The sequence below is a fragment of the Ambystoma mexicanum genome, chromosome 4p, assembly GCF_040938575.1.
Source record: "Ambystoma mexicanum isolate Mex_15411 chromosome 4p, UKY_AmexF1_1, whole genome shotgun sequence".
Lineage (NCBI taxonomy): Eukaryota > Metazoa > Chordata > Amphibia > Caudata > Ambystomatidae > Ambystoma > Ambystoma mexicanum.
Window position 1 is genome coordinate 834,627,192 of NC_090927.1, and position 72,089 is coordinate 834,699,280.

Consider the following 72,089-nt stretch of genomic DNA (forward strand, 5'->3'; position numbering starts at 1 on the left):
GATTAAAAAAAAAACTTTTTTCTTATGATACAATATATTTCTTTCTTTGTTTTCAGTGTTTATTTGTTGTTTCTGGCTAATGTTCTATCTGTTGGCTTGTTGGAGAGTTTTGGGGTTGTTTGTTACTTGTTGGTGTATTCTAATTGTTTACTTATAATTTTATGCTCATATTCCATCTTTGGCTTGTTGCAGATTTTTCGGGGCAGTTAGATACCTGTTGGCGTATTCAAACTGGTTATAGTTTGTTATTTATATTTTCAAGTAATTCATCTATCTGTTGGGTTGTTGCAGATTTTTGGGGCAGTTAGATACCTGTTGGTGTATTCTAACTGTTTATTTCTTCTTATATTTTAGTGGTATTGATTTATCTGTTTGGTTGTTGCAGAATCTTGGGGCAGTTAGATACCTGTTGGCATATTCTAACTGTTTATAGTTTTCTAATTGAAGTTTTGTTAATGTTTATGCACAGATTAGTTATTACATTTTGGTTTTAAGAATATTAAATAAGCATTTATAAGATTTGCTGGTAATCTCTGCTTTAGAGTAATGGTACTATCGTTGCATTGAAACCATCCACAATTCTTTTTTATATATGCAGTGCAGTGACCTGCATTGGTTGTGGCTCCTGCGTGGTAGATTATACCTTTTGTTGTGAAGGTTTTCTTACCAAGTGATACTTGACCATGTGTGAATCCACTCAGCTTGCAGTTGTTTTTGGTACCATCTGCATTGTAACGTAAAAGCATTAGTATTACATATATACTATGTGTTTGTATTTTTAAGGTGGAGCGATTATCTGAATTGCAGGTAGTACATAATCTGCCATAGTTTGCATTTTGTACAAGTTGCTGAAATGGAATGGCTTCACAGCTAGATATTAATACATACACAAAGCATTCATTAGGGATTTGTTCCTGTGCCACATGGTTGCAGAGAGTGCATGTATGTTTCCACATGTATGACATCTGAAAGATTTCATTTATAGGTATGTTTTTGTTTTCCAGTACTTGTAGTAAGTACATTCGAAATTCTTGTGGATCTTCTTGAGAGTTTATAGTGAATTTGACCATTCCAGCACAGTAGTCCAATTCTTGTCTTATTCCATGAACACTGTGGGTGTTGTCAGGATTGTTGGTTGCATTTCTATGAAGGACTAACATTTGCAAAAGCAATTGGTCTGTATTGTGTAAATAAATGTTGTCAATAATTGGTGGCAATTGGAATAGAATATTTATTGCTACATTTGCATAGCAATTCACATCAGTTATATTGGAAAATTTGAATGGACCTGATAGTTCTGTGTCCAAGTCATTTCATCAGAGTGTGTGTTGCTTCTTTGAAGAAATATCTGAGTTACTTTGAGCAGTAGATTCTTCTTTGGTTGTAGTAATTGATGAAGTATTAGCTTCTTTTACTCTCTTTCGAGGATTTGCAGTGAGATCCTGTTTCCTTTCAGTTTGAAGTAGTTTTCTTTTACAGCGTTTTGCTTTTTGTGGAACAGGATAGGTTTTTAGATGGGGGTGTACAGTGAACATAGTCTATTGTATTCTAGAATGCAAGGAATATCAGCATTTACTTTACTTGCATCAAAGTTGATTAGAAATAGACCTTCAGGTGTATGTAAGCGTGATAGTGCTACAAAGCTCATGCCTTCTTTAAAGACTGTGTTCCCAATATCTATCAATGCTTTATCTAGAGTAAGACCTTGTGATTTGTGAATGGTGACTGCGTATGCTAGAGTTAGAGAAAATTGCTCTCTGCGTACATACATATCTTTAATTTATTGTAATGTGATACAGTTTTAAGAAAATTAAAACTTTACACATTTAACACAAAATCTCACACAACAAGATATTAATTACAATACTTACTTAGAAATCAATACATTAATTAATCAAATGTCAAATGATAATCAGCCTTTCACAAATAAATAGACATGGTTTCATATATACATTGACATACTTGACATACTTGCACTTATAAATAAAAGAAACATTAATAGAAACATTAATAGACAGATCACCCAGACGGGGGTATATAAAAGAAAGATCCCAAAATTACCTGATCTTACATCAGATCATTAGGACCAAAAATTAAGAATACCTCCTACTGCCCACAACTACAGATTTGTTTTTCAGCAATAGACTAGATATTAAACAGTGCAATATGGAGCCTAGAGTTAAGTGTGTTGATAAAATAGTGCTAGAACTCGTTGGATCCCAAATGGTCCCGCTTATGTACATAAATTCCAATATACTTGGAATAATGATGAATCATCATCGGGCACTGTGTTAACACCTGCCTTGCAGTTTCAGGATTAGACAGGGTACTGCATATTCTGCAATTTCTTGTAGATTCGCGAGATGCATCATCCCAGGATCTATTCACTAAGGTGGGTAGGTGGTTAATACGCATCAATAAAATGAAACGTCTCAGCGCTGGGGAGGGACAGAGATTAAGATATAGTTGACTCTTCTTAAATGTATAGAGGACATAAGTCACAGCACTATAGCTTTTTAAAGTAGCCAAATGCCCATAATTCTCCTGCCAGTCCCAAAGTGCTATAGACTTATGGAGATGGTAAAACATCTTTTGGTTATCGTGGCCCGAGCATGGCGACCAACCACTTGCCTCACTCAACGTCAACATATCTTTCTCCAGTTTAGACTGTTTACTACCTCCCATAGCATCTTTTACACACTTCAATAGGGGATTAGTTGGGTTGACATATAGCTCAGCTCTCTTACGCAGTACCACAGATTTAAGGGAGAGAAGCCCTAGTTCCAGTCGCAATATTGCCACAGGGATGCATTGGGGAAGGCCTAGTATACGTCTCAGGAATTTCCCCTCCAAGAGCTGAAGCCAATCTAGATTCATATCAATCAACGATTCTAGGCCATAAATGAACAGAGGTATGAAGCATTGCACATAGAGTTGTCTTGCGCCCCAAATTGAATAACCTACATATCATAGCTGTGAGGTCGGCTGCTTTTACTTTTCTTGCCTGGATACAGAGCATATAGTTTCCCCTGTTATTGAACTCTACTCCTAGATATTTATAGGAGTGTGTATAGTTAATTTCAAGAGTACCTGCACACATAGTAGGGTGTGCTGCTTTTCCTACAGTATACAAGAGTACTTCAGTTTTATTATGATTGATGGTCAATTCATTTGCCTCTGCATACTGCCACAGCCTTACGGCTGACCTCTGAAGTCCGCTGAAAGTGTGATAGAATATCACAACATCGTTAGCGTACGCCAGAATCATACACTGATTCTTACTGACTTTAGGGGGGCAATTCCATGTGCCCCGTAGATATTCGGGTAGGTCTGAAACAAAGAGGTTATAGAGCAGGGGAGCAGTAACGCAGCCCTGCTTAACACCCCTTAGTTGTGTGACTGGGCATGTTAAATTGCCTGCGTTGTCTAGATAAAGTTGTACAGTGGTATTTGTGTGTAGTAACTCTAAATAATAGACAAGAGCAGGAGGGCAGGATCAGCTTTTAAGTTTATGCAAGAGTAAAGCTCTATTGACTGAGTCGAAAGCTGCCCTAAAGTCGACATAGAGGGCATACAGAGGTGGATTGTTGGGCTGCAGTGCCTTATTCCTGAAAGAATCCATGACTAGCAAGTTATGTGACGTTGAATAACCTGCCCTAAAACCACTCTGAAAGTGGTCTAAGATCCCTGTTTTTTCCACCCATGCTTACAGAATTTTTAATAGAAAGGAAGAAAACATTTTCCAGTACTATCCAGCATTGAGAGGAGTCAGTAGTTAGAAGGCTCCAGTCTGTTACCCTTTGTAAAAACTGGTATCAGATGGCCCTTTGCCATGTGGTCGGAATTCTACCGTCTGCTATTACTTTTTCAAATAGTACCTTCATTAGGTTCGCCCAAAATAAAGGATTACTCTTTATGACTGCGTTAGAAAGCCCGTTAGGGCCTGGTGCACGGGATGCTTTTAGATTCTTGATCTTGTTTACTAAGTCATTGATTGTGACTGTAAAGGGAGGGGGTATGAGAGAGATACAGCCAGATGACTCTTCAAACCCAGTACAACTACCATTGCTGTTTTCAAGAAAGGAAACATATTCCTGGGCACCTATCGGGTTCAACATTGGGATTCTGCCTTTGCTCTTGGCTCCCCGCAGAATCGCCCAAATGTTCCGGGAGTTCCTAGAGCAAAGTACACTCACTGTTTTTACGCCAGTTGATAAGTTTAAGATTTTTTTTATAGGATTTTAACCAAGTATGATATTTGTTTTTTAATTTTCTGATGTTGAGGGCAATTAAATTCAGGGAGTGTTTAGTGGTTCTAAGTTTCCGTATATCTCCCCTAAGTTTGCATTTAGCATTGCAAATTATCTTATCAAATGGGGAACAAGAGGACTTTTCCTTCAATGTCAGGGGGTGTCTGCACATAGCGTGCTCGCCCGAAAAGCTGACTATCCATTTTTCGATTTCTTCGGGCGGCATGGCACCTAGTTTTATTTCAAAAGCTGTGTTCCACTGGCCAGTTACACTAATAGCCTTAAGAATATTATTTTCAGACCAGATAATTCGATTTGCTGAATGGGTTACTGTTATTTCACCATTAGGGATATTCTCAGGGATGGAGGAAATAGCCTCTATGGTCAAGATAAGTGGATTGTGATCACTCCATGGACTCTAGGTAACTGACATAGCAAGGACCGTAGATGCCACTTCTGCGCTGGTATAGATATAGTCAATCATACTCTGGTACAGTCCCTGATGCCAGGTACACTTTCCTGGCCTGTCACTCTGAGTTTGGCCGTTCATTATTTCCAGATCCCAGCATTTAAAGAATAGTTGCCAGCATTCGCCCTCAACATCCGTTTCCCCATCCCCAGCAATATGCCAATTCAAGTCACCAGCAAGGATAATGAAGTTGGAACCAGTGGCCATTCTCCATTTGCCGAATATATCGTGCAATGCCTCTTGTATTAGTTCTCGATGTTTAGCGCCAGGGGGGTTGTAAACATTAATTAGAAGCACTTTTACCCATGAGACACCCATCCCTACTACAGCTTCAATTGCACAGATGTAGTCCTCGTAGTTTGCAGTTATCCTAGTGCTTGGGATGGTATTCTTCACTCCCACCAACAGTCCACCATACGGGCGACCCCTGGGTCCTTTCTTGGCTAGGCAATGGTATGTAGAATAACCGTATATAAGAAGTGGTGACATAAGCCAAGTCTCCTGGAGTAAGAAGAAAGCTTGAGTGTCAATGATCGTGAGAGAACCCTGGGAAGTAAGAAAATAGGTGAAACCTTGAGTGTTCCAAGACAGAAGAGAACAAGTTCACTTCTTCTGAAGGACTGTAGGAAGTGAATCAGCCAGCCATTTCAAAGTGTTCTGAATGGCGCTCAACTGTACCTTCTTACCAGTAGGAAGGTTGGGTACTGTGGTCTGACTGTTCCTCCTGGTCTTATCTGCGCTTGGGATTAATGGATCCTCCTCTTCTTTATTTACATCAACCCCTAGTCCCACTTGTGATAGGCTAGATTTATGAGCACGAATTAACTGGATCATGTCCTGTACCTCACAATGTAACGCAGTAACAATAGGATTGGGTACTTTCAAAGGTTCCACAAAGGAAAAGTCTTCAGACCGTATAACCCGCAATTGTGGAATTAAATGAAGCTTACCCATCATCTGAGATCTAGTCAACCATTTATCTGCATTCTTTTGATTCAGATTTTTGATGAGGCATATTTTCGGTTGGGTACGGTTAAGTTTGTCGTTTTGTTTCATAGCAGATGAAGATTTCTGTGGATATTTATCTTTCCTTCGTGGGGTGGAATATGCGTTGGTTTCTCCCTCTGAATAAATTGGTGATCCTGGATCTTGGTCATTGCTGCTGACATATGAGATCTCTTTAGGTTTGTCAGGCAATATCCAACTGGTTAGTTTACCTGCTTGAATGCTCAAGCGCTTCTTTGATCTGCGCTCTCTTTTCCGTGCTTTCCTGGATTTTATTGGCACGGGGCTGTTGCTCGAAGTGGGGAGGCTATGATCACAGGGACTTTTTGGTTCTTCAACCATCTGGTCAGTCTCCGTTGCTTCCTGGATATAGGAGCCGCTTCATCTTCCATTGAAACAGATTCAATTTCTTCGTTGGTGGAGAGAGCCTCAGTTGCAGGATTCTTTCCGGGGCCTGCCTGTTCTAAATGAGGGATATCTTACAAAATTATACGGTCTGGTAGTCCCAAGTGGAGGACTGTATTGACATGGATTCTACCACAAAGTTTAAGTATATTTTGTTAATGCGAATTGCATAGTGCCCATCGATGCCTGGAATTCAGCAATTGATGCTGCATGGGTGTGGGAAAAATCGTTACCCCTAGTTTCATCTATCGCAGCTGACCCTTCCAAGTCAATATACAGATTGGGTGAAGCCAAAAGGCGCTCCCTTTCCAAGATAGATGGAGAAGTATCCGGGAGGGATGGTAGTGAGTCTCCAGTTCTAATGGGTACAGTGGCTTGTATTATTGCTGCGTCTTGAGGCTCTGAAAGTGATGCTGCCAGAATATCAGCAGCATGTAGCACTTGAGCTTCAACTATCTGGCCACCATTGATAGCTGAATTATCACCTCCGGGAAGTGGGGTCATCGATTTTTGGATGGACAGGCAAAGGTTCAGCAATGAGTTGTTGTCAATGTCCTCGTAATTTGAGATATCCATTGCCTGACTCCCATTGGGATTGGATTCTCGGGGGTCTCCTGTGGGTTCAGTAGCCAATGTATTGGTTTTAGGAATGACTTTTTGGAAGTGCTTTTATCGGGCTTCTGCCCCTCATGAGCAGTCTTACTGTCTTTTACAATGGATGCAAGGTCTTCCTTTCTATTGTTGCCCCTCTTTAAGTTATAGCAAGGTTTGGTGGTTTTGGATTTGACCATCTTGAGCAGATGGAACGTTAAAAGTGTTCAGGATCAAAGAGGGTATCAACACCTCCGCAGTCTCCTGGTTACAGTAAAGTAAACACATACGTCTATTGGCTTACCCGTATAAGTTTCGTAATAAATGTTCACCTCTCTGCCGCCAAACGCCAGCCGAGCAGCAGCAAACAGGATCTTGAGCAGCCCTTGGTTCCACTAGGGCTTTTAATATCTCATTCACTGGTCACAGCTCTCACTGTGGGCTTACTTGGGTTTTCCTTCAGCTGCACTGAACTAGATGCAGATGAACTGTATGGCCACGCACTCCAGCACCAAACAGCCACAAAACAGGCTGGGCACTTGACACCGTCGGGCTTCACGCCGCAAGGGTCAGCTGATTTTGAAGAAATAGTGTGGCGCAGCGTCGGGGGGGCGTGGCCAAGCCGATTCAATAGATTTAAAGAGCACAATACTGCTTTCCCACTGCAGCAGCTCCGTGTAGCGAGGATTCACGACAGTCACAGCAGCAACACTAGAACAGCCACAAAACAGTCTGCGTCCTTGACACCGTCAGACTTCACGGTCTTTGAAAAGAAGGAAGCGGGCTGTTGAGCCTCCTATCCTTTTAAATTCTGACAGTTTGTCAAAGAGAATATTGACAAACTGAATGTTGTTGTCACGTGGGTATGTTTGAAAGCCAACGTACCAAGTTCTCCATTAACTAGTCCTTTTTCCACGTCAAGGTTACGTTTAAGCATTACTCTACAGTTTAAAGTTAATTTTAATATTTTCTCCAAACCAGCTGTGTTGGAGATAGAGTTTTCTAAGGTATTTAGTCTCTTGGCTTGTTGACACATGGGTAGTGCCATACCATGTATGTCCAGTTTGTCTGTGGAGCAAATTTCAATTATTGGTTGCATATCTTTTTTCAACATTGTTTCATTGAATTTTGAACAGCTTGCAAGAGTTGGCATCAAGGACACACAATTGACATTTTTGTGTGCTAATTTTTCCATGACATCAGTAGCACATGAGTTATGGCCATAGAGTGTATGGATGTGTCAGGTTTTTAATATTGATTGCACTTCTTGAGATTGTACACCAACTCTAATACTTTTTAAAATGTTGGCATTTGTGACGTTTGCAGACTGGCACATGTTTTCTGTTAATTCTCTTTATTGGGAATGTTGCCAAAGGTTGACATTTCCTATGCTGCCAACAGTTTTACGGCAGAGTTTGTGGCCTAAGGTTTTAAAAATAGGTTCACCTTTCACTGTTGTCAATTGAAGAAGAGCTTCGAAAACAATAATGTGTTTTCCTCCAAAGATCTCTTCGTAGTCTGTTTTGAGTACTTCTTGTAATCTGAGGTGAATCAACGCCAACATTAGGTTGGAGGCCATGCTCACTTCATCTATTAGTAGCATTTTCATTTGTTTTAAAACTCTGCATAGTTCCATTGCAGCTTCTGTAGAAAGTTTGTAATAATCCAATTTCTTTTGGTGTTCTACTGGAAGGAGTAGTAATTGGTGTAAAGTGACGCCACCTATGTTGTAGGCAGCTAAACCTGTGGGGGCAGTTACAACAGCTGACAGTTTGTTGTTTGTCAATTGTTGAACGAACTTGCTGATGATTTTGATTAAGAATGTTTTTCCTGAACCAGCTTGACCACTGACTTTTTATTTTCATGTTGTACACCATGTTCAATTTCTTTTGTTGCTTCTTGGAAAATGCTACGCAGCTCATTGTTCAGTTTTGATTTCAAGGTTGACTACTATCAACACACACCGTGGGTAATAATAAGCAGCGCTCAGATACCTGAGGGTTCGTAGCGCTATATAAATGCTAAATTATTATTATCAGGAGTGTTCTTATCTAGTTGAGCCAGGAGTTCTTCTTCGTGTTGCTGTTCTTTGTGCAACATTGTTTTGTACTGTGTAAAGTTTGCATGTTATAGTATTTTCATTTGCTTTGAATGCGTCTTCATAGGAGTCATAGATATCTAGTAACTCTTCTTCTTTTCTCCATGGTTTAAAAAGTTGTAGCAGGGACATGTAATGTAGTTCTTTATGTTGAGAATTTTTAATGACAATTTGATATGATTCATTAAGCTTAGTTTGGTAAGTTTCACTAAGCTGCCTTCACAATTTGTCACTCTGTATCTACTTTTGTTTTCATCTGGTTTTATATTATTTTGTATGTGAAGTTTTGGGCTATGTGGTATAGACACATGGTTTCCAAAGTGGTACACCTGTTTGGGTAGTATGTGTCTAGCAAATTGTTTTTCAAAATGTCTTGGCTGTTAGGATCATTTTTGGCTATTGTTTCTATGTCCTCGTATGATTTGAGCAGGACCAAGACTTAGCCATACTATATTTTCAGATTTTCCATACAAAGCAGTACCGGTTAAATGGTCTGCAGCTTCATAGCAGCCAAGACGCATTTTTATGCCTAAACTGTGCAATTTCTCAGACAGTGTTTTGTCCGATGATAGGTCATCCCAGAGGTCTTGAAGCTCTGTTTTTTCTGCTTTGGTTAAGTAGGCTGTAACATATCGTGCAACTGCAGTGGAATTGTCTGCAATGTACTGCACATCTAGGTTTGCATTCCATAGGAGGGCAATGATTGCATTGTGATCATTGATATATTTTGCTTCTTCTGTTCTTTTTATGTAATATGTGTTCTTAGGTGATTTACCTTTCACACTACATGCATACATGAAATTGTTTACTTGACTTGTTGCTGTAACTGGTCTAGGGAAACCAAAGCGGCATTTGGTGTAGTATTTCCCTTTGTTTTTGTATTTGCGACAACAATATTTCCACATTTGTGTCTTTGAAATTGTAAAATGTGTGCAGGAAGGTCACTATTTGTTGTTTGTGAAGGAATTTCACAAGTGACATATTTTTCGATAAACTGTAAAACAGTGGCATCACTGTCTTTACCAAATTTAGGAGCATCTTTAATCCATTTAATTACCTCTGGCTTGGTATTCTTTTCTCCAAAAGAAGTGTTGCACTTCTCTGAGGGGAGGAACAGTTTTATTACAAATAAAGTATAGCATAGCAATGAAGCAATGATGGAAATATCTTGAAACAGTAACAGGATCCAGAGAGCAGAGTTCTCCAGGTGTTAATATATCTATGTTTGTTTTGTTTTTGTTTGATATGAGTAGGAAATCATGTAAATCTTCCCATGCATATTCTGCACAACTTAATGTAACATACCAAGTGGGTGTGCCAAGGTTTCTTTTCAGACAACGTACATCTCCATGATGTCGGAACCAGTATTCTTTTGTACCATGCATGTTTGCTAACAGATTTATGATACTTGACTGTAAAACCTCATCTTTTTCTTGCACTTTTTGTAGTAATTGCATAGCTGATATTTTTTGAAAATGGGTACCTGATTTCAATGGGTGTGCAACTCCATAGCATAGAGTTGCTAGTTCACTTTCAAAGAGTAGGTGGAATATTTTTTCCACATTTTGTCGAAATCTGGGATCTTCAGATTACATTCGTAATGATCAGTATTCTGATGCTGTTATCTGAGTGGGACTATCATCGTACCTTCCTCCTTTCCCAGTAGGAAAGAGTAGAGAAAAGGCACATGCTTCTATACTTTTTTCACATATGCTTATTGGTGATCCTTTGGTTTGTCGCATTTGGTACATTTCTAGTGCATCATCTATGGTATCTTTAGAGTGTAATGAATGAATTGTATAATGGTCTAAAATATTGTATACTGTAGCAGGATCTAGAAGTTCAAATTGACCCGTTCTGGTGACTCTTGAATTATTTCAGTGGTTTCCCTCAGGTTTTCTTCAATATTAATTTCTTTGTAGTATTCATTATTGTCTTTTAGATCTTGCAATGCTTGCCTAACTTTATGTAAGTCTACGAGTTGTTGCCAATTTTTTTTGTCTTTTGTAGGTACACCATTTACTAAGACAATTAAAGATTGATCTATTGGACGTTGCACTCCCAGAGTGTGTACATTTTCTTTCAGATCTAATGGTAAATAAACTACTTTGCCACAAATGCCTTTCACTAATTCAGAGGGAGGTAATTTTGCTGTTTATGGTTGAAGGCGCATTATTGCTTGGAATGGGTGCACTGTTTGAATTATGATGCTCTCATATAAATTGAGTTGTTGCAGGGGTTTTGGTAGTGGGAATAATTCCAAGTTATTTGTGATGGCACGTGAAGGAGTTTGGTTGTTGTCAAGTTTTGCAGTGCAGTAACTGCAAAGTATTAAGGGGTCATTTATTTCGTATTTGTTTTCTGCTATAAGGTAGAGAGCTAATTCAAACCATTTGGAATCTTCATTGTCTTCCATTTTGTATATTATATCTAAAGTTTTTGTGCTACTTTTATAAAAAGTTCTGCAGCAACACACACACATGGTTTGGTACTTCAGCGGATGTACTTTTAAATTTTAGTATTTCTTTTTGTATATGTGTAGTAGAAGGTTGCCATTTGTACAATTGTTCCTACTCTGTTGCAAAGCTATTGCATTTTGTAAGTGGCTTTCACTTCCAAAATATTTCCTCTGGATATGCTCTATTTCTTCGAGTAGGTCGTAGGCTGTACCATGTAGAAGATTGTTATTTAAATTGCCTAATGCTAAAGCAGGACTTTGAGAATAGTACAGTTTATGGACTAGATTTCTAATAGTTGAATGATGTGTTGATATCATTTTGATATGATTGAAGGTCCTGAAATGCAGGCTAAATAATGTCCTTGTAGTCCTGTGCATTTGTGCACTGGAAATGTATCCATATTTTGTAGTAGTTTCATTTTGAATTTGTCTTTGCCTTTCACATACTGATTGAGGAACTGGCATAAAGATTTGAAAGATTTTTTTGTCAATGTTACATATTGACGTGCACAGCCATTTCTACACTTGACATTTTGGTTCAGTCGGATGGAAGGGTGATGCTGAGTTTTCTGGGGATATTTATTTAAGCAGCATTTCTTCTTCCATTATGGTATTATTACGTTTTTCATACCCTCGTCCACTGCTATGTGTGGCAATTGTGTTTGTTTGCTTTTGTTTGTATGCTTCTTTATTGAAATATGGTTCTGTGCTCGTGGTGTGACTCCATTCACCTCCACAGATATTTAAGAAGTTATTTTTGTTGACATTCTGTTTATTGAGAAGTCCTTTTTGTAGTTTAGTAGTTAGTTTTGTTTGTGGTGTCATTTTGTTTAACACTAAAATAAATAACTTCCTTTTGAGAAGGATTGCAATATCTATGAGAGCTTCTAAGATACATTTTCTACTGTAGGTTATAAGGGATGTTCATGATTTCTCTCCTGTTTTTATAAGATTCTGAAGCACCCTGTGGGGGAACATTTTTTGTAAAATACTTTTTTTGGTATGGTTACTTGCCACTACATCAAGATTTATAGGAGCAGTGTTAGCAGTTACTATACTGGGGTTCAGATGACAATACAAAGTAAGCTAGTGGTGAGGAGAAGCGCTAATACTAAATCTAATGGTATAGAATTAAAACAGTTCTTTGTTCTGCAATACTAACATTCTAGGGGCTGAATCACTGAATTTGGGCACTGAAAAACGGGGATTTGTGTGCCATTCTGCCCACAAATCCCTGTTTAACAAATGGGTATTTGTGGGCAGAATGGCGCACAAATCCCCGTTTTTCGGCACACAAATTCCATGAATCAACCTCACAGTGTGTTTGAGTAACAGTTAGAACATTATGGTAGTATTGTACTTACTTTTTTGGTTTGGAATTAGCAGGTTTCTTCTGAGTTGTTGTTTGTACTTCAGCTGCTGCGGCTTTTCAGGAGAGTGGTCTTCACTGCAATTGTAAAAGAAAGAAGTTAGTAATGTTGTGTGTTCATAGGACTGCTGTTAATTTAGACGTTGATTTTATGTTTTTGTAGTAGTATTGTTGTTTGATAACTGAACATAGTGTGTGCATGCAGTTTCCTTTGACTTTGTGCAGCCTTTATATTTTACTTACAATCTGTTAGTTGAACACGCTTTTCAAATGAGTATAATTCTAAGTGTATGAAACTCACTTGGTTTCTTAAGGCTGTGTTATTGGATGTTAGGAGATAGAAGAAATAATGATATAGTTATTTTCCTATTTTTGTAGGGTAAATGGTAGAAACTGTATAGAAAAGCATGAAATGTATGCATTTGTGAAGGTGTGGGTAATAAAGCAGAAGGATGTGATGTAGAGGCAGTGGTGTTATTTCAGCTGGGAGCTTTTCTAATGATAGTGTCTATCTGTGTGAGTGTATAAAGATGCATGAACTAATCCTGGCTGTGTGTAATTTTATAATACACTACTATGTGTTTTTCTACAATTATACTGTTATTTCTCCCATCTTTTAATATTAAATTATACTTTTTTTAGATAGCTGTGTGTGTAAAAAAAGAATTTAGATAGCAGACAGGTTTGGAAGTGACAGTTGATTATAGCAGATGGGAAAAATGACAGTAAGCTCATTTTATAATTTATACAGGTTAAGTGGCAGTTACTCTGTTTATATGCATTGATAAGTGTTGTACCTGAACTGTGCAGAAAATATGCATACCTGTAGCTTGTATTCATGCATGTGGATATGCATGCATCTGCAAGTAGAAATCTTGGAGACTTATAAAGTCAATTTTGTAGTAGGAGCTTTCCATTGATATGAGACTTGTACTCAGAGTGATCAACAGTACATTTGAAGTGCTGAAACATGATGTTGGATTTAGATGTAGAGGTCTTGGATGTGATTGGTGGATGGTTGTGTGACTGCTTAGCTGTATCCAATAAGGGAAAAGCACAGAGAGTGAAGTGGAAAGGGAAGAAGGGCTGTCTAAGAGTTGCACGCTCTGCGGTACCGCGGCTGTCCGCAGACATGGCGTGCCACATCTGGGTTTTCCAGCAAATCCAGCATGGAAATGGGACTGTAGGGATTAGCCAATCAGGTGTTGGGGTTGTGGATTTGTATTGAAAGAGTTGTGTAGTAAAGATGGCAGAGGTGGAGAAAGTCAGGGTGTTGGTGGTTGGAGATATGTTTGTGCATGGTTTAGAGCAGTATGCTAAATGCAGGAATGTGTCAAACACTCTTGATGTTAAAGGAGTGGAGGTGGTGTGGAGCACTGTGCCTAATTGCAAATGTACAGGGAATTGTACAAGTTTGTGAAGGTATGGGTAGGTCCCCATGTGGTAGTTTTGCACTGTGGTGCTTTGCATTTGGGCTATGTCAGTGCCTCTACTTTGTTGGCAGATTTGGAATACTTGGTTCAAGCAGTAATGAACGTCCTTCCAAATGGCAAAGTTATGTTTACTGGTTTAGTACCTAGGGCAATCTGGGACAATAGTTCTGTTTTTTGTCCTCAGCAAAACATTGCTAGGTTTGCAATCAATCGAGGCATGTTTGCTTTCATGCTTAGAGCTGGTATGTTCTTCTGTAATAATGAGAACATTGATTCCAGTCATGCTGTTTATTTTAAAGAAGATGGCATTACTTTATCTTTTATGGGAAATGCCATGCTGTTTGTGAACGTAAGGGTTGCTTTGTAGATTATGTGAAGATTGTAGGAGTAAAGTAAGAAAAAAAAAGAAAACAAATACAAAATAACAGGTGTCTCTCAGACATCTGCAAAAAAAACAAAAAAAATTGATCTTTTCAGAGCCAACCTTAAAGGGAAATGTGGTACATTATTTAAATTTAAATTCATCATGCTCAGATTTTGGATATGTCCGTGGAAATGGCGGTTGTCCGCGGACACCGCGTATTACATACAGGGATTTTGGAGTGGAGAGGAATGCAAAGGAGAATGAGTAGAGCAAGGGATTGGTCAATAAAGATTAATGGGTGTGTTGTGTAAAGAGAGAGTTTGTCAGAAATTCTTTTTTGAGAGAAGAACAGATAGCTATGGCTGTGTGTTTCAGAAAACAGATTATCTGGATTTTGGGAAACTCATGGATACATTGGTTGGAGGTGCATGCAGAACTGTCATGCCTACCTCTCCTTCCTCTCCACCCGACTCCGCTGCAAGACCCAAACAACCCTGCTTTCCGGCTTCTTCAGCTTTGAGAACGGCTAGACCATGTTACACGAAGTGGAAGCTTTCCGGGAAACGCTAATCCAATGCACGGACCACATGATCAACACGATGATGTGTATGTTACTCCATGCACATCAGCTGACTCCATTTAACAAAGCGGAAGCCTTTCCACAGTGCTACTGATCGTTGTCACTATTCCGCGTCACGGAGCTCTTTTCTGTTTTGACAGACGCTTTTCTGTTCATTAACTGCTGCATTTCTGTGTTCTTCGCTAATCCCGGCAGCTTCCAGCTTCTTCCCACGTCCTGACATGGCTCCCGGAAGTTTCCAGCCTCCTAACCGCGTCCCGACAACTCCCAGCAGCTTCTCCCGGCAGCTTCCAAACTTCCTTCCCGAGACCCGACACGGCTCCCGGAAGATTCCAGCATTCTACCCACGTCCCGACGCGGCTCCTTGTATTCTCCAGTCTCCCTTGAGCTGTCTGTTACTTTCGCGCTCTCTCGCGGTTCTACTCTCCCCATTTCATACGGAGTCTCTCCATTCACACGTGACATCTTCCAATTGAGTTTGCCACAGTCACTGCTTCCACCGCAGTTCTCATTGAACTATTGGACACCGGCTGTCTTCCAGGTCTTCCAACTACCGACACCCTGAAGAGCCCTGCTCTATCTCCATCTACCAAGACTGAAGAGTTCTGCTCTGCAACTACCAAGATCCTACACAGTCCTGCTCTGCTCCTTCTACACGTGCACTGGACTCTGGACGCTTTCCTGTGTGTGCACCAACCCGTCTCTAGTGCGGCCCTCGTTCCGCTCGGGTTAGATTCCTCAATACCCTCTCCTTGCCGTTGTTTCCTTGGAATCTTCGGACTTCTTGAGACTTCTTTGGCTACACATCCAGGTTAGTGTGTTCAACATAGGATACTTTTGTCTTTCAACATAGGATAGATTGTCTTTTCATATCATCAGCATTCTAATTAGCTCCCTCTCTATTAACAGCCTGGTGAATCCTGGTCCACACACGCCCTTCTCACTAATAGCTCTATCTGACTGTGGGTTCATTAGTCAGAGAGTGACATTAGTTAGAAGGTTCCCTTTTGACACTCTACGCCACACCTCAGGCATTGCTGTTGGAAGAAAACTTCCAGTGTATCCTTTGTTGTTTACCATCTGTATCCTTTTACGTGAATCTTGAGTCATTCTCCTGTATCCATTGTGTTTCAGTTCATAACAAGAACGCTGTGAAGTAGCTGCACATCTTGGATTCCCTCATGTGGAAGTGCACTGGCATGGAGTGCGTCGAATGAAGTGGCTGGATTTGGCACCTCTCTGTGCTACTTTGGAGACACAGCGTCATCCAGACATTATTATAATTCATTGTGGAGGGAATAGTTTAGGACATGTGTCTGGAATTTCTTTGCAATTTGCAATGAAAGAAGGACTTGGGAAGGTCATGGACATGTTTCCAAATTCCCAAATAATTTTTTCTCGAATTTGCCAAAGACAAATGTGGCTGCGTTCTTCTTCATTTAGTCCACAAATGGAGAAAGCGAGGCGCAATGTGAATAAGGCTGTTTGTGCCATTTTAAGAGATGTTGGTTTGTCCTCTTATCACAATGAAAATATTATGTTTCATAGCACACACATTTTTCGCAGAGATGGAGATTTTTCTGCGAAAAATACAAAATGCATTGCAACCTTTTTTGTAATTACATTGATACATTTTGTAGTAGGTGTTAATCATTTGAAGATTTGAAACATAAAAAAACACCAAAAGGTTCTTTTCTGAGCCACCACTTCTTCCCATAGAAAAGTGCAATGGTTCTGATAGGGCAGCACCCCTAAAAAAAAAAATTTCCACGGACTTCTACAAAATGCACAGGAACCTCCACTATTTATTTGTCACTTCTATTTTTAAACTGTGAAATGTGGCTCTGAAAAGAGCCTTTTTTTGGTTTTTGTTTTATATATTTTTTGGTTTTTTAAACATGACACACAAGGAAAGCAGGGGAAAGGAGGGTAAGGAAGGGACACCAACCACGGGGATAAGAAAGGGCAGGTGGAGAGAGGAAGATGTAGGGTGGGCCTGATTAGGTAGGTAGCAGACCTTCTTGTTCTCCTTGACTGTAGTCTCAAAAGCACTCAAAATATTCTCCCCCCTGCAGAGTACTGCGTTGCAGTACATACACAATATTTTGACCCTGGAAAGGTAAGGGTCAACAGCATCATGAATGGCCTGTGAGGCAGCTGGAGGGATGCGCTGTCCCACAGGAGTGTTTATTGTTGTGACAGGAGCTGAAACAGAGGATGTTGTAGAGGAACTCAACCTACTACGTTTATCACAAGGTACAACCTTGCGAGTAGCTCGAAAGTGGAAAGACTTTAGGTGTCACTTCATTGATTTCGTACTAAAGCTGTACGAACCAGGTCTCCCATGACTCAGCACCATGTGGCACTGATTGCAGGTGACCTTATTCGCACGTGCTTTTGAGTGGTAAACAACCGCCACACCCAAGACTCACGGCGAGTGCTGGTAGTAGGGACTTCCACTACCTCATCTTCTTCATCCGTCTCCTCTACATCCTCATGCCTGTTCACCTCTGCAGGCCCGTGGGGAGGTGGTGGTGGTGGAGGGGTTCGGGGTGGGGTTGCTGAAGCGGCGGAAGTAGCCATGGTCGCCATCTCAAAGTCAACAGGCAGAAGTCACTAGAATGCAGGCAGTCAATGCAGGCGGATGCAATGCGATGTCAGGTAGCTAGAAGCACAATGAGGAGCAATTCTAGGGTGTGGCCTTTTATAGGGGTGCTTGTGCGTACTCTGCAAACACCCAGGCTGTCCGCGGACACTTCAAACACCAAAGAAAGGCTTAAAAAAAGGCTCAAAAAAAGGATTGTCCAAAAAAGTACTTTTAAATTTTTCGGGGACCCAGACAGTGTCCGCAAATCAGGACACATGCTCAGTGTGGGTGCAGTCACATGATGACGTCGCGGACATATTCGCGAATGGGATGGCTGTCTGCAGGACACCAAATGTGCAGGGATGGTTGTGCGCATGCACGTGGGTGTTCTACGGACAGTGTTCGGGTCCTCAAACGAATTAAAAGTGTGACACACGTGCGACTGACAGTTAGATACAGGCGCGATGTTCGCAGGACCAATGGGGGTGGTGCGCATGTGCATAGATGCTCTTTTTAATTTTAATTACGAACAGTATGAACAGGTATTGTGTCCTTAGGACACCCCCATTTTGGTTAATTGCGGACATTCCAGACACTGGGTGTGTTCTAAGAACAGTTCCATCTTGATTGCAGACAGTACGGACAGGTATAGTGTTCTTAGGATACCTCCATTTTGGTTAAATGCGGACATTCCAGACACCTGGTGTGTTCTAAGAACAGTTCCATCTTGATTGCGGACAGTACGTACAGGTATAGTGTTCTTGGGACACCTCCATTTTGGTTAAATGCGGACATTCCAGACACCGGGTGTGTTCTAAGAACAGTTCCATCTTGATTGTGGACAGTACGGACAGGTGTAGTGTCCTTAGGACACCCCATTTAGGTTAATTGCAGACATTCCAGACACCTGGTGTGTTCTAAGAACAGTTCCATCTTGATTGCGGACAGTATGTACAGGTATAGTGTTCTTAGGACACTTCCATTTTGGTTAATTGCGGACATTCCGGACACCGGGTGTGTTCTAAAAATAGTTCCTTTTTGATTGCGAACAGTACGGACAGGTATAGTGTTCTTAGGACACCTCCATTTTGGTTAATTGCAGATATTTTGGATACCCACGCTGTCTGCAGACACCTTAACTGCCTTTTAAAAAAAATAAAAAGACACAGAGGACTGAATTAAAACACAAATAATATATTTTTATTATATACAAATATAAAATTTATGAAAGAGAGAGGGAAGCAGAAACTGACACAAATACAGGGGATTTAGCGGTTTGGAGAGGATAGATGGGAAGGGATGAAGGGATGGACGTCTCATCATAACGTTTTTCTTGGTGGTGAGGGTTTGGGGATAGTTGACTGGGACATGGAGAGGGGGAACAGGTACATGTGGGACAATGATATTTAATGTTTTCTTTTATGTGGTCCTCCACAAAATGTTTTAAAAGATTGACATGTTCCATTAGCATATCCATTTGTTGTTCCATGCGCTGCAGAGCATTTTCTAATGTCTCTTTTGCTGTATTATTTTCACTGTTTGTATGGTCTGTTAAAAAAATGTTTTAAGCATACATAAAGTAATGATTATTAATTGGCTTATATAGAGAAGTGTCTACCATTAGTATCACTGTCTTCAATCATTTCATCATGTGGGAAACTTTCTTCAAGCCATTCCAAAGTACTGGACATTTCTGTGTAGGAAAAAATATATTACTTTAGTGTACCTAATACAGAAAGTTTAGAAAAACATAAGAAAAATGAAGTTTACTTCCACGTTTCTGGTAAGTTTTGTTGTTACTGTTGTGTAGGTTTGCTGTTGCTTCTTGCTGTGCAGTTTCTGTGAGGTAATTATGTTGGAGGCATATCTTTTTTGTTTTGGTATATTCCATTTTAGTACATGTGCTATTTAAATGGCCGGTTGATGTGTTACATATATAGGTTCTACTTCTTATTATTTATTACATATAATGTGTTCGTGTGCTGCTTTTTGAACTTGTTCAGTGTTTATATGGTATGATTGAACAATCTAAGATACCCCCTGAGTTTTTGGGTAGTGTTGATCTTGTCCGCGCCCGTCCGCGGACATACGCACAGTCCGCGGACATCAAAATCACTAGCAAGGGGTTCAGTATATTCTATGTTACATGTATATAAAGTAAGGGAATCCTAGTAAACATCTATCAAATTCACACTATGTATATGTATATTCAGTAAAAAAACTTTGATAAAGGTAGGTTTTGGTTAAGTTGCGCTATTAAAAACCTATGATATTCAGTAAAAAAAACTTTGTTAAAGGCACGTTAGGGTTAAGTTGCGCTATTAAAAACCTATGAAATTCAGTAAAAAAACTTTGTTAAAGGGACGTTATGGTTCCAAGTAAAACCAAAAAATGCCTGAAATTCGCCAGTTATGGTTAACTAAGCAACCATAACTCGCGCCACCACTGTGATGTCATCAATGACATTTGTGATGTCATTTTTGATGTCCTGGGTGTTAGTCTTAGCAATGTACGGTGGTGGCGCAAATTATGGTTGCTTAGCTTACCATAACTGGTGAATTTCAGGGGTTTTTCGGTTTTACTTGGAACCATAATGTCCCTTTAACCAAGTTTTTTTTACTGAATTTCATAGGTTTTCAATAGCACAACTTAACCATAACGTCCCTTTAACAAAGTTTTTTTTATACTGAATATATAATATATATATATATATATATATATATATATATATATATATATATATATATATATATATATATATATACACACCCTTTACTCCACCCCTAGATGGGCACCCCACCTACATCATCTCCACAGCATCCCTGTGGCACCAGGACACATTTCACGCACAAAAGTGCAATACCTACATCACACCTACCCCAAAACATCACAGGTTAATGCCTGCATCATCTCCCCAGCATAAACCCTATGACATGCTTCCAGATCTTGGGGGGCATACCTGCGGGGGTCAATAACAACATGTGCATCTTTTCTGCATTATATTATCACCCCATAAACCAGTGCAAGGGGTACACAAACAGGCCTTCACACAGATTACTACTGGGTAAAAAAGGTACTTACCCACAACCTAACCCACAACCTACAGGGTGCAACATCCAGGTGATCCACAAATCCGTTATAGGATATCAGGCAGGGTGGGATTTCTGGGTGACCCCCAGAATGCCAGTTCCGTGGGTGGGACTTCTGGTCTGTCAGGACTTCCAGGTTATATGGGTGTTCCCACCTGTCAAACTTAGCATGGGGAAAAAAGGGATAATTCCTCTGAACTAAAATATTTACTAAATTACTGATGGTTCACTTCCTTATGTTGTGTAACCTATTCTGTCTTAGGCTTTACTTCATGTACTTGTCTTTTAACAAAGATTACAATATTAACAAATATACATGCAACTGAAGAATATAAATGTAGTCACCGTTATAGAAGTAAGGGTGACTAGCCTGTGGACTCAACATTGCTTCTGTTGGGATTTGGGAATGTAGGAATAAGTAACTACCTGTTCCGTTTTGGCAATCATATTATTTTATTTTGGACCTTCAGCTATGCGTCATCAGACTCAGTACCATATTCACTGGTAGAGGCAAATAATGACTGCTACCCTCTTTCCCAATTATACACTTTATATAAGCAATCTCATCAGCTTGAATCAATCGCTTTGGTTACATACATTTGTTGTGCACAAACACCAACACGTGAAAACAGTTATTTTAAGGGACATGTGCAAATCCACATTTACTTTGTCATGGTATTCAAAAAGCATATATGATTTTTTAGGCATCTCCATTAATTTATTACAGCGATATAAAAATATTTGTTTTCAGTTTCTTTGATCCTCCTTTTCTCATTTATCATTGGATGGCATGTTATACTAAAACATTCGAATGTCACAAGAACAAGAACCTAACAAGCAGTAGGCCACAGTTTACCCTTACTTATCCTTTCCAGTTTGTCATACTATAACACGCTGCACTAAAAGGAAATCGTTTGGTACCATAAAGGTTAATGAAGTGTTGCTTTTTGTCAAATCTGACATCCTGACATCTTGACATGTATTCTGTTAGGAGAGATTCTAGTTATTTATTTAATTGTTTACATATACTAACCATCAACGTGATTTCTTGCCCCTCTGTATGTTAATTGGTCCACCTTGCTGCTGGGTCTTTTGTGCTCCCATGCTCATGGTCAGCAACTACTTTCCTGTAGCTAGAAAGACCATAGCTTGACCTTGCCAGAGAAACGCCCCTGCACCGTATCGTAAATTCTTCCCAGCAACAGCCTTCAAAGAGCTTCAACTTCCTGAGCAGCTGCCAGCCAGCTCTGACTCCTACTACCAAGTCCAGTGAAGTCCGCATTAACCCCTTTCATTCCTCTATTTGAACAACCTTTTCATTAATCTATGCCTCCTCTATCGGTCGCTCTGTACATTTTCTTTAAATTTCCCCATCTTCTTCATGATATCACCTATCACCACACCAAGTGCCAGCTCGTGTAATATTCCAGCTCCTAGTGCTGGCAACCTTTGAACAGCATTCCGTTTGGCACAATCTCATGTTGCCCATGTAATAATGTTACTTTCACATCCTTCCCTTTCCTTCCCTCTTGTTCCAGGCACACACAATGATTGGTCTCTTTCAAGGCCTTTCTGCTCAATGCTCAGCCCATAGAAATTCCTTTCTTTCATTCTACGAGGCACTGAAGTTTTCATTTAATTTTACTTGGGTTTTTGAAACCCAACTACATTTATGCACCTCCGACTATGCTAACATTTGGATGGCATAAAGAAATCTACCCCACTCTACTCACCCCCTTTTCTAAGTGTTAATGTAAAATGTTGAAGTACCTGCTTCATAAATTCCATAGTTCACACATTCTCTGACATTCCCACCTTTTCTGCAGAGGACACTGATCAAAACATGGGGTCTCTGCAGAAATTATAATCTCTGTAGCTAGAAATCATGCACCACATTTACAAGTATTTTCTTTTTTTTACATGGCTGTCAGTCTAGCTGCATTGCCATGTACTTTTTTCTGTAAGTGCCACTAGCCATGCAATAATACCTATAGACACACCTACAATTATCAATCCTTTCTCTGTCCAATGCAACTTCTTCCATGCATCTGTATCTCCATCTGCCAAACTCAGGTCACTCACTGTGATATTATCTTTTTGAATATTCAACATGATTGTATGTGCTTCCTAATGTTTCAGGAGGATCCATAGGAAACGTGCTTCTTTGCAATATTGTTTCGCTCTTCCTTCCCATAAATGACCATCTACATAGAACAATGTTAGTCCTCCAACTCTTACCATGGTGTGCCAGGGTACTGTTATAAAGAACACACTGGCCCTCATTACAAGTGTGCCAGTCTGGTAAAAACAGTGCCAGTATTTAAGCCCATACCCTGTCGGACTGGAATAAGCAGCCCCCCTGGCGGACAACCCCTTGACCCCTGCACGACTGGTTCAATTATTATTTCATACCCATCAAAAGCTGGCATTTAAATCAGCCAAGTTTCTTGTAAGCATATGAGGGTAAAAGATTGGAAAAAAACAACACAGGGTTGTATTGATACATGATACAAGGTTATCGGCACTAAAGGAAACCTCTCATGTCCTTTAGTTGTGCAATGACCTCTCTAAAAGTTAATGCTAGCCAGCGCAAGTTAGGCCCATCCCGCCCTGAGTTGGGAACTACTGGGTCTACCTTTACAGAGCCTTCTCTCCCTTAATTACCAATTGGGGGTCAGTTACCTCTATTCCCCTACTCCCTTTAGACTCTGCCCTCAAAGAATTAAAGGGGCTAATATCATAATCTAGTTTGTAGAAATATTGAGCTTCATTCAATAGAATCTCATAGACCATCCTGGAGGGGATAACCAGACGCGCACAGTCATATCTCCCCAAATTAATAAAATCCACCAGCTTCAAATCTTTAGATGTTATGGGTTGAAGCGCTGGTATTTCATTAAACAGTTACACGACTCTACTTCTTTTCAATGAATCGGGACCACCTTTATCAACAGGTTGTTAAGCATAAGACTTAGTTCATTTGGAAAGAGCGGGTCCCTAAAGCAGATATCCAGGGGCCTGTTTTTTATAAGATGTTCAGGGCAGTCACCCTGTTTCATATTCTGCTCCCTTTGCGCTTTGAACGAGAGATTGAGATCACTCAGTTTAGCTTTAAGATTCTCCTGCAGGCCCTCTTTAGATACGTTCATGGAACCTTCCTTAACATGTTGGCCCATCCCATTCTCCACTGGTGGCCCCGATTGGGCAGAGTTTAGAATTCCCTGACCCAGAACAGAAATAATGGAGTGGTTACCGGATTTATATTGGTTATTCAGGATCAAGGGTACTCCTGTCTGTCCTCCCTTCCTGATGGACTATGTTATGATTTTGCTGAATCATTAACGATTTTACAAAGTCCCAGATTAAAGACTTGTTCATCATTGATGCATCGGTAAAGAGGTTCTTATTGGTTCTTATTGGTGCTTTGATTGCTAGTGGGTGGTCCAGTAATAGAGTTGTTACCCAGCTGTATGGCACCTAGATCCCCTCTATAAGACATCCCCCTTTTTGCTGCCAGTCTTAGGCTGTACAAAGGAGTTACTTTCCAGGGTCATTTCATCCTTTCTTTTACTTCCTATGATAGATGTCATTTTCTGATTGAATATTTTAAATAAATGAACCTTTTCTTGGTTAGAATGTTTGACTCCATCTATGGACCCTTTATCCCTTCACTTGTGTTTCAGGACATCAGTAAGCCTGAGATCAGAAGGGACATATAGCCCATCAGGAGCTTTGACCTCTTCTCCTTCATCCTCCATACGTCCAGACTCCCAGTCCTGGGTAGCACTTAGCAGAGCAATTCCCATTAGGTTAGAATTACCTTCAGTCGTCCTGATCTTTCTCCACTACCGAGTAGTCCAGATGCTTCCGGAAGTTGATCAAGCAGTACACAAATAGCTGCGTGACAATTAATTTGTTTCTTCTTTAGTGTGGGATTTTTTACTGTCTTTATTTTATTTATAGATTCCCCATTTTTACTTAAGAAGGCTTCATGTTTTTCTCTGTTATTCCCTTTGTTGATATGACGACCCTTCTGCACCCTTAATTCAGTAACTAAAGTAGTATTCAGGCAATTAGCTGCCTCGTGATTTTGGCTATATCTAATCGGATTGCTTTATCGTCCTTATCTGTAAAACGCACTTCTGATGAAAGTGAGTGTGCCTTGAACAATTTTACCAGTGAGCCTCATTGATTACTTATTTCATTCTGGTAAGAAGTCTAAGTTTTCACGTTAAGGGTGATGTGATGTCATAGATCTGATATAGAGGATACCACAATGTTACAATCATCCTCTATCAGTACTGGGGAACTGAAAAATTGCTGAGCACTTGATAGGCTCAGTTCATTCTCCACACGTGTGTTTGAGAGTCAATTGGAGCCAGGTGTGCACAGTTTGGGAAAAGTGCCTGACTCTATTAGTGGAATGATTCAAAGGTGTTAGATGGTTGGCCGCACTGTGTATCCCTATGTGGTTGCTATGGGTAATCTTAATTATTCTCAGTCGCCTCTTCCTCGTCCCAGTACCTGTTGGAAATGGGGAGGGGGACATGGGGTGTGATTGAAAAATAAATACTAGGGCTGAGGGAGAGTAGGTTATTGTATACTTTGGAAAGGGAGGATACCATGCCTCACCCTTGAGTACTCTCCTCCTCAATCCCTCATGGTCCCCCCAATCAGGTGATCCTTCTCACTTGTCCACCCTCAGGGTTGGGATCCATAGCGATGGCCCTTGCCTGGCCACCTGAATGGAGGATAAATGGGAGAAAAGTGTCATGTTTTTCACAGAATATACTTCAACATTTCATTAACTTCTCCATGCACACTAAGAACTGATACTTACCTGTTACGTTGAATCCTTTCCCTCTTAAATCTATGTCCTGCCCATCACAAACCATTGTGAACCATATTACTCACCTATATCATGATGCATACCTATTCCTGATGTCCTTCTAATCCTGGTTTGTTCCACCTGGCTGTTATATTATTTTTATCTCATGTTTTGGGTGGAATAGCTTGATTCGATTCATGTGACAAACTTTACCACAGCCAGATCACCTTCCTTCATTAATATTCTATATACCAAATGCAAAATGTCTACAGGAATGTATAATTGTATCCTCTCACAAAATGTAATGTATATACTTGGTCGCCTATCTCATATTCTCTAATGGTTGATTTTCTGTCCTACTAACACTTGACACCTTCAGCTACTCTTCCCAGATTTCTTTGCACAAATGCAAATGCATGTTGCAAATGTTTCCTTAGCTCATCCACATATTCATGAATTGTTCATAAATGTACCAAGACTTTCTAATTGGTCCCGTACAACAAATGTTGGGGTAGTACCATTTTCCTGCATTTGATTCATTTGTGTGGGCTTATATTTGTAGATTATGATGGCGTTGCTCTGATGACCATGAGTACAAAAGGCAGTCATAAATCCCAAATAGACCCTGCTTCAGCCACAAGCCTTTATAGGGTTTTGTCCCGGGAGGATAGATTAGGGGCAACGTGCTCGCCTTGGAAGCAAAACGACATGGAGAAACACAGGTTTGATCCCCGGGTCAACGCTTAGAAATCTCTGGGTATTAAGAAAGTTATAAATAACATATCATATCATATTATATCATATTGATTATTGTCCTATTTCATCTCTCCACTCCCTCACTTGAGCATGGATGTTATGAAATATGTAACTTCCTCTTCATTCCTAATATGTACACATCTTGGTCATTACTGTACTTGTAACATGACTTCCGCAGCCTAACTCTGTTCTCTTGGGTATGCCAAATCTGTAAAATATGTAAATCACCAATAAGGTGGCCACGGTCTGTGCAATGCAATCAGGAGCACGTATGCATTCCAACCATTTTGACATTAAACATGTAACTGTCAGCTGTTTCCACATGTTGATCTCTGGACTGGTCCAATAAAATCAATTTGTAAATTGGACCAGGGTATCGTCAATCACCTCTTCATTAAGGGTACTCTATGTGTTGGGGAGCTGGGTTGGAATTGTGCACACACCAAATATGCCTGCATATACAATTCCACATCTTGGGACATATGAGGCCAATATGCATATTACCTTAAGACTTCAAATGTTTTTTGAGGACTTCTGTGACCTGCTGTTATTGCATCATGGGCATGATGTAACATAAGGCCCTGAAACAAAACACCCACTGAACATTACCTGAAACAGATATTCAGACCACCAATCCATCCTGTAACGAACTGTTTTCTACTCTTCATCAACACCGTCAAAAACCTCCTCTGTAATGGGATTCTTTTCTGCATCCACAATATGATTATAAGACATACCTACGATTGGGTCTTGGTTTTGTGCCTTAATCAGATCCTGATCAGGTGTGTCTAGGTTCCATTGAACTATTACTTGATTGTCTACCCCTTGAGATTTGAAATATGTCACCATGTCTACTTTTATCTCATAGCGTCTACCTGTATCTCATAGTGCAAGTGTTCAATTGGAAATAGCTCTCCCATTATCATCCCAATTATATCAATTGATCATTCCTTCCTTATCTTCTCCTAGTATTTTGGAATGACCCTTCATGTTTCTCCAGTAGAAATGTCACCCATTTCCTGACACAAGATTGTTAATAGCCTGAATTAAGGGGCTTTTTTATTATAAGTGACTGTCACACTCATGTTCCACCCTTATAGATATTCCACAAAGCTATTCTGGACATAGTCAGAGTCTGTGACAATCATTATCTCTTTTAACTTGTTTTCTACTGCTGTGGGTATTGCCTTGACGATTGCAGCCAAATCTGCTACCTTGCTACACCTGGGACCTATCTGCATACTCACTGAAACAATTTCATCAGTTTTGACACACATATTTCCGATTCATGCCACTGACTCCTTTTCAGAGTCATTACTCACATGATATGTGCAACCATCCACACATACGGTTGGAAGATTTTCACATTTTTCTTCATCAAAAGCTTGGTGTGGGGAATATTCAAATTCAACCAGACCAGTTTCAAATTCTACACTTTCTGTGGATCCTAGAAATGCACAATCATGTAACTCTGCAAGCCCGTAGGCCACTGGACTTATTTGTATTCTGCCCATACTTCAGATCTACTGGGAATCCTTGTAATGCAAATGTCCATGAGGTAATTCTTGATTGGGCTTAGTTTCCAGAACCGAACCTTTTACTTTGTAAACATATTATGGGTAGATGTGTACTTTCAACAATTAACCACTCTACTTGAATAGTGGGGTGGTAATGTTCTTATGACCACATGTTTTTCAAAAGTGCTTTTTCACATTCATTGGTTTAAACTTTTAACAATGCTTAGCTAGCATATGTGAAGGTCTTGTTAATTGAGCCATGCTTCGATACAAAGCCACCGACATCCATTGGTCGATAAAAGCTATCTCTGTAAAGGAATCTTGATTTTTCTATGGCTAAGCCAAACATGGGGGCCTCACCAACAGTTCTTTAATTTAGCTACCACCTCATGCTTTTCCTATCCTGATTTCCAGGGCACACCTTGTTTCAGTAGCTTAGTCAATGGTTGTGTGATTTCTGCATACCTTTCAATACATTTCCATTGTAGCTTGTCATACCTAATAAACATTCAAATTGGTGGGATCCTTCAAACTTTGAACAGATTCTACGGTTTTCTTCGGTTTTCTTTGGTGTGTTCAACCCCGGTCTGTGACTTTGGTAATTGATTGAGTACATGTCTTGCTGCACCAAAATGGCATTTTATGTCCTCAATCTTAATCAGGATATCATCCACAGAAACCACAGTTCCTCTGTCGGCTGCAATTGGAAGTGCCTTATTCAGAAACATTCCAAACTGGCTGCTGCGATTGATATAGCCAAAGGGAACTCTTTCCCATGCATATTGTTTTCCCTGGTAGGTAAATGTGAATAGATTGTGTGTGTCTTTGGCTAATGATACACAACATTATCCAGCTGTCAAATCCAAACTTGCATGACCTGAATAAACCTACCCCACTCCTTCCTAAGTATTATTGTAAAATGTTACAGTATCTACTATATACATTCCTTTGATCATGCATTCACTATAAGGAAGCTGGGCCTTTATTTCATGTCCTTTGTTTGGCACTATAGGAGGACCCATCTCCTCATGCTATGGTGGCTGCTTACGTATAGCCTCTGGCACTTTACCTTATGGGTTAAAGGGACTATTGATTGTCCCAAGGGTTCTTGAGAGGGCATGTGTGTAGGATTTTTGAGCTGCAGACGAGTGTAGATCGTAGACAATAGCCACACCCACTTTGATCTGCTACACATGTTTTTCAGCTCTTCAGGGTAATTAATACATAATCCAGGTAATCTTTCAGTTTAATTGTCTTGCATCCATTTGTTTTCTGTTGTGCTATGTCTGCATTTAACTGACTGCAGGGAGGTCTTGAGGCAGCCTGGATTCTTCCATAAAAGTGGTAAGTAGCATACCTTCTGAGAAAGCTTACTTTAGAGACTGAATAATTTAGCCTTGCAAATTTTGGCTTTTAAACAATTGCTATCAGATCATATGGGATTTCTTTTAATGGCATCTTAATCAGCGACATCTGTCTAATTGCATTATTCTATGTGGTCTAACACTACAACCTCAGAATGCTCGATTGTTAATGAAGAACTACTGCAGGTTACTTGGGGTGCAGCAGAATAATGATCTTTGGCCTGCAACTCTTGCTTGACCCATTAAGCATCTTATTTTCCAAAGTACACGTCACAATACTCTTCCTACTTTAATTCCTTGTTATATTTTCTCCTTTGTTCTTATATATTACACATCCCTTCCCTAAATCCTAGCTTCATACATACTGATGCAAACAGACTTCCTTGGCACTAAAGTTTAGCAGTCCCAGCAATCGCATTGTGAAATTAACCTCTGGAGCATTTAATGCACTTCCAGTAAAATTGTGTTTTCTTACATGCACTCTCTGCTTTAGCAAATCTCAGTCCCCACACACACCCACTGCATCATTTTGAATTGTGGCGTAGCTATTATAATCTGACTTTTTGCTTATTGGTGACACTTAAAACACATAAACATCAAGGTTATTTCCTTACAACATTTACATGTGGCCTACGCATATCAGAACCAACATGCTTTTTCAAACACTTTCCACTTGGATGCCTTCCTCCTCTATCCCCCTCATTTCATGAACCACAGTCCTCCCTCTTCCTATAAACTCCCTCTTTTCTCACATAGATCAGACCTGGAAACCCTGGTGAAGTCACCATTAAATTGGGCTTCATTACGAGTTGGGCAGTGTGGTTAAATGCAGTGGTACTACCATATACCACCCCATTACAACACCGGCCAACTATTAGGTGGGCAGGGCCATTTCTCGACTCGAGAAAAATTGCAATTAGTACCCCGGTAGAACGTGCCGGGGTATTAAAGGCAATATAACCCTCTGAGGGGGCATTTCCGGTCAGCTAATACCCCCTGAGCTCTGTTAAAGCCCTCACTTCACTTGGGCTTCTAACTACAACCCCGGGCCATTACCCGACCAGTAATGCCCCCCTCCTCAGGTTATGTTGCCCTAATGAAACAGAGAAGTATATTGGTACTCAGGTGATAATGCATTTTGTTTCTTTTTCCTATTGTGGGGAAAGGAATAGGAGCAGTCCCAAATTATTCATAGTCAGTGCTACCATTATTCCTAAACTGCTTCCCTTCAAAGTCAATAGGTCTTTGCTATGTATTTTAAAATAGCATATTTTTAGGAATCCTTAGTTCACAGTACCTAGTTTGAAACACATTCAAAATGTCTTTCAAAAACTCTCTTTTGATGAGCCTATTTATTTTGGTTAAATATCTTCTGCTAAAATGGCAGAGCATATAGCCATTCACAGACATGTGTCAAGGTCATGACATTCTATGGCGGCAGCCATTTAAATGTAACACTATATTTGAAATCTAATTTACGCATATGACCAGTACTGACATCATTACGTACCACTAATAGCATCAACAACATCCTCCAGCGGCCACATCAAAACTGCAAAACTTTGATATAATATCTATGTCCACAATTATAAAACTGCCACTTAAAAGTGTTAATACACCCATATATGGCATTTATTTCAATTGATCAGCGATTCTTGCAGCAAATATTTATAGTAGCATAAAAATATATAATGTTGCAATTAGCAAGTGTGAATATTTATAAACAGATAGTTTCATAACTATCTCATTAGCAGAGGGGCATTCTCCCTGCAGTGTGGTAGTCCAGTTGCTCAGTACATTCTGGATATTTTATCTGACGTTATATGCATTGTGTGAGTTACGTATATAGCGCACATTCAGGTCATTAAGTACTGCTAAGGGCACCCAAATCACTGGCACACCGTTTCTCATCATCCAGTGAGCATACATAAACTGCCTTATTAACAAAGGGGGCCTATTACCTGGGGTGTGATATTCCAGATGATCATTGCATTCTATGGTGGTGGCCATTTCAACCAACATTATATGTGCAGCTTGTGTTACCCATACACCATGTATTGACATTATAATGTATAACTAAGGGCACTGAAATGCCAGATCTTTTCTCCTAATGCAGCGACCATAAATAAACTGCTAAATCAATAATGTATTACATTTACAGGGATAAGGGCACTTTCAGTCAGACCCATGACTTTTAAATTATCTCACAGGTGCCCAGCGATCATAAAATGCCGGTAGCTAAATGGTCCTTGTACTCCTTTGTACATCTGACTCCCCCTAACCTATACAGACATACAATACACATTAATAATTCTGGTAACGGCTTTCGGTGGAATGAATCATCCTTACACTCCCTGTACCAGAATGGGTGGCAAAGCGACCAATACACTGATACTTTACAATTATACCAAAGTCAAACTCGTAGAAATCATTACAAACCACTTAAACCAAGACATAATAGGGCCTCATTACACGGTAGGCGGTGGACCAAGGTGCTATTAGCACCTTGGTCCATGCCGGTAAAATACCGGCACCGTCTTGGAGGAAAGGGGAATTACCGCCCTATTCCAAGGTTGGCGGGGCGGTAATTCCCCCTTCCCCCATTGCCCTTTGCCATTCCCATTTTTGCCCCATAGGGCATAATGGGAATGGGGAAGGTGCTAATCACGGTACCGCAAATTGCGGTACCGTAATTAGCAACCTGGTCCCTTTGCGGGTTGGTTTTTAATGCCTGCTAAAAAGCAGGCGTTAAAGTACCAACCCGCAAAGGGAACTCGTAGTAAGGCGGTAAGGGTTAACGGTCACCAGTACCATTACCGGTGACCGTTAACCTTTACCGCCTTCCGTGTAATGAGGCCCATAGTTTTGATCCTGAGGTCCAGGTACGGAAAATGCAATTATGCAAAGACAGAAAGGTGGCACTTTGCTTGCCGCTTTCCTCACATCCTCAAGCATTGTGGTCACTAAAATGTAAATATAGGAATTGAATGTGCATGCATAAAATCATTTTATATCAACGTGATGGAGAGGACATGTTAAGAGCCATCCATTCCAAAAATACATCAGACACATGGGCATTGATAAATGCTGCCATGCAATCCAGACAAGTAGCCGTGCAGATCAATGGTGTAGCTCAACATCAATGGATGGCGTACTTTTCGAAGAGGTTTGAATGTCCAGACATCTGTGCACCGAATTACGTTAATCCCAATAATAGCTATGCGCATTTGCAGCTTTCAGAAGAAGACATTCTACTTAATATAAATAAGTCTAGCAACTCGAGGGCACCAGGTCCTGAAGAGTTGAGCAACTGGACCCTCAAACAACATCCTTACATATGGGCCAAAATTCTTTACAACCTGTTTTGTCAAATCTCACAAACTAATAGTCATCCAGAGTCCTGGAGAAGCTCTGTTGTGGTGCCAATGTTCAAGAGGGATGATCAGTCTTGCCCAACTAACTATAGACCGATTACCCTTCTTGATGCACCAGGGAAACCTTTCTCAAGATTTATTTTGAAGGAGTTTAGCCAATGGACTAAGGAGCATGCCAAACACGACTTGTTCCAAACCGGTTTTATACCTGGGATGGGGATGCCGACCAACATATTAACCATTAAAGCCATTATTTCTCATTGTATCCTTCTAAATCAGTCATTATATTTGACTTTTGTAGACCTAAGAGCAGCCTTTGACTCTGTATCTAGGGAACTTCTAATCGAGAAGTTGGCCAGAGCTGACTGTCCTGCCCGTTTGGTTCAACTAGTGAGGGATCTACATACCAACACCCAAATGCAGGTTAGAGTTGATTTACAGGGCTCCTTGACTCCATATATCGATACACGAAGGGGGCTGAGACAGGGATGTATCCTTGCCTCGCCCTCTTCAACTTCTTTATATCGCATATCCAGGACTCCTTCTGGGACATCTTTGCCGACCCGCCCACATTAGCTTCTTGTCCAGTTTCGGCAATCTTGTATGCCGACAATCTTGTTTTGATTTTGAAATCACCCCGAGGTTTACAGAGACAGCTAGATGCACTTTCCATCTATGTAAAAGAAAATCTTCTTTCAATTAACTTGAAGAAAACAAACGTTTTGATCTGTCGCGTAACTTTAGATGGACACTTCAGGATCAAGTTCTGGAACATGTACATCATTATACCTATTTGGGTGTGACTTTGTCAGATCGAGCAGATGATACAGCTCATTTTCTATGTTTGGAATCTAAATTGTCTAGATCTATTTCACAGGCCACCATTGTTGACGGCAAATATGGCAAATTTTCGCTTTCACCTGTTCTAACCTTTTTTTTTTTTTTACAGAAGACTGCTCCCATCGTTTTATACGGTGCTGATTCAAGGAATCCTATAACCGAAATAATGTGGAATCGACGTGAATTTAGATCCTGGAAACGTTTGCTCAGGTTGCCAGGATGTGTACCCGGGGTAATGATTAGGTATGAGTTGGGGATGATTTCCCTTCATGCTCGTTACCTCTGGCAAATAATTGCACTTTTTCGAAAATGTCTTTTGTTCTTTGAATCAATAATGCTGATAGGGATTCTATCAAGGCACATGTTGAATCACAGGATTTGTTTGTTAGGAGATGATATTGAATATAACTTGAGCTCTCACTGAGGTGGACATATCCCTAGAAGTACTGGTACATAATCCAACCAGGGCGAAAACACTATTATTCCAATTTGATTGGATAAAGACCCAAAAGACATGCATGAATTACCAAGACTTTTGGAACCATCCATTTGGTCACAGGAAATGTAGTCAACCAGAATTGTATTTGAAACAATCTCCCTCTTCTCAACACAGAGCTGACTTTATGAGGGTAAGTCTCAATCTCTGGCCAACAGGAGAAATACAGACCAGACATAAATGAATTGTAGCTAGAGACTCTGTATGCCGTTTTGCTGGGTTGTTGATGATAAAGAGACTTTGCAACATTTGTTGACAACTTGTACAAAATTAACTGCCTTACGAATACAATGTTTTAAAAAACCTCTAATTATGTATAGAGAGTTGTCTCCAGAACATCTGTGGCAAATTATTTTTTCAGGTTTTTTGGTAACTGTTAGGATTGCTACAATCAACTTCCTGAAAGTACTGAAATTGGAAGAGATAACTTCTTCATGCGAAATGAAAGCAAGATTTCCTCGTAGTATCATGATAGAATTCTGTCCTTTCTTGTACCGAATTTCAAGATAATATAATGTTGAAAGTTTTAATTCAAATTTAAACAAGATGTAGACATTTGGTTGAATTTTATATTTTGTTCCAATTAATGTACATGTTTTTCTTTTTAATTTTGATGTATGTAAATGAAATTGTAAAAGTTGATAACATCAATTAAAAAAATAAAATAAAAATAAAAAACTGCTAAAGATTGACCTAAAGTCTTTGCCCTTCATTATACAACTGGCCCTTAAAAATGTGGCATGTATTAAAACGTCTCCGTGTTTTTTACTGCAAATATTTACTTTACAACAGCATCAGAATATACAATACCAACATTAGTAAGAGTAAATATTTCTTAACCAACTAACTTTTAAGCTATTTCATTCCAACAGTGTATATTCTCTGGGAAGTGATATACCAGAAGACTATACCTGCATTTCCTGTCTTACAGGGCTACTTTAGTAGTGTATTCCTTTGCACATATTTGATCCCTCCACGGTTACAGTCAGGGGTGTTGCTAGGTCTGAAAAATATCTGGGGTTATGCTAATGTCAGGACTGTCGGATTGAAGGACTAGCTAGCCTTTTGGTTGCAGCCCCTGAGCTTGTATCCTGGGCTGCAATCAAAAGACCTGGGGCTATATCCCCTTTAGCCCCTCCCACAGTACCGAGCGCCCCTGGCTGTTCACATGGTCAAATTGCCTTAACATCGAAGAGGGATTACTCAATTAATAACCATTTCAGTTGCTCATTTAGACTCATGACCTTTGTGATATAACCATTGTGGGTCCAGTCACGTGAGCAGGGGGATCCCTGGTCATGTGATGTGGGTGAAAATAAAGAGCGGCCGGAAGATCGTCATTCCGGGGCCGAGAACCAAGCAACTGAGTCGTGTGTTTTTGTGAGCGCTAAATGTGAGAGGCCCGAGCGAGCCTGCAAATGCGTCCTGACCTTCCCATCATCACCAGGGGTCAGGCTCATTAACTTAACACTGGCGACGAGGGAGCTTGACACTGTGCGCATGTGTTCTAAGCTCCCTGACAGACTTTCTTTTGTAACGGATGAGTAAAAACGTTTTCTACACAACGCTCTAAATGTTTTACACATGAACATATTTATCTACAGACGGGAGAGGAAAAGAAAGGCGAAGAGAACAAACAGGAAAGAACATTGCATGCACATGATCTCTGCTATAAAGCCGCGCAAAACAAAGTCTGGAAAAAGGAGGAAGCAGAACAAGTGGCCATCATGCACCATCCTATCTGATGGAAACCCCACCAAAGTAGTCATTGACATGGGGGCAACTGTCAATGTTATGCCCATCCACACGTATAACAAATTACACCCAAAACCGATGCTCCAGTACAGGCGAGCAGAGCTATTTGCAAATGGCAGCAGAAAACCATTACCAGCACGAGGGTCATTCCGAACAAATTTGTCATACGATGGAACCACATGCAGTACAAGAATATATGTAGTAGACATCGGCTTGGAAACATTAGTGAGCTGCCGAACAGCAGAGAAACTGTATCTGATACAAGTTGCATTTAGCATTCACCTGACAGAAATCGACAACCTTCTCAGAAAACATCATCAAGTGTTTCAAGGGATGGATGCCTCCGTGGAAGGACGATCAAGCTGCACATTGATCCGACGATAGAACCCAAAGCTGTAAGACATTGCCAAGTGCCTTTTCATATGAGAGAAGCAGTCGAAAAAGAACTAGAGAAGCTGGAAAATTGAGGGATAATCGAAAAGACGTCTGGACCCACACCATGGGTATCACCAATGGTTGTCGCACAAAAGCCAAGGCAACCCAATCCCGTAAGAATTTGCATCGACATGAGGTTACCGAATGTGGCCATGTCACGCTAACCATTGATGAGTTGATCGTAGACCTGACAGGACCTAACATTTTCAGCAAGTTGGACCTTAGGTCACGATATCACCAACTGTGCCTTGTGAAAGAATCAAGGTACATAACAACTTTTTCATCCTATCTATGCCTTCGTAGATATAAAAGATTACATGTTGGCATATCTTCAGCAGCAGATGTTTTCCAAATTGATATTAGAAGAGTACTATATGGCCTTGAAGGTACCACCAACATAAGTGATGATATACTGGTCTATGGCAGTACAACCAGTGAGCAGCACAAGCAACTAGCACCCATCCTCCGACTAGTAGATTAAATGCAGAAAAATGCAAATTCAGCAAAAGTGAACTCAACTTCTACGGATATGTCTTTAATTCGAACAGAGTCTCGCTAGACCCAGCTAAAGTGAACGACATAAAAAGCACAAAAGCTCCCATATCAGCGTCCGAAGTGAGAAGCTTCATGGGTATGGCGACCAACTGTGCAAATTCATTCCCGATTTAGCTAACCTGGCAGCACCGCTGAGGGAGCTGACGAAAAAGGACAAAAAAGAGAATGGACAAAACAGCACCAACAAGCATTCCAAAACATAAAGGACTCGCTGTCCAGCACTTCAAAGATGGTGTTTTTCAACACAGAGAATGCCACAGAACTCCTATTGGAAGCAAGCCCGGTAGGACTGGGGGCAGTCCTCCCGCAAGTGGACAAAGAAGGCAGCATATAACCATTTGTATTCGCCAGCCATGCGCTACCAAAGACAGAACAAAACTACGCACACATTGAGAAGGAGGCGCTGGAGATCCTCTGGGGCTGCCACCATTATAGAGTGTACCTGCTGGGACAACCGGCTAAAGTGTTCACATACCACAAACCACTCATTCCAATTTTCAGAGGGTCTGCACCGTACCCCCCAGCACAGCTAGAAAAGTGGATGCTACAACTAAAGTTGTTCAGCATTGATGTTGAATACGGAGCCGGAACCGATAACCCAGCAGATTATCTATCTCGCCACCCTTGCCCACCACAAAGCATGAGGAACAGCATGCGGTGGAGACAGAGGAACACGTATGCCGTGTGGTTGCCTGCGCTCGCACACGAGCATTCACGCTGCAATAGATAGCGGACGAAACAAGAGCAGACGCCTGCCTACAGCGGACCATCCAAGCAGCCCAATTAGGAGAATGGAAGAACTATTTGACAGCCATAGCTGAGAGAGTACAAGGGGGAGATGCAGGCGAAGGAAGGAAGTTAATGAGAGAAGGCAGGATGCGGTCAAAAAGAAGGAGGTTGGGTTGTGGACCTGAACCAGAATGGTGTCAGTGTGATAGAAATTAACAAAGCAATGTGGGGATGCGAAACCAGCCAAGAGGACTTCCCACTTGGTTCCACCATTAATAGAGGAGGGTGTGGAAGGAGAGAGAGTGGAGATGAGATGGTGGCTCCAAAGATCAGCAGAGGGGACAGAGAAAAGGATATCAGTGAAAACCTCTCTTTAGGAAGCACTGACATTTGTCTCTGCAATCGGAAATCCAGGGTTGGCACTCAGGATGTCTTTTTTGTGCTTTTTCCTGCCGGACTTGGTGAGAGATGGGGGATAGGTGGTAGTGTAGCAGTTAGAGAATATAGGAGGGATGAAGAGAGCCATAGGAAGGCAGAGGTGTAGCCAAGGAATGAGGGAGGAGTGGCAGCACTGCACAGTACTGGCTAAACTCACTAGGAGGCCTAGTAGATTGCGTCAGAGAGAATAAGTCAAACCCAGTAGGTATAGAATGATATTGGATAAGTGGCACAGAGAGGTATAAACTATACACACCTAAAATCAATTTTAAAATGGAGGCAGCAAACAATGCAATACGGATGGTTCCCAAATAATGCTAAACACAAATGAGAGTAACAAATGCAGTGAAAGGAATGAAGTTACTTAAGGCGAGAATGGAGGAGGTAAAAAGCACGGAAGACATCTCAGGAGAGTTAGTTTTGAAGGTCAGCCAAACTCACTATCATGACGCCAGGGATCCTGGATTGCCTTTGAACCAGTAGCAGGATTGACCATGTTAACTCTTGAAGCAGCCAATCACGGCCGTTTCACCAAAGCCCAGCAGGCTCAGATGCTGGCAAAGGAAGCAAAGAAAGTGGAGTAGAGCCAGTTTTTCAGCAGAGAGGGCTTGAGGCTCACACAGGCAGTGAAACACAGCCCGCTTGAACAGCAAGTGTATATATATGTATTGTATGTATTTTAATCATCAAATTGTATTTTAACTTGGACTGAAATTATATGTTGAATGTAACTTGTGTACTGTATATGACATTTTTATTTAGATTTAGATTTGACATTTACAGGTGCATAAGGTTTTTTTATATGTGGAACCATATGTGGAACCATAAGCACAATATCTAAATACCTAGCTGGAGTTAACACCTAGCAGGTCATAACACAATGGAATTCACAAACATTTTGAAAAACATTTCTCACACTTATCTGCACAACTAACTTTCACATGAGTAATCGATATGAAAGTGGTCAAGTAAATGTGGGAAATTGTGCCAAATGCTGCAAATTCGTATCCTGTGTGTGTGTGTGACATGCCACCAGCCCTGGGAAGTTTCAGCTAAAAGGGAATTCAAAAGTGAAAACTTTGAATCGTTTTCTTTACTATTTACTATTTACACTATTTGCACAACTTGCAACCTTATGCATTATGAAACCTTACGTACAAAACATTTTTGAGGTTTGTGTCTTTTTAATACAACCTACTCCTGGCATGAGCTCTCACTGGCATACGTGTTTCCTGCTCTGGGCAATGGTTCATTGTGAGTACCATCACCCAGAGTAAGGAACGACCAGGCATAAGAGTAGCTTACCCCGCCTGTAACCTATGCCTTTTAATTTAGCCAGACTCGTGATTTAGTCAAAGCTGCATATTTATATTTCAAGTTCTCATAATTGCATTTAAACTCACAAATCCATCTCACACCACTGCACTCTCCCATCCACTCAGTTACATTAATCATTCCAATCACCCAATCATTAACTCTCTAAACCATGCATCAAATGGTGCATCCACTCACTGTTCCATCCACTCACTCACCCATCCACTCATCTATACAAAAACACATCCATCTACTTGCTTGCCCACTCACTCACTCATCTAAACACACACATTAATTCTAAGACAAACCATGATTGCACACATAAAAGTCAGACCTTTTGGCTTTTTCATTGCAGTTAACATATGTATGTGCACAACTTAATTCTTAGAGAATGCACTGAACGTACTGCTGATTATAAGTGCATGCGCGAGAAAGCAATTATTATGCACACATTAAAATGTTTAGCTAGTATTATTTTCCAAACAATGAGTGTTTACTTTTGGTAAAATGTACTGGTCGAAAAGTTGAGCCAAACCATTTTTTCGAACCCCCCACTATTAACTGAATGTATTCTGACTGATGCAACTATTGGCTGAGCGACTTGCGACAGGGTTATGAAGCATTACCCTGCAAGATAAATGTGTTCATATTTGGTTCCAGAATTGTGTTAAAAAAAGAAAACCATAAATATCCACGGGGTTAATGACTGTGTGTAATGATGCAAATTAGAAATGGGAGCCAAATCAGTGTAGAAGGCAATTAGGACTGTTGTGGTAGGCAGGCTGCTTTATGAAGTGTACTCTAAAGCGTCTTTTCGAGCTTGAGGAATATATACAGTGACTCTTTAGGCCCTAAACATGCATGATAAGCAGTTTTAGTTTTTGGATGAATGGTGGGGCACATTTATGACTGTAGTGGCTTCATTCTTATAAGAAACAAAGCGATTTGCCCACAGTAAAGATGGCCTCAGCCCTCAATGAAGATTGTTTCAGCCTTCAATTCGGGTCGAGGCCATCTTTTATGTGAGCACATTACCCTTACATAGGATTTAAGTCACTCTGGGGTGGTAATAGTGTGCAGCCTCGATCTTCTGGTCTATGAGCAAAGCATCCTGTGGGTGGAAGAGATACCACTGACTGCAACTAGAAATTCATCATCTGCTATCATGCAAGGAGGACCATCGAGACAATACAATATATTTAATATTATAGGGTGGCGATATTTGACTTAAATTGGGGAAGTGATTAGGGACTGGGGGGCCCTTCCAGAGTGCAAGGTTTCTTAAAGATACATAAAAAAAATAAGAAAGTTTTCAAGAAGTCAAAAAGAAATGTTTTCCAGATTTGCGGCCTGCCTCCCATACATTTTTCCATAGACAAACAAGGTACATTTTTGCAAAAGTAAAAGAGGAATAAGGTGATGGCTGGAAGTTTTTGAATTAATCATAACTACGGGCATAGATCTGGGGAACCCTCCAGGCCATCGTTTTTTAGCCTAGCAAGCCATTACAGAAGGGGAAGACCATATGCAAATCGGGCTTGGTCCCACCCCAAAAGGTTCTGTCCAGTCTGAACTGCTTGGTCAAATCCCTTCTACACGAGACCACAAGCATCCCCAGATATGTTTCAGCATTGTTGGGCGTCATCAGTGAGGAGTAGCTTGTGTCTCTAGGCCAAGCAGGCTCGGAACCCACTTCTGGATATACGTGTCCCACTCGGGTTGACAAAACAATAACAAAGGTGATGGCTGTAAGGTTTAGAATGAAACGTAACCTCTGGCATTGCTCTGGGCAACGCTCCAGACTGTCGTTCTTCGCCTGCTAAGCCATTACAGAAGGGGAAAGACTATATGCAAATCAGGCTTGGTCCCACCTGAAAAGGGGCAGTCCAGCCCCAACTGCTAGGTCACACCTCTTCTGCATGAGATCACAAGCCTCCTCAGACATGTTTCGATCTTTCCTGGGGTTCTCTAGGCCCAGCAGGCACAAGACCCACGTCTGATCATACGAGTCCCATTTGGGGTGGCAAAGCAAAAACAAAGAGGTGATGACTGGAAGGTTTAGAATGAATCTTAACCTCTGGCATTGCTCTGGGCAACCCTGCAGACCATTGTTCTTCACCTATCAAGCCATTAGAGAAGGGCGAAGACTATTTCAAGTCAGGGCCGGTCCAACCCAAAAAGGGGCAGTCCAGCCCGAGCTGCTAGGTCACACCCCTTCTGCACGAGACCACAAGCATCCCCAGATATGATGTAGCCTTGTTGGGCCTCATCAGTGAGGAGTAGCCTGGGTATGTAGGCCCAGCAGGCATGAGACCCAGGTCTGGGCATACCCGTCCCGCTTAGGGTGACAAAGAAAAAACAAAGAGGTGATGGATGGAAGGTTTGCCATCATAGAGGGGGGAATTTGGGAGTTGGAGGGGGGGGGTCTAGGGACTAAGTTTGCAGCACAAAGCTGTGGTCAATGGTCAAAGGCCATGGTCAATGACACGGTAGGCAATTGGGAGTCTTATCAATTTTGGCTGTGTTTTTCAGACTTTCTTAGATGTGAGACTGTTGAGAAAAACAGCAACATTGTTTAAAAAAAATCAATACAAAACAGAGCCAACCTACTCTAGTTTTTGATGCCCCATCCACTGTATTTTAACCTGGGTATTCTCACCCATGCTATTATATCTTGTGTAGTTGTACCCATTAAATGTATCCCCACCTATATCATGTATACTCTGATTTCTTTATCATCATCTACCTTACATAACTACGTGAGCAGTCATTTACTGTATTGATCTTTTAACTTCCATTGTATTACTAATGTCTCTTTTGCCATTCATACTCCATATTCAGACCTTTTTTATTTTTAAATGTTATAGCCGTGGCTATACAGAAAGGGGAGCGATTGGTGTACTGAAGATCGCACCTAGCAACAGCAGTGACTGGGGTGTTTACGCAGCTATACCAAACCCGTCCAACACCATCTTACCTGCGAGTAAACCCTGCAGCCATGGCAAGAGAGCATCCACTGGTGCGTCACGTGTTGTGTAACCATGGCTATAAAAATGTATTGAAAAAATATATCCATGTGTGTGGGTAGTCGTCTTGGAAAGTTATTGTAAGATGTATTGAGTGTAGTATTTGTAAACAGTTATTGTAACATTTTTTATACTTTTTATTCATTAATAATGCATATAAGTGTACATACTTTAAAAAAGCAAATAAATATCCAAGAAACAGTTTTACCTTTCAGAGACTGTACTTTTTTTTTTGAGTGATGTTTATATGTGGCAATAAAACTGGATATTATATTGTATCATTATATTAAGAGTGTCTCTCTATATATATATATTGGTAAAAGAATCCAAAAGCTCTTTTAGGAACCACCCAGAGAACTTTTACAGTATATTACAAAAGGAAAATACCTTTATGTCTTCTTTTAAAAATTGCTGCATTTACGACAGCAGTCAATTAAACGTTGCTCCCTGTCAGAGGGGTTATAGCCGTGGGTACCACTAAGTCAACGGAACATTGTGTATTTTTGGTGGGTGCAGCAGCTACTATAACTATCACCCTAGCCATGGATATGGCAATACCATTTCTTGTGCATTGATCATAATATTGCATCTATTTTACACTACATAATTGTACATATGTTTCTGATTCTACGCCCTCATGTGTACCTTTTTGCTGTTTAGATTTTTACACCTTGTAAATATGTCTTTTTGAATCTTTAAAAATGTTATGTGTAGCAGCGGCTATCAGTGCTCCAATTGGACATTGAGCGTTTTGGCAGGCTGGGGTAGCCATGGTTATGAGCCCAGTTGAACCTACCCATGGCTACAACTGTTTGTGCATTGATCAGATTATTTGATGGATGATTTACCACAGAATTGTACATGTCTTTCTGTTTGGATGTTCTCACCTCAAGGCATGTGTGATTCAAATCTGAAACCTTTGCAATGTGTGTTTTTCAAAGTATGTGTACCCGTGGCTATTAGCCACTGCTATCAGATGGTGTTCATTGTCATTTTTTTTCATCTGCTCTGATTCTGTGCAAGTATTTTTTAATGTAGGTATTTAGTTGTTGTATTCATGTTAGTGAGGTTGAACATTTATTTGATTGTATGTGTTGTAATTAATGCACTTTCACTATGAAGTACTTTTAGCAGTTCTGCAAGTCTATTTTAGTCCTTTAAAAAAATATATATATATTCTTGTAGCTGCATCGTTCTCATCATCCTGATGGACTTGCACCAGATGCTTTACATTTAACATCCGTTAAATACCAACCCATATTCATGACATAAGAGTGGATGGAGTTGGTTGGGGAGAAGGTATTGATTTTCTACATTCATCGTCCTAGTGCATCTGTAACAGGTGGTTGATCAATACTGATGTTCCTAAGTTTTGGGATGGAACATTGTTCACTAAAACGGACTGTTTGGAATGATGAATATAACATTTTCTGAGTGTAGTAGATATGTCATTTATGGAATCCTGGGTGTCCTGATTGGTCATGGGAACTGTTTCTATTTGTGTGACTGTTTTGTTTCCCATGTTCTCCAAGTTTACTTAATATACCACACAAAGTTTTCCAGCACTCGTCCGAGTATGAAAATGTTAGGGAAAAACAAAAACAGATAGAAACCTACACGACTCACTTTTTAAAAGAGAAGTGTTTTCACTATTCATCTGAAAGAGAGTAAATCCTTTGTCGAATGGATGGGAAAGGTCTATATGAGCAATGGTATTTTTAAGCAGCACAATAGAAATGCTACTTTGAGGAATGGAAGTAGATCCAACTTGAGGTCAACTTGGAATATATCCAACTTGAGGTCAACTGTAGCTGTTTATTAAAGACATCTTTATACATGTGACATTGAAACCAATGCCTCTAAGTGCAGGACTGGGTATTTTACCCATGCTGCTCATGTTCTCTTGCTTCCAAGTTGAGCGTGTTGCCACAGAGCAATCCTCCCGGCCCCAAAACTGTTTCAATATTATCATTTTAAATATGAATATAATATTATATATATATAAATATATTGTACAGGCTGTATCAAAAGCAAGCAATATCCTGCCCAATTACATACGTACAGAAAACATATATTGCTAATTTAATAGTCTGGTGGTACACAAAAAACATATAGTACAAAGGTTAATAACAAACACCTTTTAACAATTGTTCTGTATACAACACAGCAAATATGCACCCGACATAGTTACACACAGTCTTATTAAAAGGCTAAGAACATAGGCCAGGAGAAGTGTTGCCCACCAGTCAAACGAGTATGCATACATGTTGGAAGGTTTTAGGGAGAATTCTCCACAGCCTTTTTGGTGATGGGGTTGAAAGCATCTGTCACAAGGATAAGGCAGAGTTCCAACCATTAGAAGACCAAAATCAGTCCACAGGGTGGAAATGGCAGATAATTGTTGACCTCACTCAGGGAAAGCGGAATACTGGTGGATAGGTACAGTGAGTCCAAATAGATTACCCTAGAAATTACATTTCACAAGTATACTGATACATTGTTATTCATTATCATGTGGAAAAGGAGAAAAAGCCCAGGCTTTTTTGATTTTTTATGTAATAAAATGATGCGGGTCATTCCATCTCTGAAAGGGAAATCTGCCAATCAGATACCCCTCTCATAAGGTCCATGCCAAAAACATAGTCTGTATTTGTGCCCTGCTGAATTGCAGCACCTACTCTACCAGGGGCACAGGCAGGTTTAGAGGTCGCAGAGCCTTCTTGAGCTGCAGTGACATCCAAGTCTCTGCAGCACAGGGTTGCATTTAAAATATCCAACCCTGTTCTAAAAAAAAAACAATAATTATGGGTCTACCTCCTTGGGGGCAGAATAAGCTTTAAACATAAGCCATACCTGAGTTAGTGTATGGTGTATGGTATTCTCATAATTATTACAGCCACATCCAATTTGATTTTGCACATGTGTCAGTCCTGTGGGCCCAGTTCATCTGTGGATGGATTATGGGCCTATTTCACAGATTGTTTTCCAATGGGTTTTTTCTATTATAAAACATTTCTGTGAATTAGTCCCTATGTGTATGCCACATGACAGGACTGAAGCCTTTGGGGAATTGCTTCTCTTTATTCCTTCTCTTTGTTCCTTTGTAGGGGTAGGTAACCCTGAGGACAGCCACTCCACAGCACACCAGCCTCGAAACAGAAAAACAAGAGGTGTGTCCATTCACAGAGAGTCAGGCCTCACACAAGGGGGCTGCATTTCTAAAGGCCTTTAATCCTATTGAGAAGGAAAGGGGGCAATTGTAGCTAGAGAGGGATCTGTACAGTTTTGGGAGGGTTATGCCATATTGATTCTCTCTGCCTCTCGTTCTATTCGTATCCCCTACAGTTCCTCTGGAGCAAAGCATTATGAATGTGATGTCATGAGGGCAAACTCCAAACATGCCCAACAACCCCATGATCCAACCCCTGGTCGACAGTCTAGAGGCACGCAACCTCTCCCGACATACCACAGGTCCAACCCACTCTGGTGGACACACCCTTGAAGCGATCTTCAGCTCCTACAACCTTGTCTCTATATCTAATCCCAAACTGTTTATCTGGAGAGACCACTTTGCCATCCCTTTATCTAGTCACACACCAGCCCCTCCATCCATGGCTCCCGCTGCCCTCACATATGATCAAAAATGCTGGAACAAAGTCAAGCTACTCCCGAGCTAGCTGAAGTCCTACTACTCTGTCTCCCAGCACCGCTGTCCACTGATAGACCCTTAACCATCAAATCCTTTCTCTCCTGGCTTGAAGAATCACTAATGCCTCTAACCCCCTCATGCAGCCTCTCCTCCAAAAAGAACCATCCCAAAAATGGTTCACGCCCCACCTGAAGACTTTCAAAAGTCAAAAGAACTCTGTTGAGTGCAAATGGTGAACATCTAAAACCACTCTCAGCAGATCTATGTTCGTCCACCACCACCGTAATTACAGATTCGAGATCTGAAAGGCCAAAAAGACCTAATACAATAAACACATTCTGAACTGTGGCAGCAGCAGCAATGAACTCCACAATATCATCTCCGAATTTGTGAAACCCACCTGCACCTATGCCCAAACTACACCCACGCAAATGCTCTGTGACTCCCTCTCACTGCATTTCTACAACACAGCACTTGACAGAATCACAACCCTTAATACCAAACTCTCCAATGCCAGCCTTTGACTCCATCCACCTCATCTCAAGAGACGAGTTCCTAGCAGATTCTCCAGATAGCGCCTCGACCCATGTCCTGTCTCTCGTCTGAAAGAAATATTCTCCTCTACTTGCACAGGAGAAAAACCAAGGTCCATACTAAATGGCTCCCTCACCTCTGGCATCTTTCCAGAATCTTATTAAATAGCAAATGCCAAACCACTTCTAAGACAGCCATCCCTTGACCCCCTCAACCCTAAGAATTACAGGCCATTCTCCAACACCAGATTTCTCGCAAAACTCATTGACCATGCTGCGTCCTCTCAACCGCTTCGTAGAATCCAACAAACTACTCGACACCGCTCAATCAGGCTTCAGGCCGTGCCATGGAACAGAAACCACTCTGATCTCAATCTGGAATGATCCGAAGGTCGCAGCAGACTCAGAGGGTTGCGCAGTGCTGATTCTCCTTGATCTTTGAACAGCCTTTGACACTGTTAACCATTCTATACTCCTCGATGACCACTCCATAGGAATCCGAGGCTCAGCACTCAAATGGATTGCCTCCTTCCTCAACAACAGGAAGCAAGTCACTTTCCTGCCGCTTTTGTCTCAACTGCTCACACTGTGAATACTGGAGTACCCCAAGGCACCTGCCTTTCTGCTCTCCTTTTCAACCTCTTTCTGACCACCCTACCCGGAATCATCCATGTGCACAACCTCACCTGCTACAACTACGCCAACGACACCCAAATTATCCTAAGACTTCCCAAAACAAGCTCCAACATACGTCCCAACCTTGAAGCTTGCCTCAGTGATATTGACCGATGGATGACAAGAAACCACCTCCTCCTGAACCCAGATAAAACTGAAATCATGGTGTACGGCTATACTGCCCTTCTCCGCAACCTCTCCCATGGCCCTCTCCCTTGGCACCCCCCTCCAAAATAGTTAAAAGCCTTAGCTGCACTATGGACTCAGGCCTAACCCTCTCCCGTCAGATCGTCAGATCACTAATCTATCAAAATCTTGTCACTGCTACCTCAAACTCCTTTGATGCATTTTCTCTTACCTCACCTATCCCAACAGACTCGCCGCTGTTATGTCCATTGCTATTTCCAGACTGGACTATGCCAACTCCCTATACCTGGGAGCACCAGCATACCATCTTAATAAACTCCAACCTACCCAAAACGCTGCTTCCAACTCCTTCTCACCCAGGGACTCAGAAACAACATCTCCCCTGCTCTCCACACCCTTCACTGGCTCCCTGTCAGATAAACTCTATGCATTACCCACTGAGCACTGCACAAGACCGGCCCAACATACCTACAAGAGAAATTTATACCCTACCTCCCATCACGCACCCTTAGATCAAGCACTACCCTCGTACTAATGATTCTAACCTCCAATTTAGCCAGGATTGGAGGATCCGCCTTCTCAACCTTGGCTCCAACTCTGTGGAACTCACTCCCCTCACACATTCGACACACCCAAGACTACATGGCCTTCTGCAAAGCTCTAAAAACCTGGCTCTTTCCGTAAACCTGATTAACGCTATCCAGGGCCGCTGAAACCCTCCAACACCATGGACCACGACTTCAATGAAATTACATTGGTAATGATTAGATTTGATGAGATTATATGCAAACTGTGGGAAAGGGTTAAAGGTTTTCGATTTGTAAACCAAATGACCCATTGAATAAAAATAAAAAATAAAAAATAATTACATTGGTAAGTAACTATAGCCTGCAAACAAATGTTTGAGGAGATACCGAGCAATGAGACCACTGAAAGCGACTAATAAGTGACCAAGACAGAATCAGGAAACGGTTACCATAGATGACAACCTTAGCGTCCTGCAGGTGCTAGACATATGACTGCTGACTATCCATTCCTCAGTCTACTACACATGCTTGCTGCCTCCTGTGCCATCTTCCCTGAGTGTAGCTATCGCAAAATGCGTGAATGTGTGAATGTAATCTGGAACAGTGGGCTCGTAAGAATGAAACAACCCCTCCAGACACTCAGCTCTCCTATCACTATGCTCACTCTCTACTCTACACAACACACAATAGAGCGCTGCTACACCCCTCGATCAATTTCGGCCTAGCTGCTAACATACAAACAATGCTTCATGAACACCTCAACATCCTGCTAGTACGTAGCTACACCCCATGAAAAAATCAGCCTAGCTGCACACATAAGCATCCTACACAGGCCTAATGCTGCCAGAATGCAGTCTCGGAGACCAACCTCAATACTGTACACATTCAACTGATCTCTCAATACCATCTCACCTAATGTTACGATGAAGCTACTATCAGGCAATCGCATCAGCTGGTCACATATTGAGTGCACCCAAGCACCCTATGGTTCCCTACTCTCTTGACTGGCCTGGACTATAGTCCCAGAGGGCGTTCAACCCACCAGCGCTTTGAGATCATACCAATGATATATAGAGGGCTTTATAAATGCCAAGTAACATAACATAACATGTAGGAGGACCCATGCTGTTGTGTGCCAGCCTCCCCTGTGTTTGGTAGAGTGAGGAAAGTACTCATCTTGTCCCTGTGCCCCTGGATTGCAACTCACGGCAACCTGAAAGCTAAGGATCCTAGTGTTTTTGTGCTGTGGAAGTGCTTGGAGTGTGTTTCAGGGACTGTCCAAAACATTTGAAGTAGCAGGACCCTCAGTTGCTGCCTTTTTCTCTCTGCTAATCCTCACACAGTGCCAAAAAGTCTGGCTCAGTATTCACGAACCTCCAAGAACTTCAAAGAAGGTACCATTGACTGCTATCTGCCAGCCGCTTGGTCCATGTTTGGGTCCAAGAGACTGGTTAGGTCACTTTGAACCCTTTTTGCTCAAAATTATATTTTGCATGCCTTTCAATCCTGATTTATTGCACAGATAGCTGCATCTACTAACTTTGCTTATTCTGTGTTGTGTTCTTTCCTCAGGGGTGGGTTTGTGTAATGTTTTTTTAGTTTGTTATTATTGTATATGGTTTGTTTAATTAAAGTGAATATATTTTTATAGAACCTTGATTGAACATTCCTTTATTTTGGACTGTTATTCTTCACTGCTTGGGTTGCTACTGAACCACATTTACATCCCTCTTAACAGCATAGCCTTTCCTCTGCCCACGTTACCGCAAAAGGCACAGGAGGTATATCGCTTCACTGTGCCTGTTTTACCTTTATGATTATGTTGGCTCTTGGTTTGTATACATGTGAGGGCTGAGTGGGCATTTAAGTCTCGTTTAAAGGTTTGTAGAACAATGCCCCATAGGAAATAACAGGACCAAGTCCATAGGCAAGATATGGTTATTGGCTAAAATAAGGTAAATATCAAATATACACAATAGGGGCAGGCACATATGAATCCAAGCCCAGGAAATACCAGCAAGTCCAGGTTAGAGACCCAGAATGTCAGAAAAGGTTATATCCAAAGCAGAATTCAGGACACATGTAAGCTTAAAGGAATCTGAGGAATGGACAGTGTCTCCCCTCATAAACAAATTTCGTCAGGGGCCAAGCCTCAGCCAGCCATCCAAACGCACACCAGGAAGGCACTTATAGGTTTTCTCTTCAGCCAGCCAATTAGGCTGTCCGTAAATGCTTCCCAAAACAAGTGGAGACCCATACAGGAAACGGGCATGTCTATTGCAGAAACCTAGGCAGAGCCAGGGTTCCTGTACCGCTTACCACTTCCTTGGGCTCCATCTGGCTCTGTTGCACGTGGGCATGAGTGCACAATGGAGAACATTAATTGCGGCTGTTATGAAAAGATAGTGAAGCTGGCATTGCAGATTATCCCCATTGACTGCACCTACACATTAAGTGCTCGTGCAGTATATAAAGATATGCAGGAAAACCCATGGAGTTTTCCACAGGTGTCTTCTTTATTTACTGCAATCAGATGAAGCCCTAAATATTAATGATCCACAGACTATATAACCCCAACACTGTGATGCACTGTCTTGAAATGTGAATAAAAACTTAGCTTGCAGATGAGTGGAAAGACTAAGTACAAATATTAATGTAGATCTTGCAGCTATTTACCTACCATTCAGGCAACTTCAGCCTGGCAAACATTGACCATTCTTACCCATGTATGCAAAGTTACTTTACAGGCAGATGAACGCCTATCAATGGGCCTGTGATGGAAAATCCACTTGCCACAGACACACGGAACTCAAACATCTTAGCGCAGCATAATCGCTCTGTCTCAAAACACTTCACTCTTAAAGAACACTCTGCGCTGGATACATTGGTAATAGAGGTGAGCTCCAAACATGGGCGTTATTTAATGTTACAACCTACTTTCTGAAGAGCCTCACAGCTGTGCACCCACGCCTTTACTGCTATCGCCTGCACCATGAGCATCTATGGGGCACAAACACGGGTGATACAACTTTCTTCCAAGAAAATGTGCTAAATGAAATGTACCTTCAGCATCTGCGACGCTGCTACTCTTTGCGGCAGTGCATAATAAACACTGAAAATGCACTACAGCAAAGAGGGGAATAGCAGATGCCAAAGTTGAGTTTAATTTTTAATTTTGATTTTTAATAGGCTTTAGCCCTGCTTCTTTGAATCATAGATGCTAGTTTGATGGTATTTGTCTGGGATTTATACCACAGTCCATTGCCATTTGCATGGTCTCCAGGTGCTCTGGTGCATCAAAAATAGAGGAGGTGAGTTTAGTTAGTAGGACACATGTAACATAGTTTGGCTGGTGTGTTGATGTGTGCAGACCGGAAATATCTTGAGATCAGAGTGTGGTATTCCATGACAGGATCACAGGGGTATTTGGGTCTGCTGGGATTGGGAAGCCATGCCTGACCCTGGTGCTAGATTACATTGGCCAGGGCTGTGCTACATACATTTGTTAAGGAGGTCATTTATCAGCCATAACACATTTAAAGCCATTCAGGGATACAGACACACAATTGTGCAAAGAACACATTTTATTAAGTATTTTACAGCCATCCGGGAGAGTTTCTTATGTCAACAAGGTGGTTAAGCTGGCAAGGAAAATCTCAAAGCCCTCCCATATCTAGCATACATTTATAGAAAAAAATAGGACACACCAGTTCTATTCTAATATGAATCTTACAATATGATTCGTCAGGTTTCTGTGAATAAAATGCATTACCCTTTCTCATTGGACATCACTGCTTCCTGACATACATCATTATTTCCACTCCCAATGACTCATACTGTGCTGATCAGCATAAAACCTGTTCTTCACAATTTCAAAATAATCATGGAATTTGTGTTGCAACTTAGAGCTGGTTAGAAGCAGCTTTAGGATGAGGCAGGCTGTAGCTCAACACTGCCAAGAACATAAGGGCTGCTGTCGTGTTTCCATTGGCTACTTCGTCCTTATCTATTTCTAACTCACTGCCAAATCCATTTATAAACAAGGGTCTTGCCTCCTACTGCTGAGATCATGTTTTTTTTTTATACTTGATAATGCCATATTTGTGTGCCTGGCTCTGCTTGAACAGAACCTCACTTTTTCTACTTTCTCAACTCTGCCTGATTTATTTGAAATGCATGCTAAGGTATCCATTTTGGATCAAATGGATACCTTTTGCTTTATATTTCTATGTCACGGCTATATTCTGCATGTATTTCAGCATTAAATTTTGCTGATAAATTATTAATGATATGATTTTCTAGTGTCTATTGAGTGTATTTATTTATTTATTAACATTTATAAAGTGCACAACAGCCCTAAGGCATCATGGCTCTGTTACAGTGATAAACATTATATTGCTGGTTACAGAGAGAAAAATACTTAGTTACATTGCATGAGAACTGGATAACCATACTACTTTGCCTGGCAATAAATACATTCTATATGTAGGGGGAGGTGTGTTGGGGAGCTATGGTGGAGGGAGTGTGCTAGTTGAAGAGTGTAGTTTTGAGATTTTTTCAGAATGCTGTGTTGGAGGCTGGGCTCTTAGTGTGTTGGGCAGGACATTCCATAGTTTGGGTGCTATGTAGGGGAACCAGAGCCCACCTGCTTTGGCCCTTTTGATAGGAGGGATGCGCAGGCGATTGGTGTAGTCAGTTCTTTTAGGGCAAGAGGAGGTCACTCTGGCTATTGTTTTGGATAGGTAGGGTGGGGCAGAGAAGCTTAAGCATTTGTGCATAAGTGTGAGGGTCTTGAAGGTGATTCTTTTACCAGGAGCGAAGGGGCAGCCCGTCTAGCCTGAGCAATGTGGTGTCTCTTCGGGATAGCTGGCTGCTCTGAGTGCATTGTTTTGTACTGTTTGAAGCCTATTATGATTTTTGACTGACGTGCCTGCTAGGAGAGCATTGCAGTAGTCTTTTGTTCCGATGGTGGCTCAGGCTATGGATAAGCAGTTCTGGTTGGTTAAGAATGGTTTTATGGCATTTATTAGTTTGGTGGTGTGAGCCGACGCAGAGGCAATGGCGCTGACTTTACGTGTCATTGATACAGTGCAATCTAGATATCCATGAGGGTCTTCACTGAGGGGGGAGACAAGGATGATGGTGTCATCGATGGAGAAATTGTAATATTTTGGGTTTCGTTTGGACAGGATTCCTTTGGGGCCTAAGATGATGATCTCCGTTTTTTCTCCATTAAGGCACAGTCCACTGGCCGCCATCAAAGCTTGGATGGTGGAGTATATTTGGAGGAGGGCTGTAGAGTCATGCTCGTATGAGCCAGAGAGGGGGAGGACTATTTGTGCATCGTCGGCATAGTTGGCGTAGGCTATGCCGAGCAAGTCCAGTTTATCGAAGAGTGGCCTAGTGAACGGGTTATAGAGGGTAGGTGCTGTGCAAGAGCCCTGGGGAACCCTGCAGTGGATGGTAGTGGGGGCTGTGTTTGACTCGTCAGAGAAGACCTGCATGGCTCTGCCTTCTTAGAAAGAGGTTATCCACATGGAGGCTTGTTTAGTGAAGTGGGATGCATGGGTGAGATGGGCGGTGAGAATCCTATGATCGACGAGATCAAAGGTAGCCAAGAGGTCAAGAAGCAGGTGTAGTGCTGGTTTGCCTTGATCCATTATCTCCGTTATTTTATTTTTAAGGTCCAAGAGGGCAGTTTCAGTGCCATGGCCTTTGCCAAATCCGGATTGCCTTTTATCTAAGATGCAGTGGGATTCAAGGAAAGGTTGGATCTGGTTGTGGGCTGTTTTATCTAAAATTTCTAGAAGAAATGGCACTGTGGCGATGGGTCGGTAGTTGTTGGGGGATGATGGGTCTGGAGAGGTTTTTTTAAAGAGGGCATGTAGCCAGGATTCTTTTAAGTTGGACGGAACGGTGCCTGCGGAAAATGAGGCATTGATGAAAGCAGTAATGAGAGGTGTTAGAGTGTCCGCGCAATCTTTGATCAATTTAGAAGGACATATGTCTCCTTTACACATGGAAGGTTTGAGATGTAGGAGGAGATCTAAAACTTCCACTTCAGAGACGTCTCTGAAGGAGAAGAGCGGGGTGGAGGGTATATGGGGATGGACACAAGGCGCCATGTGTGTGTAAGCCTTTGGGATTGCTTTACGTTGAGCTACTATTTTTTCTTGGAGCAGTTTTATTTTGTTGAGCAGGGCAATCTGTTTGCCAGAGCACCAGGCTTTGTCTTTAATGATCTTGTCAGTGATGGCGGGTGGGGTTTGATGAGGTCCTTGAAAATGGAGAAAATTCCTTTGGATTTGGAGTTGTCGTTGGAAATGCGTAGGTTGAATGACTTGGACTTACCTTTGAATATAGGTTCTTTGTATTGCGTTGCTAGCTTTTTGAATTCCAGCTTGAAGGTCTAACATGGCTTTGACTGCCAGTTGGCTAGAGCAGTGCATTTTTTGGTATGAAGGGCTAGTAGGTCATCTGTGAACCAGAAGTTGGTGTGCATGGATTTTTTCTCTTTTTTTGCTTCAAGCAGGGCTATGGCATTGATGGCCTTGGTGATGGTTTGGGTGTAGATGTCCGCTAGAGTGGTAGGGTCACTAGCGAAGGGGTGTTTGAGTTCTGGGATGTCCAGAAGGGGGGGGAGATTACCCTTAGTTAATTTTTTGGAGCTCCTGACCTTGGCTTGGGGAGCATAGGAGAGTATTTTGGTGATATGTTCGGTGGGAATGGAGAATTGAATGCAGTTGTGATCCGTCCATGGGTAAGCCGAGTTAGAGATGATGGCTGAAGAGCAGTTAAGGTCCCCTACCCAATCGAGTGTGCGACGTTTAAAGTAGGTAGGGCCTGTAACCTTTTGTGAGAATCACAGGTCTTTGAGTTCCTTGGCCAGGTCTAAGGCTGCTTTGTCCTTAGGGTCATTCAAACCTAAGTTGAGGTCTCCAAGTAAAATGGTTTTAGTGGAGCTTTTTAGTTTGTTGCTTAAGACATGAATGAGGTGCCCTTGGAAGTCAGGGGGTTGTGCCTGGAGACCTGTATAAGATATGTAGATTAATAGTACAATTAGGTGATAAGGAGAGTTTGGCTGAGAGAGTGATTGCACAGTCTGATGGAGAGTGCATTCTTTGAAATGGGGGTTACACCTCCCTCTTTCAGGTGTTGTCTATCTTGACAGAGGATGGAGTATCCCAGTGGGAGAGCAAGCGAGATTGCCAGACCAGATGCCTCATGGGGCCATGTTTCCGTGATGCCAAGGATGTCTAGATCAAGAGTGGTGATGAGGTTGTTAATCTCGAGGGCGTGGGCAGGGAGTGAGTGAGCATTAACCAGTGAACATTTAAGGGCATGGGGGGGATATTTTTATTGTGGATGAGGGTAGTGAAGGAGGGGCTGGTGGCGCAAGGGAAGGGGGTGCAAGAAGAGGAGGTCGACTGGGAATTTTTAGTGGAGGGAGGTATGAGTGTGGATTGAGGGGAGGCTGGGGGTCCTGTGGGCTGGTGTCTTGCATGAGTGGGAGGGCAGGGTGTGAGCGAGCCTGGCTGTGGTTTTGTGAGAGGATGCATGGGTGATGGGTGTGCGAGAGCTAAAGTTACTATTTCTATTGGCCATGGGGTTAGGGAGGGTGAGGAACCATGAGGGTTCAGTGCGTGACCTGAGTCTATGGGTCCTAGATAGTAGATGGGCCCCTAGAGGGGCTATGAGGAGGCTCAAGGAGGCATTGTAGGCTAGGCTAGCAAGCTATTGGGGGGATATGGGGAAGAGTATGTTGGAGGTCATCATAACAGCTGGATCAGGGTTCAAATATGGGGCCAATGCGAGTACAAATGCCATGATGAGGTGGCAGGCTAAATAGGCACGGGAAGTGAACTGATGCATAAGCAAGTAAAGTGGTCTGTAGGGTGTGGTGGGATACATTGGAAGGCCGAGGGTGGGCGGACGTATTTAGGAGGGTCGTGGTATGTGAAGAGGCAGGAATACAGTAGTGTGGGAGGCAATAATACAGTTGGGGCAGCACAACAGGTGTTCCCAAGCAGAGGGTGCTTACAAGGCAGTTTAAAATCAATTGTAGCAACAGAACTAGTGTTGGGTACTCGAGCAAGGCACGGGGTGCATAAAGGGCAAATTCAAAGCAATTAGAACAACAGAACTAGTGTTGGGCACTCGAGCAAGGCACAGGATGCATACAGGGCAATTTCAAAGCAATTAGAACAACAGAACTGGTGTTGGGCACTCGAGCAAGGCACATGGTGCATACAGGGCAATTTCAAAGCAATTAGAATGGCAGAACTAGTGGTGGGCACTCGAGCAAGTCACGGGGTGCATATAGGGCAATTTCAAAGCAATTAGAACAACAGAACTAGTGTTGGGCACTCGAGAAAGGCACAGGGTACATACTGGTCAGTTTCAAAGCAATTAGAACAACAGGACTAGTGTTGGGTGCTCGAGCAAGGCACGGGGAGGCTGCCATGCTTCAGTGAAGGCCTGAAATGTTAAGACCCTGTTCGTGCTCCGGAGTGCCATGCCAGCCACCCTCTGCCTTCACCGGTAGGGCATGCACCCAATACCACCCCGTTACAAACCCTGCCGCTTGAACTCCCCGTAATTTCATACTGTTGACACTTCTGTAAACTGCCAGTTTAGGAGCATATTGGGGTAGAAGTACAGGAGACAGAGGGCCATCAGCCAGAGCACAGCGTTGGGTGCAGAGTGTAAATGTTTTTTGGCTATTGCTAGAGGCTGAGTGTCAACAGTATGACATTACGGGGAGTTCAAACGGCAGGGTCTGTACCGGGTAGTATTGGGTGCCTGCCTTACTGGTGAAGGCAGAGGGTGGCTGGCACGACGCTCCGGAGCGCAAACAGGACCATATCTTTGCGGGCCTTCGCTGAAGTGGGCCGGCTTCCACCTACCGGTGGAAATGCGAAATTCAAATGTGGCCAACAATGTTTAGCAATCCAACGCTGGCCTACAAGGCGATACAGGCGGCCATTTTAGAAGCAGGCAGCAGGCTAGGTTGTAAATGAAAAATGATGAAGATCAGCCGCATCTGTGGTTCAATGATGAAAGATATAGTCAGGAGGGCTTCTGACTGAGTGGGCGACCTCACCTATGTGGTGGATGGTGCACTGGAAGGTACACGTGAGGATCCAGCTGCTCCTGCAGCGCAAGGAGGGTACAGCAACTAGGTAGATTAGCGCAGGTGATGAGGAAAGGGCTCCTGACCTCTCTGTGTTCCCAAGTTGTGGGTGGGTAAGATTCTTCACATCTAAACACAGTTTGGTCTAATGTCTGTTTAACGTTGTAATAAATACATATTTGTCTAGTGTCTAAAGCAGCTACCTGCGTCATACGTGAGATGACATCACTTGCTTTTGTCATCCTTGGCTCTCTTTTTTGATAGTATACTGGCACATCCAAGAAGTCTTCCAGTTCTTGAAATCACTTCTGTGCTATTTGACACAAGGGTGTGAGGCACCTCCCTGTGCTCATTCATTGAGTGTTGCAAAACCATTGGACAGGGCACTTTCCCTTTTTCGAATGAATATTCAACAATATACCTTAACTTTTAAAAATGGTTTCCTTCCATTGAAGTACATGCCTTTCTCCCTTATCTGTGTTGCTGCCCTGTGCACACTTATAGTGTGCCTTTGAAAATGCCCCATCTATTGCTAAGAAGGGTACTCACAATGTTGAAATGGGATAAAAAAATCAGGGGGTGGGGGCTCTAATGTGTCTCAACATAATGTCTGTGATCAGGGCCTGAACAGTGTCTGACATAGCCCTAAAATCCAAAATAGCTAATAAAACCTTAAAAAGGGAAGTGGCCTGTGTAATTTAAAAAAAGATAATCTGATGGGCCAATCTGATCCATATATGTGTAATGAAAGGGGACAAAATCTAGTGTGAAAATAATGTGCTCAAAATATTGTTACTCATAAATAATACATTTGAACCAAAACAGAAATATTCAAAAATAAAGATCCCTACCAAATTAAAAAAAAACAGGGGTCCATATACCCCGCAATCCCTTACATATCAATCAAAGGTGCCCCAAGGGCACCACCTCAACATAACATATAACCAAAATCAAAACACTTTTGTCTTAAAAAAACTAAACAAATCATCAAATCTCAAATTCCTTCAACTGGTGTTACCTCAACCTAAAAATGACACCCACTAATAAAAAAAACACCATTATTACTCATATATCTCATAAAAAACTTTAAAAAGGAAGTCAGTTCACTGAGTCCGTGCTCTGGGGCACTATTTGAATGAGAGGACTGCAAATACATCATCACAACCATTGTAATACTCTCTTCACTGACAATGTCGGCCAAAAAAACTTTGCTACTATATACAACAGTTTGCTTTATCCTAATAAAAACTCAAAAAATCTAAACCTTAAAAACCTATCTTTGTTCAACAAGCTACACTAATTAGATACATGCACACACACATATATATATATATCTATATATACATATATAGATATATATCATCTCTAGCCCTACTCATTCTTATATATTCCAGTCCAAACCGTATGTTTTCCTAATCTGTTTTTCACTTTAGCATTAGCTTTATAAAAAAGGCTCTTGCGACATACTGTTGAGATCATGTTTTTTTTCTCTTCTACTTGATACTGCCATATTCGTGTGCCTGGCTCTGCTTTGAGTAGACCTTCACCTTTTCTACTTTCTCAACCCTGCCTGATTTATTTGAAATGCATGCTATGGTGTCCATTTTGGATGGAATTAATACCTTTTGCTGTAGTATTTCTATGTGACAGTCTATATTCTGCACGTATTTCAGCAATACATGTTGCTGATACATTAATTATGATATGTTTTTCTACTGTCTATTAAGTGTGGGTAACATTCTCCACATCTAAACACAGTTAGGCCTAATGTCTGTGTAACTTTGTAATACATACATATTTGCCTATTGTCTTATGCAGCAACATGTGTCAGAAGTGAGATGACATCACTTGCTTTTGTCGTCCTTGGAAGACACTGTGTGTATCCTCACTGTCTCTGCTTAGGGTATGGATGATACATTTGTTTAAGTGAAAAACTCTTCTCATATTTACAACATAGGACCGGGGATGGGGGACAAGAGCCCTAAGTGACATGTTCATCTGTCCATCAAAGGGGGCAGAGGTAGTCACTTTTGGTCTACACCTCTTCACATTTGTTTTGAAAGGTGTTGTTTTCATATGTTGGGAGGGGTGTTCAATTGCCATATGAGGGTTCCTAAACGGATATGTGTATTGGGTGTGTATTGTGCATTTTAATGTAAATTTGAGCATGTTAGTTCAGGGAGCAGTCAGCAGAGATATTGAGGTGCAACTGCAGTGACTTTGACTGTCACAGCAGCTGTCAAGAAAGGACTTCTGTGACCCCTAAACGTGCTCTATGCCACCGGAGAGCAGACATGCAGATCAGGCTATGGATACAACTAGGCATAGATGTACGCTATGCTTTTGGCATTTAGCTTGGGGAAAGGGGGACCTGTTCCGAGATGGCATTACCAGCATCATTGCATTAGCTATTTAAAAAAGGCAGTGGGCCTCATTACGAATGTGGCGGAAAGGCAACAACGGTGCATTACGAGTTCTGCTTGCCGGTGCCGGGCTGCACGCGTGTTCTGACCAGGCGTGCAGACTGGCACCCGCGAGCAGAACTTGTGAGTGCACAGGCACCATTATTAACGATGCCGGTGCAACCATGCTCCCGACAACCCATTCTGCCCTATTGGGCAGAATGGGGATCAGGAGGCCAGCCATACCGGCACCCGCAAATGGGCAATTACCGGGCCATTCATCTTGTAATGGGCTGGTAATGGCTCATTCGCGGGTGCTGGGGCCGGTAGTGAGTTTGGCAGTAGCCGTGCCCTTAATAAGGGCACGGCTACCGCCAAACTCGTAATGAGGCCCAGTGCTTCTACGCTCTCACAAGATGTAATTCCTCACAGGTCTGTCACTCTTTCTTTGATTCACTCTTGAATAACATCTCTGTTGAGAGAGTTGACTTTCCAAGGCCATCTGCCAGAGGTGAAGACTGAGAATACAAGGAAGAGGCAAGCTCTTCTCCTTAACCATAACCATAGCATGTTGGGGTTGATCTGCTGCTGGAGCAAGCCACATATATGCTAGTCACACTGTTGGCCAGGACCCTTCCTTGCTGAAGTAGCCTGGAAGTGAATATTTGTATATTTGAAGAATGTGTAATGCGCTGAGGTGCCTTGCAGACTAAACTACATCTGGGCAGAGATGTCAAGAAAATGACTTCATCTCCAAGGTATGTCCAAAAAGTAAAAAACTGTCTATGAGGTGCCAGAAAAAGATGTGCTTATTTAAACAGGAAAGTTAGCTCTGTCTCATGGCAGATTGTTCCACAATCTAGGGCCATAGACGGAGAACTGCCGATCTCCTCTGGAAGAGCACTGGGAGGGTGGTACCACTAGTAACAACTTATCTGATGACCAAAGTGGTCAGCTTGGTGTATACCATCCAAATGTATCTACAAGATCTGAAGGTAAAAGGTTGTGAAGACATCTAAAATCCAGACATAGAATCTTAACATTGATTCTTTATGTCACCGGAAGCCTTTGTAAGGGTCTATGCAGAGCCGAAATTGTTGTTATTCCAGGGAAATCCAAAGATGAGACAAATTGCCAAGTTATGTGCTTGCTGGAGTCTAGTCAGCTGTTTCTCTGGGATGCCTGCAAGCAGGCTATTGCCGTAATCAAGGCGGGAGTTGACTAAAGCTCTAACTGCTGTAGCATAATCTTTTTGTGGTTTAAAAGGGAGAGCAAGGCGCAAGATGTGTAAAGAATAGAACACCGATTGCACCTTAGCACCAACCTCATTTTCACTCCTGAGGTTCGCTTGCCAGCAGCCTGGTGTGATTTTGAACCATCAAGTACCACAAATGGTATTGTTGACTGATAAATGACTTCTTGGTCCTTCTTTGGGCCTAGAGGCTAGTTAGGTCACTTTGATCCCTTTTTCCACTCAAGAACTTATCTGTTTAAGAATATTGTAGTTTTTACTTGCCTATCACCCCTGGTTCACAACCCACGGTGTTCCATCTTGCTATATTTGCATATTCTGTGTTCTTTCCTTATGGGTTTGGGAGTGTTTTTCAATATAGTTATTTTTGCAGATGTCATGGTTAACTAAAATGTGTGTATATATATATTTATATATATATATATATATATATATATATATATATATATATATATATATATATATATATATATATATATATATATATATATATATATATATACATATTCAGTGAAAAAACATTTAAAGGGACGTTATGGTTAAGTTGCGCTACTAAAAACATATGAAATTCAGTGAAAAAACTTTGTTAACGGGACGTTATGGTTCCAAGTAAACCGAAAAACCCTTGAAATTCGCCAGTTATGGGAAGCTAAGCAACCATAACTCGCGCCACCACCGTGCACTGCTAAGACTAACACCCAGGACATCAAAGATGACATCACAGGTCTGGCTCACTCTTTCTGCTTTTGCTGACATATCTAGGCCACATGGTTTTCTTCAGTAACAGTCAGAAACTAAATATTATTTTATTTGTAGACGTATCCTTCAAGTAGGTTCTTACAGTAATTCCCTTAGAGTCCAGTCACATCATATGAAACATATACATAGGGGAAGACACAAACTTGAAAGACAGCAATCCTTTTTGTGCATAAAGATAATCAATAGACTTATCAGCACTTTCTGATAGTTCTGTTGTTTTTTTATGGCTGTACTTTCCCTGTATACGGTCATATTTGTTTACATTGTACTCACACTACTTTCCTTAGGGTCCAATCACATCAAGTGACACATATACATAGGGTAAATAGGAGCTTTGAAACAGCAATCATTTATTTGCATAAAAATAATCAGTTAGGTTATGAATTGTTTCTGCTACTACTTGTGCTTTTTTGCTAACTTCACTTTCCCTGTATATACCCATATTGGTATGTGTTCTTGTCTCTTTGGGGTCGATTCATGGAGCAAACGTGTGCCGAAAATCCCAGCGCAAGCAGGCGCAATGTAGCGCAAGCGCCAGAAATGCAGCGCACGCGCACGTGTGCGATTCAAGGAAGACGCTGCGCGTGTTTCCCGCTGTCCGTGCGCCCAATCCAGCCATGGCGCACGCAGGCATAAACGGCGTGCGCTAGCGTACAGCAAAAGCGCACATAGCGCGGCGCACACAACCAAAGTGGGCGGAACAGTGGGCGTAACACGCGGAATGGGGAATAACGCGTGAAAAAGAGGGCGTAACTGGGGAAGTATTGCAGGGAACTACACGGAACGCCCACACACACGCGAACAACCCGTATTCATGGATTCGAATACGGGAAACCCGCGCACGGCAAAAGACGCACACAGGCGTCAACGCGTCCGCCACACGAAGGCAGGCGGAAGCGTCCCCGCGCACAGTATAAAAGTGCACGCAAACAACAAACACGTATATACAGCTACGATGAATGCCCCATTTGTCGCAGCACTGATCGTGGGACACCGCAGGAGGAGGAGAATAGCCAGGGCACGCATTTTCGCACCACGGACAAGCCTTTTTGGGATGCCTGATGACCAGGTCTATGGCAGGTATAGGTTTCCACCCCACATCATCCTAGACCTGGTCAAGGAGTGGGACATGACCTTACATCCCCCACCCTTTGCTCCCAAGCATTGAGCCCCTTGGAGAAGCTGCTCAATGTCCTGCATTTTTTGGCCACTGGGTCATTTCAGCAGACTACTGCCATAGTGGGGGGGGTCTCACAGGCCACGCAGTCATGCTGCCTACACCAGGTACTGGCAATCATGACAGCGCGCCCCTCAGTCGGCAGGGACATATACATGCCCAGAACACCCGCAGAAAGGCAGGCCGTTGTCCTGGATTTTTTCAGGGTGGCACACTTCCGCAAAGTGCTCGGTGCCATAGATTGCACCCATGTGGCCCTACGTCCACCTAGGGCCACTGAGCACATCTACCGAAACCGCAAGAACTGGCATTCCATCAATGTACAGGTGGTATGCGATGCAAAGGGAATCATCACCTCTGTCTATGCAAACTACCCTGGCTCCACCCATGACAGTTTCATATACAGAATGTCGGCCCTGAGCCGGGCCCTGGAAGTTGGGCAGCATGGCGAAACATGGCTCCTAGGTGAGTACAAATGCCCTTGCACATGCATGCATGTCTCACACACACACACACAAATAAACAAACCCCAATAATCACAACCATTTACACCTCCCCAGGGGACAGTGCCTACCCTCTGAGCAACCACATGATGACGCTAATCCGGAACCCCACCACACCACCCCAGGTAAGATACAACACCGCCCATATTGCAACCAGGGCCATAGTGGAGCGCACATTCGGAGTGCTCAAGTCACGTTTCCGCTCCCTTGACCACTCTGGCGGGCAGCTACTCTATGCACCACCAGTAGTGTGCAGGATCATTGTGGCAGCATGTGTCCTGCACAATGTTGCAACACGGCAGGGCATCCCGGTGGACATGGTGGTGCCCCCACATCCCCAACCACAGGCACAGGCGCTGCGCATGGGAGGGGACAGGGCACGTGGCGAGGAAGCCCGGACCCATCTTGTGGCCACATTTTTCACCTAAACTCCCACCCCTGCGGAGTGCACACAGGCCTGGCACATACCAGGTGACAATCGATGATGACAAAGAGACAGTCAACTGTCACAACCCTACCACTCTGAGATAGTTGCCATGGAAGTGCCACATTGTCTGCATCCCTAGCTACTTAAACACAAGCTATCCTGTGTGACCAAAAGGCACACATATGACATGACATGATATGGCCTATACACAAGTATTTCAAGGTGCGATGAGGCAGGGAGGGGGGAACAAGGGAAGACAGACAACGGTACTACTAGGCCAGGTGTCATTTAGATTGTGCAAGTGCAGGGGTAGGGGGAAGGGAAAAGTGCAAGGGGAAGGGGAGGGGGGAGTGCAGTACAGGGTAAGTAGACCAAAAATCAAATACATAGGCCAGCTGGTGGCAACTGCAAAGGTAAGTGCAGACAAGTGCTGGGAAGGGGGGCTGTAGGGATAGAGAGACAGTACCGCAGTGCAGGGGTTGCCAGGGAGGCAGTGCAAGTGGAGAGTGGCTGGGCCAGGGACCGAGGTCGGTGAGAGTGGCCCAGTTGCAGATCTAGTGCAGTTCCAGTGAAGAATTTTGCAAGGGAGAGGCAGAGAGAAATCAGAAGCAAAGAGGAAGGTCTTGAGGTGCTTCTCGAACCGGAGATGGTTCTCCTCAAGTTCCAGTGAGGCAGGAAGGCTGTTCCAGAGGGAGGGCCCTGCCGCGGAGAGAGATCTACCCCCAGCTAGTTGCTTTGAGAAGCGGATGACCCTGACATGCAAGGTGTGAATCACACACACCTGCAAAACAGGCCATGGCCATCACTGTTATGTCACTCAAACCCTCCCAAACCACAACATGACATGGCAAGCAATACCCATACACCAACACAGTAACAATAAGGTACACATTGCCATGTCCAAAATGTACAGTGGCATCAGACAATGATGCCTGACCTGGAATCAGATGAAATGACTGACCAACAACCTCCCACCCAAAATAAGTCATTTCCAAATGCATTACAAGAGTTGTAGACATAACATAACAATGAATGCCTGTCTACATGCACATTGTGCATTGCAAAATCAACACTGCAGCTTCTGTGTGCTGTGTCCTACTCCTGCAACACACTGCTCAGCGCACAGCACAGTGAACAGCCATTGTGTGTGATGCACACAATGAGCATCACATCTAAGCGATAGACCACATCAAAAAGCAAATTAGGCATGTACAGGATCCATAATTGGTCACAGAACATGTGCTGCAGGGACACAGTGGGCACCAGAAGGCAAACAGTGTACACGTGGATATGCAAGGGTGGTAGTACATGTAGTGCATCAGAGTGCAAGTGTGTGGGTCAGCAAGGACATGCACTCAACATATGCATGTGCAATCAAGTGACCATCAGTGTTCTCTACACATCACATGTGAACATTCACCATGTGTACACCTCAGCATGTCAAACCACAACTATCCCATCGCACCTGAAAGGTAAACACAACACATGAACAGGTATTGATCAGCAGAACACAACATGTACATAGGATACCACCATTACAATGTCAGAGTTCCCATCACACTGCAGGGCAAGGCAACTATCAACAACAACCCCCCCCTCCCTCACAAATGATCGTGGCCCACTGAACAACTGCACCTGGGTCATGGAGCCTTCAACCCTCAATTCCACCTGGCCACAGTATCACCTTTACCCTTCGTCACCATCTCCCACCTTGTGTGTAAAAAGGTGCCTGCACCCTCAGAATCCACACTCATTTCCGAAATCACAAAATCCAAGGCATAAAAACGAACCAGAACACCCTCCAGTAGATGACTTGACGTAGCAGTACCTCACAAAGGCCAAGTACTACCACAATGATGCAACAACCAAGGTAGCACAGTAAAACAATGTCACAACAGGATGTGAACCATGTGTGGTACATAACATAGAATGATGCACCATGAACGGATGTGTACTGTCACAGGTCCCGTGTACAGGCGCAGGAGTGTCACGAAACAACCACCCCACCGTGTCCCGGGTGCCTGCAAGGTCAAACTCACACAGGCCCCTGAGACCCTGGTGGGGAAGGAGGTTCAGGTATATGCAGTCGGGACAGGTGTTGGCACACTGGATAACTGGAATGAGTGGCAGGAGAGGGGAGGAGGAATGACACATGAAAGTAGGGAATGCACGAAAATGTACTACCTGCATGAACACATACACAATCCAAACAAACTTGGACATCATTGTCATGGCCTTCTGTAGTCCAGGCTTAGGAGTGGCACGAACCAACCACCCCCTCTAGGGTTTTGGCGCCTGCAAGTTTGGGGCTTACACAGGCATCCGCAACCCCAGCGGGGAAAGAGGGTTAGGGAACGTTGCTTGGATAGGTACGGGAAGCAGGAACACCGGGTAGAGGGTACAGGGTTCAAAATTGCATATGATTCCGGGTGATTAGGGGGAAAAAAACATACCAAATTGAATTACAAAAACACACCACCAAACATGCCCCATAGCAACAAACTACTCTACAAACAGACAATCTGGTGTAGATGCTTCGTACCCATATATAACATTACCCCTGTGATGGGTCATACACAGTCAATGCAGTAAGTCACCTGCCGGTGGGTGCGTGGCAAATGGAACACCAATGTGTCACAATTCACACAACATGCAATGTTCCCTGGGTAAGCAGACATACCCATATAGCAAGCTATGACTTCAGAGCAAGTTGTGTACCACCATGACTGAAACAAAGTTGGCAGTGCATTTATCATAATGTACATGGAAATGAAATGCACCCGAGCATGTCCCTTGCTGTATGTCCCTGTGAGCTGCCCCTTTCCATGTCTCGGAAGGCTACATAGTTGATACAAGTGCCTCGATGGACCTTGGTGTACCGGAGGGTATGTGCCACTGCCCCTGCAGGTGTCCCAGACAACCTCACAATCAACAGCCATCAGTCCACCAACACATCTGAGCTGCATTGTGTGCTTCAACACCAATATTCGTCCAAGCTCACCCTCAGTGCTGTGACTAAGCCTGCATGTGCAACTCGCCTGGTGCAAGCTTTGCTGTGTTGTGGCCCCCCTGTGCTGCTCACCTTGCCTGGAGTTCCTTGGAACACGTCAGCAGTTCTAGGATGTAGGTCTGCAATCCCTGTGCCTCTGCTTGCGCACACTTGTGCATGTGGGCACCAACAAACGTGTCCAGAATTCCATCGTCCAATGGGCCATGTCTGCTACAAAGGTGCTCTGGAGACTCATCCCCCTGCAGAAAGGGCATGAAACACATGATTAATGCTTCAAAGTCATCTGTGTGTGTCTCTTCAGGCATCTCATGACTTGACCATGTCAGAGAGTCACATCATAAATCACACCATCAGTCCGTCTTTCACATCCAAAGTGTGGAACACTATCTACAGCAGAATTGCAACAAGCACGTGTACAGTAAAGATAAGAAACATACTACACAATGCATAGCAATGAATGTACACATTAATCATGAAACACCCCATCTAGCAAAAGCTGAATCGTCGACAATAACACCAAAATCATCCCCACTAGGGGTGTAAACACAAGTCACACAGCACCAGACATGCCACAGATATGACAGTCCAAAGCCCTTGTGTAAAAGGTTGTGACACCGAACCATCATTGCAAGCCCATGGATAAGGGAGGCAGGAGTAGCATATTTGAGTCAAGGACCCCAAGCAGCAAACACATACACAAGACAAGCCTGAAGGGCCCAGCTGGAACAGACAGTGGATGCCTTCAAAAGCCACAAAGCACTGCACCGTCACATGAAAGCACAATAGACAAGCAATTTTAAACTATATTAACTAATTACACTAACTATGGAAAACCTACATTACCTAATTAAACTAACTATCAAACAGAAACTTAACTAACTAAACTAAAAGAAAAATCAAAAATGGCCACATACGACCCGGGGGGGAGGGGAGGCACCCAGGAGGGGGGAGGTACAGGGTGCTGCTCAACATCCACACGCGATGATGCTGAGCCAAAAAAAAAACCTCCATGGGCTCAACGCCTGCACACCCCGACCTATGTGGGAGATAGATGGTCGTCCGAGTCTGGCTCATCCTGTAAAGGAGGACGTGGCACAGTAGCCTGGCCATGCCTAGCCACAGCTTGCCCCTCGTCGGCAGCAAGTCTGCCAGATGGGTGAGCCTGGTTCTGTGTGGCGATGTGACGTAGGTCTGCATGCAGAACCTCACGTGATACACGTGCTTCCTCTTGCAAGATAGCACGTGTAACACAGAGTTCCTCCTGCAAGGCCTGGCTGGACAACCACTGCACCTCCCGGCGAGCCTGTAGCTCAGCCGAGATGGTACGCTCAAGCTGTGCAAACCTCTACTCTACCCGCTGCCTCTGGGACATCATAAGGACACCCAGAGTGGATTTGAGGGAAGCATACTCCTCCCTCAGGGCATCCATGTGCGCCTCTGCGTGAGCAGCAATTGCTTGACGCAGAGACGACATTTCAGCCTGGCGTGCCCTGTCTGAGGCCGCCATGCCCAGCCTGAGCGAGCGGGCCGTGGACCGTGCCGCCTGCTGCTGGAGAAGCACCTGCCTAGCAGGGGGGAGCACAGATCGGGCCACACGCTCCATGCTCTCAGCGATGTTCTCCCTTGCTGCCCCCTGCCGTTCTGAATTGGCAGTCATGTCTTGCTCCCACTCAGTATACTGCGGTTGCGCGCGGCGACCGCGTTGCCGGGCTTGACCCCTGCGGGACCCAAGGACCGGGGGTCCTCGCTTTGTTGGCACCGCCCGCGGCTGCCCGACTACATGCCCCCGTCGACGTGATGTCCCAGGCACATCAGTGACTGGTGTGGAGGGTGGCCCTGCGTCCCGATCCACCACGGGTGGAGGAACCAAGACTGTCTGATCCCTCAGTGCAGGTGTCGCAGAAAGAGGAGTGTCCACATCAGAATCACTCACCCCTGACACATGGACTTGATGCTCATCCAACTCAACATTGACGTCAGAGTCGTCATCAAGGCTGGACTCATAGGCAGCCAGAGACAAGATGGACTGTAGCACTTGGGGGTTTTCGTGGCCGACCACCCCACGACCCCCACTAGTGCCGGGTTGATGTAGTGGTAACAACCCTGTGTCTGGCATGACAACACCATCCTCTGCCTCCATTGCGTCATCACCTGAAAAATAGAGAGAAAAAAGGTCACTACACATGTCAGAAGCACATAACACACACACACACCGACAGCAAACGCATCAGGCAGACATGTGACACACAACATATAACCTGGCATGCATGCTGGGTCAACTTTGAATTGCTTCTGTGATCAGACCTGTTGAAAGGTGGCAGTTTCCATGGAAGTGGGTCTATGCAATGCAGAAAATGTGTACGCCACTCACTACCTACATGTACAAGGATTCCATGGTGTGTGCTAGGAAATATGAAGGCAGTGCAATGTCAAATTCAGACATCACGTGCATTGTGCATTCAATGTGTACCATATCTAGAAGCCAAGCACCCCTCCACCCCAGTACCAAAGCAGCAGGGATGCCTAGCATGGTATCAAAAGGCTGACCATACACCTGTGTATTGACAGGCAGTGTTGACTGGCATCAACAGCTTAATGTGATTAAAGTGACAACACTGCAAATGATGCTGGGACAGTAAGCAGGACACATGATGAAAACTCTGGATGCCGCCCATGTGTGAAGAAGACACAACAACAGTTGGACAGAGTCATTGGCCATTGAACAGGCTGAGGCCTGTGAGCCACACAGATTGTCAGACCCTAAACATGTGTGTAACGCAGGACTGAGCCACAGTTGACATGGGAAGGCTGATGAGATGGCAGGCAATGTATGTAACCAAGGACTTGTATTACAGTGATCATCCAGTCAAGGACACATAGGGGCATGCGTGCAATGCACATGGAGCATGAATGGGCACTCATGTCCCTGCGGGACATCTGACCTATGCACAGTACAAGTGAGATACCCTGCATCAAGTACTAAGGCTGTACCACACAGCATATGTCTGGCAGATTCTACGCTGGAAGTTAGCATCTACACAGGACGCATGAACAAGAAAGTACACATTGGCAAGATTGAAGAACACATGTGCAAAGGTGGAACTGGGGTGCAGAGTGGCGGAGGAGGGGCAAGGGAGCATGCCTACATGGAGTCCCCGCATGCAGGCAGAGGAGACATGCATGACGGAAGCATTGCATTACTTACACATCAGAACCAAGTACACGTCACATGTAGTGGCAATCATGCACAACACATCCCACAAGTGAAACACACGCGTCCTCAACAAACACGCATCAACACTCACTGGACTGGGCATCAAAGTCCAGCATCTCTCCCACTCCTTCGACCAATTCAGGTGGTATGAACTCCACAACGAGTGCCTCATGCGGAGTGTGCTCTTCCTCCTCTGGTGCAGGCCCACCGCCAGTCACCAGAGTCAAGTTGTAATTAGAGGCACGCTTAGCCTTAGTGCTGCGTTTGATGTCATTCCAACGCTTTTTGCACTCTTGCGCCATGCGCACCTCATGGCCGAATGAACTGACATGTTCCGCAACATGCTTCCAGTGGGTGTCACGTTGGGCAGCCGTAGTCTGACTATTGGCACCCACTAGCATGTCACGGCTGTGGCCCCGCAGGTAGTCCACGAGGAAGTCCAGTTCCTGCTTGCAGAAAGGCTTCTTCCTCGACGTGCAGGAGGTCGTGGCTGTGTGTGGGGTCCCAGCCTGTGCTCCAGGTGCAACCTTCCTCCTCTTGGACTGTGGCGCAGACCCTGGCTGGCTAATGCCGCCCTGACCAGTATGGCCAGTGGGTTCGGTGGATTGAGCCAAGGGAGTGGCAGGTGAAGGGATGACCAAAGGCCTGACTTGTGTCAGTGGCAGCTGGGTGCCCACTAATGGACCCTGCACAGCAACATCAGCTGTGGCAGGGTCATTGACCGCAACGGTCCTGGTTGGCAGACTCACAACCGGGGTGTTGTTGGGTGCATCTGCCCCTGCACTTGCCAACACCCGGCTGTTCGGGGCAGTGTCTTGGTCTGAGCAGCCCGGCCTGCCCCTATGGTTTCCCTCTGGCCTGTTGGAGATCTACCAAGGGCTCCTCAAGTGCCAACGCACCCTGCACTGGCAGACCCTGAGCCTGGGTGGCGGTGTCCACAGCTGCACCTGCAGCTACCACTACCCTTGGGCCCGTGGCAGTCGATGGAACGGACTGCCGGGTCACACGGGCGCCAGTGCCAGATGCAGAAGCTGCATCCCCCGGAACCACAGGGGGTGGTGGCATGACTGCACCGACACATGGCACAACATTGTGCTCAAGTGGCGCACCCCTGCCTCTTCCCCCTCTGTGGCCGCCCTGGACACCCTGGAGTCCCCCTTCTCCCTGGTCACCACGGCCACGTCCCCGACCACACCCGCCACGAGGACGCCCAGCTGAGGCACCCCTCACCTTTGGTGGCCTCCCAACCATGGCACAGATGTAGTAGTGCCGGCACAGATGGAGTGGTGCCAATGGAAGGTGTACACCACAATTGACCTGGGCAATTGGGGTGAAGGGGGTGGGAAGCAAGATGTTAACAGCCCCCCTGCACCTGCAAGGCTGTATGTGACCCCGGTGATGTAATGACGGGTCACGCAAAGCTCAGGCACCCCAAAGCTGCAGTAAAACCGTGCACGCAACCCTGCAGCCTACGTGCGTGGATTCAACCTCCCGCAGTACGCGGTGGCACCCAGTAACACGAATAACGCGTACGTGTGGGACACGCAGGCTACTATGACATCGAAAATGGGTGCGATACACAGGGGCACCCACAGTGGGAAAAAGAGCGTGTGCGACTCACCGTCTGACTAGCGCGATGCAGAAAAACACGCGTAGCCAATACCCCCGCAAAAAGAAGAGATACGTCCTTGATAGCTGTGAAGTAGTGATGGCGCGTGAAACAACAGGAAGCAGCAACACACGTCAGTCTCCACGAAAGGCACGTACAGCGAATTGCTGGGCCCACTCACCTTTAACCCGTGCTGAGGGAAACGCCCGCGCACGTCACGTCACTTACGCACATGGGCCCTTTCCTCGAATTACACGCTGACGTGCAGAATTTTCACGTGCCAAATCACTCCGTATCAAGCTAGCCACGCGTAAGCACACGGAAGACCACGCTCCTGCCCAGAAGGCCGAATTACTGCCCCCCAGAGCTCCGAGCACGCTCCCACCTGCCATCTGCTGCTGCCTGACTGCCTGCTGCCCACGTGCCCTGCCATTTGCTGCCTGCACATCAGCCAGGGGTGCTGTTGCTCTGACCACCCCTGCTGGAACCGAAGACTCCCGACTGGGATTCCATCGCTCCACAGCCCAGCCCCAGGACCCAGTTGCCCACCCACTCCTGCCTCTGGGGTTGTCATGTCGGGCACTGCAACATCTGGCACCACTGACAACCCCCGGCCAGAGAGGCAGAGGGGCACCAGCTTCAGTGCCAGGGAAGTTGGTGTCCTGGTGGAGCAAGTCCTGGGGCAGTATGATGCCCTCTTCGGAAGTTCCCGCGCCGACAAGGAAGGACCGACTCGGATCTGGACTGACATCGTGACTGCCATCAACGCGGAGGGTGTGGCAGTCCGCGACTTCCAACATGTCAAGAAGCGCTGGGAGGACTACAGGTCCAGGACCCTGAACAAGGCCCGGCGCCTCTTGAAGGCAGGGGATGCTAAGGGGTGCCCGGGCCACTTGTCGGAAGATCAGATGAGGGTCCTGGAACGCATATCCCCAGCGCTCCACGTC